General features: G+C 47.4%; 1 protein-coding gene across 3 annotated transcripts; it reads left to right on the top strand.

Annotated features, from left to right (window-relative positions):
* The first annotated feature begins 28,649 nt into the window (after positions 1–28,649).
* On the top strand, positions 28,650–69,579 carry TMEM201 (transmembrane protein 201). Of its 3 annotated transcripts, none has more exons than XM_040430940.1 (11): positions 28,650–28,796; positions 36,381–36,501; positions 40,131–40,325; positions 41,364–41,540; positions 41,813–42,156; positions 42,297–42,500; positions 59,494–59,711; positions 61,461–61,532; positions 61,778–62,035; positions 62,353–62,487; positions 68,114–69,579. In XM_040430940.1, exons 1-11 carry the CDS (start codon positions 28,705–28,707, stop codon positions 68,206–68,208), a joined length of 1,911 nt encoding a protein of 636 aa, XP_040286874.1. In that variant the 5' UTR covers positions 28,650–28,704; the 3' UTR covers positions 68,209–69,579. The 3 variants fall into 3 exon arrangements, with proteins under 3 accessions (XP_040286874.1, XP_040286867.1, XP_040286878.1); XM_040430933.1 differs by having other exon boundaries at positions 41,807–42,156; XM_040430944.1 differs by lacking the exons at positions 59,494–59,711; positions 61,461–61,532; positions 61,778–62,035; positions 62,353–62,487; positions 68,114–69,579 and having other exon boundaries at positions 42,297–43,671.
* Positions 69,580–72,089: the final 2,510 nt, after the last annotated feature.

Below are 72,089 nucleotides of genomic sequence, written 5' to 3'. Positions count from 1 at the left end.
GAGCCGTCTAGTGATGACTCCACCTATTAATTTATAAAAGGTATAAATAACACTTTCACTTTGCACTACGCTAATCACTAAACTAGCTGCAAGCGCCTAACTGAGCTAGCTACCGCTAATAAACACACGTAGCACGATAGGTATAATACAAATAACATTTATTAACTCCTACAGTACACAATGCACTAAAAATACAGTACTAAACTACACTACACAATACCAAATTCCACCCACAAACTAACTAAACAGTACACATACATTAACAGCCCACCCAACCTGGACTAAAACTATCCCTACAGGGAGATGACTATAGTAGCAGTGGATAGGGGTTAATGGTAGGACGTTATAGCAGGGGTATAGGTGTAAGGGATAGGGGGTTGGTGAGGGTTATATGGAGGGGTACATTGGTGGGATAGGGTTGGTAAGGGTTAATCAGGGGGATCCGTTGGTGGGATAGGGTTGGTAGGGGTTAATATCGTCCGTGGTATAGGGGGAAGGTAAGGGTAAATATCGTTAGTGGTATAGGGGTTAATGATACTCAGCGCTCGTTGTCGAGGGGGATGCTCGTTCGTCTAGGGGTGATCCTCTTCAGGGAAGGGGGGGGGGGGCGCGGCGCAGCTCTTCTCTTCTCACTTAGTGCAGGGGCCGCCGGATATTTACATCAGGGACACGTGGGCCGGCGCAGTGAGATGACGTCACTGCACCAGCCCGCGCGTCGGGGCTGCGCCACCTGACAGGCGGGAGAAACCTTTGATCTTCCGCCTGTAACACTTTGCATTCCGGACAGCGCGATAGTAATCGCGCTGCTGGAATGCACATAATAGAAGGAGGGGAGGTTTCTCCCCTCTTCCTATTATGCATAATTATCTTCAGCGGCGCTGGAGATAATTAATACAAAGGACTCCGATTCTATTGAATCGGAGTTCTTTGAAGCATATAGGATGACCGGACTCTTGTCCGGTCATTCTGATGCAATTCTGATGCTTGGGGCACATTCACACTGATACCTCTGGTTTTGGTGACATTTTTCCCATCAATGGGGCCTATACTATAAGGGGGCATATATATATATATATATATATATATATATATATATATAGACATATAAGGGGGCACATATTCCCCACAGGGGCCACGATGAGCCCCTGTGGACCACTAAGGGCAGATGTGCGCAGATGCTGGGCACATCATCCTATAATGTGGCTGTTAATGCATGCATATATACACTCACCTAAAGAATTATTAGGAACACCTGTTCTATTTCTCATTAATGCAATTATCTAGTCAACCAATCACATGGCAGTTGCTTCAATGCATTTAGGGGGGGTGATCCTGGTCAAGACAATCTCCTGAACTCCAAACTGAATGTCAGAATGGAAAAGAAAGGTGATTTAAGCAATTTTGAGCGTGGCATGGTTGTTGGTGCCAGACGGGCCGCTCTGAGTATTTCACAATCTGCTCAGTTACTGGGATTTTCACACACAACCATTTCTAGGGTTTACAAAGAATTGTGTGAAAAGGGAAAAACATCCAGTATGCGGCAGTCCTGTGGGCAAAAATGCCTTGTGGATGCTAGAGGTCAGAGGAGAATGGGCCGACTGATTCAAGCTGATAGAAGAGCAACGTTGACTGAAATAACCACTCGTTACAACCGAGGTATGCAGCAAAGCATTTGTGAAGCCACAACACGCACAACCTTGAGGCGGATGGGCTACAACAGCAGAAGACCCCACCGGGTACCACTCATCTCCACTACAAATAGGAAAAAGAGACTACAATTTGCACAAGCTCACCAAAATTGGACTGTTGAAGACTGGAAAAATGTTGCCTGGTCTGATGAGTCTCGATTTCTGTTGAGACATTCAAATGGTAGAGTCCGAATTTGGCGTAAACAGAATGAGAACATGTATCCATCCTCTGATGGCTACTTCCAGCAGGATAATGCACCATGTCACAAAGCTCGAATCATTTCAAATTGGTTTCTTGAACATGACAATGAGTTCACTGTACTAAAATGGCCCCCACAGTCACCAGATCTCAACCCAATAGAGCATCTTTGGGATGTGGTGGAACGGGAGCTTCGTGCCCTGGATGTGCATCCATCAACTGCAAGATGCTATCCTATCAATATGGGCCAACATTTCTAAAGAATGCTATCAGCACCTTGTTGAATCAATGCCACGTAGAATTAAGGCAGTTCTGAAGGCAAAAGGGGGTCCAACACCATATTAGTATGGTGTTCCTAATAATTCTTTAGGTGTGTATATATATATATATGTATAGCAGGCTGGATTACCAGCCTGCATTTGTGGGAGGGGCATAGGGTATTTAGCCGGCGCACGCCCTCCCTCTGGTGTCGGCATCGCGCAGTGCATCTCGTATTACGGCGACGTCATCCGAGTGCGACTTCCGGTTCCGGCTAGATCGACGAGCAGAGGCCGCGGCGGTACGCTTCTCCTGTGCGGCGGTCCTTCGTGGTAAGTTACCCTGTGCTGCTTCGTTGCCGTACGGCACCTCCGGGCGCCCACCGCCGGCTCCGCTTCCCCCACCAACGCGTCTCCTCTGCTGCGCTTGTCCGCGTGCTCTGGGCCGCGCCACCTGACTCCCGTTCGGCCGCGGCCGTAGCGCCCGGTCTGTGGGAGCACGCATTCCGGGCGTGGCCAGCGGGGGGAGCGGTGCAGCAGGAGATGTGACGCTTGGTGCGGTTTTTCAGGCAGCTCTGGGGCGAGACTTCGCATGTGCGCCCCGAAACATGGCTGGTATCACGTTCCCTACGTGTAGTCTCCTCCGCAGCACGCCACTTCTCCCAGCTGTCGCATCGCGGGGGGCGCCGCACGTCCCCCCCCCCCCCCCCCCCGGCTGACTGCTTCTCCATTGTCAGTGCTTGGGGGAGCGGCAGACGGGGACGCGGCGTGTCCCCTGTGGTTGGTTTCCTACCCCTTGGGTGGGCATAGCGCCATAGTCGGGCCCCTTTTTTGGCCCTTGCTTAACCCTGAGACGCCCGTTCACCTTGCTGGCAATTCCCCGGCTCTTTCCGCCAAAAACTTGGCCTGCCTTGTTTTAAAGCGTGCATGCTGGACAAACCTCAGCATGCGGTCAGGGGTCCTTCTCACACACAGTAAGGTGGTTGATGTCTCATCCCACACAGTCTGCGGGGCGGAGCGGGCCCCATCGCTGGTCCAGGAATGACAGCCGTTTGTCTGCAGCATGTTCATTTTAAGCAACTCGCAGCCCCCCCCTGTGTTTCTAGCGTCCCCAGGAAAGTAAATAAAATAAAAAAATAAAAAAACATTTTCTGTCCGCTCAGATATTTTCTGTTTTCATTTACCTGTTTTCTATTTACCTGGCCCGTCATGTTTTCTCCTTCCAGGGACGTCCAGGTGGTCTTCTTTTCCTGTTTTGCACTAATATGGTTCTCTCCGTGTCCTGTCGCCTGATACGTTCAGGTTCCCTTTCGGGTTCTGTCGCCTGATACGTCCAGGCTCGCTGCCTGTCCGATCACCTGATACGTTCAGGTTCCTTTTCAGGTCCGGTTGCCTGATACGTCCAGGGTTTGTTTTCATCATGTCCTCCCACCTGATCCGTTCAAGTTCTTTCCGATATGTTCAGGATTGGCTCCACGTCCTCCTGCCTGATACGTTCAGGATGTTCTTTGTGCCTTCGGCCTGATACGTTCAGGTTTCCGTCTTCGTGTCTGTCTGCCTGATACGTTCAGGTTTCCGTCTTCGTGTCTGTCTGCCTGATACGTTCAGGTTTCCGTCTTCGTGTCTGTCTGCCTGATACGTTCAGGTTTCCGTCTTCGTGTCTGTCTGCCTGATACGTTCGGGTTTTCTTCTTCTGGTTTTTCTGCCCGATACGTTCAGGTCCTCGTCATGTCCTCTTGCTGGTCAAGTCTTCATCATGTCCTCCCTCCTGTTACGTTTTTGGTTCGTGTCCCGTCTTGTCAGTCCTGTTTGTGGCTCGTTCATCTTTTTCGAAATCTTTCTTGGGGTCGGCATCTCACTTCACGTCGCTTTCCTCTCCTACTGTCCTGTTGCGTCTTTCTCCTACCTCATAGGTGTACCTATCACGGTCAGTTCAGGCTTCTTTATCGGTCACGCTCGGGGCCTGTTGCTCGCCATTGCCATCACGCACGGGTCATGTCTCCTCACTGCCTGCCACACTGGTAAATTCCACGCTGGCAGCCAGTTGGGGCCTCGTTTCCAGACGCGTCTCGGCTCTCGGTCTTGTTCAGGGCCCGGCGTTTTGTTCACTTGTTCACGCCAGGTCATGTTTCATCACTACCTGATACGCTCAGGCCGCTCGGTTTTCGTGTTTTCTTTCAGGTTGTCCTTCCATCGCCTGATATCATTCAGGATTTCTTACGTTTTTCGGCCTGGCACCTTCAGGGTTCGTTTTCTTCCTGTTCATCATCACGTAAGTTTTGTCTTGTCAGCATATGTTGGGGTACCTCTCCCCGCAGGTACCAGATAAAATTTCTTCCTCACTTACCAATCCCAGATTCGCAGGGTGTGAAGTTCACCCTCTTCGCGGACATTCCCGGGTATTTGTTCGATTGCTCCCAGGTTTTCCAAACAATTTTCCATCCTAAACTTTCTGAGGCTCCAGGTAAGTTGAAAAAAGAAAAAAAAAAAGAAAAAATTTTGGGGTTGCATGAGGGGTTGTCAATTCACGTCAGATCCTCCCACAGGGTCCGGTCTTCTTCGTGCAACATGTCTCACGTCTCGGACATTGAGGACTCAATGTCCATCCCTGAGTCAGCGGTCTCCGAGGCAGCCAGCCGCGCGTCTTACAGGCATTGGACCATCCCCAGGATGATCGCCGAACTTAAGAAGAAAGGGATCCGCCACTCGGCTTCTTCACGAAAGGCAGAACTATATCATCTGCTCTTCCCTGAATCTCCCAGGACTCCCGAACCACCCGGAGCCTCCGAAGACCTGGTCTCCATGTCGACCATTCAGCTCTCCCTGACTCAACTCCATGCGACCATCAACAACCTAGCGTCTTCGATGTCACACATCGACTCCAGGCTCCAGGCCGTTGAGAGCAAGATTGCTACGCCTCCTCCTCCGGCAGAGCCCGAAGCTGTTCCTTCTACTTCCCATGCCAACGTCCCAGGTACAAGTCTGGCCTCTCCTGACATCGCCCCCGCGTTCTTCGTATCAGAGAACATCAGGCGGGATATCCTGGCGGGAAAGGACATCAATTTGGCCGCCATCCTAATCTCTACCCATGATACGGTCGAAAACCGGACAATCGCCTGCGGTGATGTGTCGGTGGTGCTGAGGTCTAAAGACGTCCGCCTCAACAAAAAGCTGTCCATCCCTGAATATATGCTGACCTTCAGCCTGTACCGGGACATAGTGTGCTCCATTCATCCCCACCGCAGGGTAGAATTGGACACATACATGTACAAGGTCACTGAGCTGGGTTATAAATATGGCGGTACCGCCTTTTATGAGTACCACCGGTCCTTCTCTGCCAAAGCTGCAGCGGCTTTCCTCCAGCACCAGCATGTTACCAACTGGGCAGTGTTGGACATGGAGATTTTTTGCAGGCACTTCGCCGGGCAAAAATCCCCAGCCTGTGCCGGTTGCCAATCAGTCCTCCATTCATCTGATTGGTGCCCCCATGTCACCAACCCATCCCCTGCCAGGCCAACGTTCAGCTCCGGGGCGCAGAAACCCAACCCCGCCACGGACAAACTCGGTCGTCCCATCACTTTCTTAGGAAAGAATCAGATCTGTAACAACTTCAACCTGGGTTTCTGCAGTTATGATAAATGCAAGGCTTTGCACATCTGTGCCATCTGTTTCAGGGCCCATCCTCAGTCCTCCTGTTCTCAACGCTCGGCAAAACGCTCCTGACTAGGCGGGGTCAACGTTGACCTGTTACTCTCCCTCCTCCAACAACATCATGACCCCAGTTTTGTCCTGTTTCTCACACAGGGTTTCTCGGAGGGTTTCCATACCGGGCTAGTCACCCTTCCGCAGGTCACTCATGAGTGCCCCAACCTCCTCTCTTCTCTGGCGGATCCCGGGGCGGTGGACGCTCTGTTGGAGGCGGAGTTGCAGAAGGGCTTCATGATCGGTCCTTTTGCGGAATCCCCTTTCCCTCTGTACCGGGTCAGCCCCATAGGTCTGGTGTCCAAAAAATCCTCTAATAAAAAAAGATTGATCTATGACCTGTCTGCTCCTCATGCATCCAGCACCCCCAGCCTAAATTCCCTGGTCCTGTCGGACGAGTTCTCCATGCAGTACTCGTCCCTGGACGAGGCCGTGGAGCTCATTTTACAGGTCGGGGCAGGAGCTTGGTTGTCAAAAGCGGACATTGCTGATGCCTTCAAGTTGCTGCCCATCCTGCCTCACCTGTGGAAGTTCTACGGCATCAAATGGAGGGCAAAATATTACTTTGCCACCCGCTTGACGTTCGGGTCGAAGAGCAGTCCCTGGCTCTTTGACCAGTTCGCCCAAGCGCTTCATTGGCTCTTGGTCAACCATGCCTACTGTCCGAGGGTCATCCATTATCTGGACGACTTCCTGCTCATCGAGCAGGCCAAACACGCCCCGGACAGGTTGGACAGCCTCCTCAGCCTGTTCAGCAGCCTGAACGTTCCAGTGGCTTCAGCTAAGGTCGAGGGCCCCTCCAGGGTAATCACCTTTCTGGGCATCACCCTGGACACAATCAGAATGAAGGCCAGCCTCCCCCTGGACAAATTAAACAGGTTAAAGGACTCTGTGGCCAGGCTCGTGGGCACCCGCACGGTGTCAAAGTTGGAACTCCAGTCTTTATTGGGGTCCTTCAACTTTGCCGCCAGGATCATGCCCCAAGGCAGGTCTTTCACCGCCGGCCTGCTCAGACTCCTCAGATCAGCATGCCCTCATCCACCTCGGACGCGATGCGCTGGCGGATCTGGCCATGTGGTCACTGTTTTTGTCCAGCTGGAATGGCATCTCCCTCTTCGTTCCTCAGTGGAGCGAGGCCTCTCCCTTGGTGTTCTCCGATGCTGCTGCTTCCCTCGGTTTCGGGGCCATCTGCGGGGACCAATGGTTTGCGGGTCCTTGGCCCGCGCAGGTCTCCTCAGACCAGGAGGCTGCCTGGTCCTCCCCCCTGCTCGAGGTTTACCCCATCGTCGCAGCCGCCCTTGTCTGGGGGCAGTCGTGGAGTAACAGGCCAGTGTGCTTCATGACTGACAACCAGGCTGTTGTTGACATCCTCGCTAGGGGTAGGTCCAGCTCCCCCAAGGTCATGCATCTGGTTCGCAGGCTCACCTGGCTGTCTCTTCAAAACAACTTCTGTGTCATCTGCAGGCACATAGAGGGCAAGAAAAATACTGCAGCCGATGCTATGTCCCGTTTAAACTTTAATTTGTTTTTTCAGGTCATGCCGGGAGCATGGAGAGTCGGGATCAACCCTCCGGGGTTCGAAGCCCTGTTCATGGACTAGAGGAGTACATTTCCGCAGCCCACGGTCTCATCCGCAAGTCTCTCTCAGCTAATTCTGCCCGGAACTATTTAACGGGGTGGAACACCTTCAGGCGGTTTGCCCACCTTCACCCCAGGGGGGACAGGGACAGAGTCTCCTTCGTCCTGGCCTTCCTGGCGTACTGCCACAAGGAGCTCCGTTTGTCCCACAACACCATCAGACTTTATTTAGCGGGCATCCAGCACCACCACATGATCAGTCATCCCAGTCATACCTCTTTCTTTTCCTCCCAGGCGGTCAAGGCGGTTTTGAGAGGCATTCAGAAGCTCTCTTCTCCTTCCATTCCCACCAGACAACCAGTCACAGGGGAATTATTCCAAAAAATTTCTGCCGCCCTAGATGGTAATCCCTTTGGCCCTTTCAGAAGTTTGATCCTCAAAGCCGCTCTCTACCTCAGCTTCTATGGGTTTCTCAGGCCGGGGGAATTCTGCTGCACCTCAGCCCGGAATCCAGGGCCAGCTATCAGCCAGCTCCACCGTAGTTTAGACCACTTCACATTCTCTCTACCTTCCTCCAAAACCTCCCAAGTCGGTCCACCGGTACAGATCGAATACTTTAATTCGTTCAATCCTTGGTGCCCAGTGTCCGTGTTCAATCAGCTGCTCTCCACTCTCCATGACAGAACTCCAGATAGCCCCCTACTGCCATTTCCCGTGCTGTCACTGACATCCGCGCAGTTCATCAGGCACATTCGTTCCATAGCTTCGGGTCTGGGGTTCCACGCTGCTTCCATTTCCGGACACTCCTTCCGAATCGGGGCCGCATCGGCAGCCTCCAAACATGGCGTCCCCGCTCACGTCATACGGAAGATGGGACGATGGCAATCTTCCTGTTTTTCCCGTTACATCCCTCATCCACGGGTCGAGATTGCCAAAGCTTTTTCCAGTTTGGTTTTGTAATCTCCAAATAATAAACTGCCTAAAATTCATGTTTTGCCCCCTTTTTTGGCTACCCGCGTCACGTGGCTAAAGGCACACCACTAGCCAAGTTAGGTCCTACCGTGTCCAGTTCCACACCCTCTTTTCAACACTCCCCCCGGAGCCTTGACCACAAGTATGGCAGGCTGGATTACCAGCCTGCATTTGTGGGAGGGGCATAGGGTATTTAGCCGGCGCACGCCCTCCCTCTGGTGTCGGCATCACGCAGTGCCCCACCCTCCCCTCCCTCTTTTCCAGCCTCACTTCAGCTCAGACTCCCTGGGTTAGCCCCCTTTTTTGGCTACCCGCGTCACGTGGCTAAAGGCACACCACTAGCCAAGTTAGGTCCTACCGTGTCCAGTTCCACACCCTCTTTTCAACACTCCCCCCGGAGCCTTGACCACAAGTATGGCAGGCTGGATTACCAGCCTGCATTTGTGGGAGGGGCATAGGGTATTTAGCCGGCGCACGCCCTCCCTCTGGTGTCGGCATCACGCAGTGCCCCACCCTCCCCTCCCTCTTTTCCAGCCTCACTTCAGCTCAGACTCCCTGGGTTAGCCCCCTTTTTTGGCTACCCGCGTCACGTGGCTAATAAAGGCACACCACTAGCCAAGTTAGGTCCTACCGTGTCCAGTTCCACACCCTCTTTTCAACACTCCCCCCGGAGCCTTGACCACAAATATATATATATATATATATATATATATATATATACACACATACACACTGCTCAAAAAAATAAAGGGAACACAAAAATAACACATCCTAGATCTGAATTAATTAAATATTCTTCTGAAATACTTTGTTCTTTACATAATTGAATGTGCTGACAACAAAATCACACAAAAATAAAAAAATGGAAATCAAATTTTTCAACCCATGAAGGTCTGGATTTGGAGTCACACTCAAAATTAAAGTGGAAAAACACACTACAGGCTGATCCAACTTTGATGTAATGTCCTTAAAACAAGTCAAAATTAGGCTCAGTAGTGTGTGTGGCCTCCACGTGCCTGTATGACCTCCCTACAACGCCTGTGCATGCTCCTGATGAGGTGGCGGACGGTCTCCTCAAGGATCTCCTCCCAGACCTGGACTAAAGCATCTGCCAACTGCTGGACAGTTTGTGGTGCAACGTGACGTTGGTGGATAGAGCGAGACATGATGTCCCAGATGTGCTCAATTGGATTCAGGTCTGGGGACCGGGCGGGCCAGTCCATAGCATCAATGCCTTCGTCTGGCAGGAACTGCTGACACACTCCAGCCATATGAGGTCTAGCATTGTCTTGCATTAGGAGGAACCCAGGGCCAACCGCACCAGCATATGGTCTCACAAGGGGTCTGAGGATCTCATCTCGGTACCTAATGGCAGTCAGGCTACCTCTGGCGAGCACATGGAGGGCTGTGCGGCCCTCCAAAGAAATGCCACCCCACACCATTACTGACCCAATGCCAAACCGATCATGCTGGAGGATGTTGCAGGCAGCAGAACGTTCTCCACGGCGTCTCCAGACTCTGTCACATGTGCTCAGTGTGAACCTGCTTTCATCTGTGAAGAGCACAGGGCGCCAGTGGAGAATTTGCCAATCTTGGTGTTCTCTGGCAAATGCCAAATGTCCTGCACGGTGTTGGGCTGTAAGCACAACCCCCACCTGTGGACGTCGGGCCCTCATGGAGTCTGTTTCTGACCGTTTGAGCAGACACATGCACATTTGTGGCCTGCTGGAGGTCATTTTGCAGGGCTCTGGCAGTGATCCTCCTGTTCCTCCTTGCACAAAGGCGGAGGTAGCGGTCCTGCTGCTGGGTTGTTGCCCTCCTACGGCCTCCTCCACGTCTCCTGATGTACTGGCCTGTCTCCTGGTAGCGCCTCCATGCTCTGGACACTACGCTGACAGACACAGCAAACCTTCTTGCCACAGCTCGCATTGCTGTGCCATCCTGGATAAGCTGCACTACCTGAGCCACTTGTGTGGGTTGTAGACTCCGTCTGATGTTACCACTAGAGTGAAAGCACCGCCAGCATTCAAAAGTGACCAAAACATCAGCCAGGAAGCATAGGAACTGAGAAGTGGTCTGTGGTCACCACCTGCAGAACCACTCCTTTATTGGGGGTGTCTTGCTAATTGCCTATAATTTCCACCTGTTGTCTATCCCATTTGTACAACAGCATGTGAAATTGATTGTCACTCAGTGTTGCTTCCTAAGTGGACAGTTTGATTTCACAGAAGTGTGATTGACTTGGACTTACATTGTGTTGTTTAAGTGTTCCCTTTATTTTTTTGAGCAGTGTAGCATTCTGAATACAGAATGCATAGTACAATAGGGCTGGAGGGGTTAACAAAAAAATACTAAATATTTAACTCTCACCTTAATCCACTTGTTCGCGAAGCCAACATCTCTTCTGTCTTCTTCTTTGAGGAATAGGACCTTTGATGACGTCACTACGCTCATCACATGGTCAGTCACATGATATTTTACCATGGTGATGGATTATGTGACTGACAGTGTGATGATAGCAGTGACGTCATCAAAGGTCCTATTCCTCAAAGAAGACGACAGAAGAGATGGCAGCTGCGCGAACAAGTGGATTAAGGGGAGTTAAATTATATTATTTTTTTTAACCCCTCCAGCCCTATTGTACTATGCATTCTGTATTCAGAATGCTATTATTTTCTCTTATAACCATGTTATAAGGGAAAATAATAAAGATCGGGTCCCGATCGTTTCCTAGCAACCGTGCGTGAAAATCGCACCGCATCCGCACTTGCTTGCGATTTTCACGCAGCCCCATTCACTTCTATGGGGCCTGCGTTGCGTGAAAAACGCACAATATATAACATGCTGCGATTTTCACGTAACGCAAAAGTGATGCGTGAAAATCACTGCTCATGTGCACAGCCCCATAGAAATGAATGGGTCCGGATTCAGTGTGGGTGCAATGCGTTCACCTCACGCATTGCACCCGCGCGGAAATCTCGCCTGTGTGAAAGAGGCCTTAGTCTGGAGTATAATACAGGATTAAAGGGAACCTGTCATCTGGAATTTGGCAATAGAGCTGAGGACATGGGCTGCTAGATGGCCGCTAGCAAATCCGCAATACCCAGTCCCCATAGCTCTGTGTGCTTTTATTGTGTAAAAAAAAAAAATATTTGATAGATATGCAAATTAACCGCATATGTGTCCTGTCTCTGAGAGGAGTTCAGCGTGAAGGAGCCCAGCACCGCCCCGCATCCTCCGAATCTCCTCCTTGCTCCCCGATGTCACAAAGCCAGAGCGCTGTAAACTCGCGATGTGCGAGCTAGAGCATGCGCAGTTCGTTCCCTGAGGCTGATGCCAGCATAGGGAAGGAACACTATGACGACACTGGGCGTACGCTAACTCGCGCATCGCGAGATTACAGCGCTCTAGCTTTGTGACGTTGGGGAACAAGGAGGAGATTCGGAGGATGCGGGGCGGTGCTGGACTCATCTCAGGGACAGGACACATCTCAGGTTGATTTGCATATGGATCAAATAGTTTTTTTGACAATAAAACCACAGAGAGCTCTGGGGACTGGGTATTGCGGATGTGCTAGCGGCCCATGTCCTCAGCTCTATACACAAAATCCAGGTGACAGGTTCCCTTTAAATTGATTAGCAATTCAATGTATCTACACAGTGGTTTATATTTATATTGTAGAATGTTGGCAGCATTTTCTTTGTCGCATACATGACCAGATTTTTTGCTGTATGAAAGAGTCACTGCTGACACTTCTGTTTTGGATGCACACAAGCTGACACCGAGTATCAAAGCAGAACTCATTTATTACAGGACGTTAAGCAGCTTATATATCATTGGAGAGGGCGTTCCTCTACTGAGGCTCATGCCATTGTTTCATTGTATGGAGCATCATATTACCCGATCAAACACATCATTAATAACAGACTGGGCGCTATTATAAGGTAATGCTGGCGGTTTTATATGTGATTTTGAGGTGACAGGTTCCCTTTAAAATTCATCCACACTGTAACAAATGGAATCAGACTGTGGAGCCATCTGGTGGACAGACTTGTAATGGCGTCGTACAAAGGTCACATAGATTGAAGGAACATTGCTCACATATATCAAAATGTTATTACTACCAACTAACTGCTTATGTCTAAACATAATAAATGACCATATAATAAAACATGAAGTACAATCAAAACACAAAAATAGGATGGACCTACAGGACACAAAGAGGGAACGCAGCCACCGATAGTGTCCCCCCCAGACTCGTTTTGCAAAGAGATGCTTTGTCTGGGGATCTGGCGTGTGCTGAGGCTTTCTACCTATAGCTGTTCCCCTGCCGGGGGCTGTGGATACCCCTGAGTGTGCTGCTCTGTATACATCTATATTTACCCACTGCCGTAGCAGTTCTGCATCGTGTGGGGGAGGGCTGGATGGTGGATACTTTTTGCGAGCCATTGCCCCTCCCTCCAAAACTATGGGCCCTTTTAAGTTGGCCAGTGATCTGGGGGACGAATGTTCACTTCCATCAACATGCCCATGTAAACTGTCCAACAATCAAACGTCAGACGCTCCTAAGATCACACCGATCGTGTGTAAACAGGGAAGTTCTGCTGACAATGGAAATGTATGTATCTGATCAATCAGAAGAATTGGTCAGACACCATGCTGATGACTGTAGGGCTGAAACGATTACTCAAATTAATCAAGTAACTCAACGCAAAAAAAAAGTGTTTGTGCCATGTGACCACAGAGCGCGAGTGAAGCGATTGCTATTAATCACGCTCTGTGGTCACCCACCGGCCTGCGCTGGATCCTGACGTACACACATCGTCAGGACATAGTGCGCGTAAGCAATGGAAGATCTCTGGAGTGACGGCAGCGCCCCTACAGGAAAGGTAAGAATTTTAGTTCACTGGCGCTGCAGCTGGGCACTTATGGCTAGGAGGGGGAGTGGGAGAACTGATGGCATGGGGGAGGTCATGGCACTTGGGGAGGAGGTCATGGCATGAGGGAGCTGGTGGCACTGGGGCAGTGCTGATGGTGTTTGTTTTTTTGACGTTTTCATAGAAAATTTTCTTTAAACTCGTTTTTTTCTTATTAGAGTACTCTATTAAAGGGGTTTTCCGGGTTCGGGGCTGAACCCGGACATACCTCCATTTTCACCCCGGCAGCCCCCCTGACTTGAGCATCAGAGCAGTTCATGCTCCGATGTTTTCTTTTGCCCTGCACTAAATCACGCACGGCAAAGGCATTTTTTGGAGATCCGGTGACGTACCGGGGCTCTCCATGGAGCTGCCAGGAACCCCGGTGATATCACCGGCACTGATGGGAGGGATTTAGCACTGCCCTAGGCAGTAAAACGGCTAGGGCAGGAAACACACTGGTGGGCGGAAGCTTCCACCCGGCAGTGTGTTATGATAAACAAAAGAGCCCGTGCCCGGTGTGATTTGCGCATGAGATGCTCGTCTCAGGGGGGCTGTCTGGGTGAAAATAAGTGTATATCCGGGTTCAGCTCTGAACCCAGACAACCCCTTTAATCATTGGATTAAAATCGTTAGAAAACTTGATTACTAGAATAAATCGATAACTGCAGCCCTAGGCGACTGCTCTAGGTATAACTTTAAACGGGCAAAACCTGCCATAAAGATGGATTTACTTCTTGCAATAAATCGGGCAGATTGTCGGGAACAAACGTCCTTGTGAACGCTCGTTCCAGACAATCTGGCGCCGATCACCTGATGAACGTTCATCGGGGGATCCTGTTGTTCGTGCAGGCGCCCAATTTACATTTCTGGGTAGTAGATCATGCGGTCTAAACAGCAATCTGCTCCTCAGAAACAATGACTCTGTATGAGCAATCACAATGCTGTGAGGAGGTCACTTGGGCAGGACCTTGCCCGCCGCTTTACATCCCAGTCGCGCAGATCAAAACATCCGGTGGGGGGGGCAGCCAATAGCAGACCGCGACAGGGACAAGCCTTCCTAGCATCGTGGATGGCGCTAGGGAGGCTCATCCTCATCGCGGCCTGCCATTAGCTGTCCCATCAAATATATATTTTACCCCTTGACAGGTGAGAATCAAAGCTCTTCACTTCAGCTGGTTTTAATGTTATGGCTGGTCAGGGTACGTACAGGCATGTGGCCGGCTCCTCAGATATTCACCACACGTGTAGGTGGTAGTGCGAGAGTCGTGTAGGAATCCCTGGTCCACTGACATAAATCATTGTGAGTAGGCGGCCCTCCGCCACAGACGGCAGCGGCTCCGCATCATCACTAGCAGCACAGTCACCTTCTCATTGATGCTGAAGACACGAACCACACAGCCAGCGAGCCCGACTTCACCTCAAAAGCCGATCCTGCATCACAGATCCCGACGGAGAAACCCCCCAGCATCAATCCCAGTCATAGTTCAGCATCGTGCAGCGCAGAACATTAACCCTTCATTACACAGCTCAGCCAGTCTTCCATGACTTGTATAAGGAAAAGTCCTGCAACTTTCTAATATACATTTTATATCAGATTTACTATTGTTGGGTGTAATTTGCGCCAAAATTTAGCCCATCTCATTTTATGCTACTTTCACACTGGCGTTTTGGTTTCCGTTTGTGAGATCCGTTCAGGGCTCTCACAAGCGGTCCAAAACGGATCAGTTTTCATTCTAATGCATTCTGAATGGAAAAGGATCCGCTCAGAATGCATCAGTTTGTCTCCGTTCCGTCTCCATTCTGCTTTGGTGTCCGTCTGACGAAACTGAGCCAAACAGATCCGTCCTGACACACAATGTAAGTCAATGGGGATTGATCCGTTTGCATTCTAATGCATTCTGAATGGAAAAGGATCGGCTCAGAATGCATCAGTTCAGTCTCCATTCCGCTCTGGAGGCGGACACCACAACGCTACTTGCAGTGTTTTGGTGTCCGTCTGACGAAACTGAGCCAAACGGATCCGTTCTGGCACACAATGTAAGTCAACGGGGACGGATCCGTTTTCTATGACACAATAGAAAACGGATCCGTCTTGGCTATGTTAAAGATAACACAAACTGATCCGTTCTGACCGGATGCAGACGGTTGTATTATGTGCCTTATACATGTTTATGACAAGTCAAAAAGAAGCACCCACTGCGCTTCGTCGGAGGGGTGTGCCATTTTGCATCCAAATTTCGGCAGAAAACTCTGTCACAAAGTAAGCCAATAGATTAGGGCCCACGCACACAGCTGTCGTTTGTCCGCATCCGTTCCACATTTTGTGCAGGTCAGATACGTACCTATACATGTCAATAGGGGCGCAAAAGATGCAGACAGCACATCAGGTTCTGTCTGCATCCATACGATGTTTCACAAAAATAGAACATGTCGTATTCTTGTCCGTTTTGCAGACAAGCATAGGATATTTCTGCTGAACTAAAAAATTAAATAAAAATATGGCATCCTGCACTCAGGCAGTATCTGTGTTTTTGGGATCCGCAATTTGTGAACCGCAGAACACTGACAACCGTGTGCATGAGCCCATAGATTGCCTACATTTTAGGCCTCATGCACACAAACATATGTATTCTGCGGTGCGCAAAATATGGATGATGTCAGTGTCAGTTTTTTCTGCTGACCCATTCACTTCAATGGGTCCGTGGTCCGCATTTTGCAAGTTGTGGATTCACAAAATATGGATGCAGTCCGTGCGCCATTCACATTTTATTTGCGGACCTATTGTTTTCAATTGGTTATAACATGGTTATAAGGGAAAATAATAGCATTCTGAATACAGAATACTTAGTAAAATAGCACTGGAGGGGTTAAAAAAAAATAATAATAATTTAACTCACCTTAATCCACTTGCTCGCGCAGTCGGCATCTCTTCTGTCTTCATCTTAGCTGTGTGCAGGAAAAGGACCTGTGGTGACGTCACTCCGGTCATCACATGATCCATCACCATGGTAAAAGATCACGTGATGGATTATGTGATGACCGGAGTGACGTCACCACAGGTCCTTTTCCTGCACACAGCTAAGATGAAGACAGAAGAGATGCCGGCTGCGCGAGCAAGGGGATTAGGGCGAGTTAAATTATTAATTTTTTTTAACCCCTCCAGCGCTATTTTACTATGCATTCTGTATTCAGAATGCTATTATTTTCTCTTATAACCATGTTATAAGGGAAAATAATAATGATCGGGCCTCCATCCCGATCGTCTCCTAGCAACAGTGCGTGAAAATCGCACCGCATCCGCACTTGCTTGCGATTTTCACGCAGCCCCATTCACTTCTATGGGGCATGCGTTGTGTGGAAAACGCACAATATAGAGCATAGCCTGGCTATGAGCTGAGCGCTGCGATTGGCCAGCGCTACAGCATAGGAGAAGGAGACCGCGGCAGGTTCCCCTGGGTGGAGCCTAACTATGAACATACCGGAGGCTATAACCGGAGAACGGAGCAGCAGGGGGATCCCTGGGCGCCGCTCTACACGTCTATATAGTCAGTTTAGATACTTTATTCTGCTGAAAGGTCCTCTTTAAGTAATTCTCTATGCCAAAAACAGGCGTATAAAATGAAAAAGGATACAGGCCGGTTGGCCCCCTTTTTCCGTCACCTGGTTTGAGCGGGAAAAAGTTGCAGATTCGTCCGCAAACCCTCTTTCCGACCGAATCTAGAACAAGTATGCCAAAAAGTGGCGTACTTCGCTTCATAAATGGACCCCATAGCCTCCATCTTTGTGGAACAGATATACGGATTCATCCATATAGAACATGTGCGGATTAGGGCTGAAATGATTACTCGATTGAATTGAGTAATTCGACACAAAAAATCCTCAATGCTAATTTTTGGCATCGACGATTCGTTTGTGTCATGTGACCACGGAGCGGGAGTGACGCGCTTGCTATTACTTACCGCTCCCTGGTCACCCGCCGGCCCGTACCGCGCTGCACTGGATCCTGACACTTCATCGGGTCATAGTGCACGTAAGCGCGCACTATGACCCGATGCTGTGTGACGTCAGGATCCAGTGCAGCGCGCGGAGAAGAAGAGGAAGGAGCTGTGGAACGGCGCCCCTACAGGAAATGTAAGTATTTTATTTTACTGGTGCTGGGGACATGGCACTGAAGAGGGACAGCTGGCAATGGATGGCATGGAGGGGCAGATGGGAGTGGGGGACATGTAGGGGCTGACTGATGGCACTGGGGGAGTAGGGGACATGGAGGGGCTGATCTGGTGGCACTGGGGGACATGGCAATGGATGGCATGGAGGGGCTGAAGAAGAGCTGAAGGCACTGGGGGAACTGATGCTCTTGGGCTGATCACACAGGGGGAACGAAGGGTGTTGGGGACTGATGACAGAGATTACTCGATTAATTGTAATAAATAAATCGATAGAACACTCTGAAATAATCGTTTACTGCAGCCCTAGTGTGGAAAGGTTCTATCTTTTGCTGAATGAACATACGGATGCGAAAAGCACGCGGATCATCAGTGTGCTTTCCGTATCCATGTGCGAACCTATTCTCGGCGACAAAATGCCAATGCGCCTGCAAAAAAACGACAAGGGACGTCTCCTGCATCGGCATTCGGCGGTATACATCCTACTGCCTGTAGAAAGGACTATGTCGCCTTGTTGCTGGGAATTTTACAATCCCCAGGAGAGCACCCTTACTGGCTCCGCCCCCCAAGCTCCAGCCGCACGTCACATGTGACTTCAGCGGCAGCGCTATACCGAAGTACATCACCATGCGGCAGAAGTGACAGGGAGAAGTGTATACACACACACACACACACCTCTATATTATATATATATATATTATAGAGGTGTGTGTGTGTATATAATATTACATGGGGACAATATATATTAAGGGGTATGAATCAATATCCTTTTACTTTTTGTTCCACCTTTCGGGTAATTTGTAAAGCACTGAGGAGGTGGAGGGGTGGGGGGGAATTTAAACTCTCTTCATGTGTTCCTGCCCCTACAGAGGTCAAGGGTCAATCTCATTGTGGGCCGTCATGGTGGATTCAAGGAAACGGAATTACCAGCAAGTCTAAATTGCGGTTTTTCCATTTCATCCACCATGACGGCCCACAATGAGATGTAACAAATGACTAAGTGGGTGGGGAGATCGCCTGTAAAACCTTCCGGCCAAAAAGAGCTTCATTCGAGTCCAGAAGATTAAGACGCTAGTGTCTTACAAAAGGTATTTGCACTTGACCAGGTTGCAGCCCTACAGATCTGGCCAAGTGAGACACCTCCTTTTTCAGCCCAAGAGGAGGCTGTGGCCCTAGTGGAATGGGCTTTAACGGCTCCAGGACTGGGTTTGCCCTGTATCACATAGCAACACTCAATGGTGGATCTAATCCATGTAGCTATGGAGGATTTAGAGAGCTTCTTCCCTTTATTTCTTCCTGAGAACTGTATCAGGGGATTATTATCTATTTTAAATGCTTTGGTAGACTCAAGATATTAAATGACAGTATTTCTAACATCTAATAGATGCATTTTATCGCCTGACCCTGTATCTTCAGACCCGGTGATAGAGGGTAGGAATATGTCCTGGTCCCGGTGGAAGGATGAGACCACCTTAGGGAGGAACCCTGGGTCGAGAGTCAGACGAATGTGATCTTCGTTGATTTGGCGATATGGTTCCTTGCAGGAAAGGGCTTGAAGTTCTCCAATACGTCTGGCTGAGGTTATTGCTATCAGGAAAGCAGTTTTTAGGGAAAGGTGCTTTAAAGAAATATCTGACAGCGGTACAAATGGAGGTTTTGTTAAACCCTCTAGGACGATGTTTAGGTCTCAAGTTGGAGCCCTAGATCTTAGAGTGGGTCTTAATCTGGTTGCTGCTCTGATGAATCTCCTGACCCATCTGTGATTGGCTAGGCTGCAGTCGTAGAAGGTGCTAAGAGCCGATATTTGTACTTTCAGGGTACTAGGTCTCAATCCAAATTCCAAGCCATTCTGAAGGAAGTCAAGAATTTTATTGAAGGGAGGAGAGGAGGTGTCTGGGTGATCCACCCCTAACCAAGAGCAGTATTTTTTCCAGATTTTTAGGTAGATGGAAGATCTAACCTTTTTCCTACTGGCTCTGAGTGTGAGGATCACTCTATCTGAAAGGCCTTTATTTCTTAAGGTCTCGCTCTCAGGATCCAAACGGCTAGTCTGAATATTTTTGGGTCGGGATGTAGAAGAGGGCCCTGGACTAGCATGTCTCTCTGAAAGGGGATCTCCTAAGGATCTTCCAGCGACAGTTGTTTCAGAGTAGAAAACCAACTCCTCTTTGGCCATAGGGGGGCTATCAGGATGAGAGTGGTTGGTTCTCCTAGGAACTTCTGGATGACTCAAGGTATTAGAGGAAATGCGTATGCTAGTTTCCATCTCCAGTGTATTGACAGGGCGTCTATTGCCCAAGGTCCGTCCTCTAGATTTAGGGAGCAAAAGAGCTCTACCTGAGTATTTCATCTGGAAGCGAATAAGTCTATTTCGGGCTGACCTCATCTTTCGGATATCTTCTGAAAGATTTCCCTGTTCAGGGACCATTCTCTTGGATCTATTCTTTCTCTGTCAGGTAGTCTGCCACTGTATTTTCGCATCCTTTTAAATGGACGGCGGAGAGTGATAAGGTGTTCTTTTCTGCCCAAGAGAAGATTCTTTTTGCCACTCCTCCAAGTAAGCATGACTTTGTCCCTCCTTGGTGCCTCAAATATGCCACCGTTGTGGTGTTGTCGGACAGTATCTTTAAGTGTTGACCCTTTAACAGGTCTTCTCCTTTTGTTATCGCCTCGAGGACAGCATACAGTTCTCTGTAGTTGGATGATCTTTTTATGTCTTCTGGCCAAGTATCCTGAAGCAGATGGTCTCCTATTTTGGCTCCCCAGCCCTCGAGACTTGCATCCGTTATTACCTGAACAACCGGATGGATCCGCCACTGTAGACCTTCAAGTAGTCTTCTTTTTTCCTTCCACCAGTTGAGATCCGTTTTCACAGACTGTGGTATCCATATACTTCTGTCTAGGTCTACCTGTTTTCCATTCCATTCTCTTAGAATCCAACCCTGGATCATCCTCGTGTGGCTTTGGCACCAGGGGACTGAGGGTATGCAGGCGGTTAGGCTTCCTAGTAAGCTCATAGCTTTCCTGATGGAGCATCTGTGAGAACTCTAAAACATCCTGATTTTCTCTATCAGGGCCGCTGTTTTGTCCTGAGGAAGAAAGGTTTTTAATAAGGTTGAGTCCAGTTCTACACCTAGGAACCTTAGGTTCCTTGGTTGGATTTATGTTTATAATCCAACCGAGAACCTTTAGAGTCTCTGAAAACCTTTGAGTTGCCGATAGGTTTTCTACTTCTGTTCTGCCCAGAATTAGGAAATCGTTGAGGTATGGGATAATCGTTATACCTTCTCGGCAAAGATAAGCCACCATCTCTACCACGATTTTTGTAAAAATTCTGGGTGCCGAGGAGATGACGAAAGGAAGGGCGACGTACTGAAAGTGGTGGATCAAACCGTCCACCCCCTTTAGTGCGAACCGTAAATATTTTTGAGAGAGATGATGAATAGGGATATGGTAATATGCGTCTTTGAGGTCGATCGACGACATAAACGCCCTTTTTGGATCAGAGGAATTGTGGATGGGATGGTTTCCATCCTGAATTTTCTGTACAGAATGGATCTGTTTAAAGGCTTTAAATTTATTATGGTTCGAAAAGACTGGTCTGTTTTTTTTACTAGAAAGAGGTTGGAATAGAATCCTCTCCTCTCTTCTAGTACTGGAACCTTTTGAATTACACGTAGATCTAGAAGGTCTCGGACATCCTGCCATATCTTTGGAAGTTCTGTTCTGGGCCGAGATACAGAATCTTCTTGGGGGGACTGATGTGAATTCTATCTTGTAAACCCTGGGAGATTACGTTTAGAACCCAGGGATTTGAGGTGATTTGTTCCCATGAGGATAGAAAACCCATCAGTCTGCCCCCTACTCTGGCGTCATTGTTGTTTGGTCTGTCTGTTTTGGGGATTGAGGATGAAGCCTCTCTCTCTTCCCCCTTTAGGGTAGCTCCATCTGACGATTTTTCCTTTACCCCTGTAAGATCTTTGTTGAGGCTGAAACTGACGAAAGGGGTTCTTTTTAGTTTCCTTATCCTCCGGAAAACCTTTTTTCTTATCAGCTGCTCTTTCTAGAATTTTATCTAGAGTGAGCCCGAAAACAAATTCCCCTGAAAATGGGATAGAGCAGAGCTTGGCTTTGGATGCTTTGTCCCCTGACCAGGCTTTCATCCAGAGTGCCCGCTGGGCTGCATTAGAGAGAGCAGCGTCTTTTGCTGAAAAACTGATGGATTCCGCGGAAGCATCTGCTAAGAATGCTGTGGCGGATCGGAGGAGTGGGATAGAATCCCTAATCTCTTCTCTAGAAGTTTTATTTTTTAGGTGTTCGTCGAGTTCTCCTAGCCATATATACATGGCCCTGGCTACGGATGTTGCTGCAATATTTGTTTTAACTCCGAACATCGCAGACTCCCAGGATCTTTTCAGGAGCCCATCCGCTTTTCAATCCATCGGATCACCCAGCTGAGAGGAGTCCTCAAAAGGTAAAGCGGTTCTCTTTACCACCTTGGCTACCTGCATGTCAACCTTAGGGGTCTCATTAAATAATTTGCATTCAGTTGGGTCAAAGCAGAGTCCATTTCTAAACTCCTGGGGGACCCCTAGCCTCTTCTCTGGATCCGACCACTCTTCCATGATCATTTACTGTATGTTTTCGTTTATAGGAAAAACAATGGAAGTTTTTGATCTAAGACCCCCGAACATTTTGTCTTTGACAGTACGGGGCTTAGGGGTATCCTCAATTCCCATTGTGGCCCTAACAGCCCTCAGTAATTCCTCCATTTCATCTGAGGAGAAGAAATATTTTTTATCTTCCTCCATGATCTCCCCTTCTGATAGGGGATCCTCGTTAGGTATCTTTCTAGATATGACGGAGGCTTCTTCTACATCCTCAGCATCAGAGGAGGAAATACCAGAGAGTTTTCGTTTATTGGGAGGGTTGGGATTACTGGCGGGAGCTCACATAGTGGCCAAAGAAGATTTAATCTCGTCCAAAATGAAAGATTTCATTTCTGTTAGAATATCTGGTTGTTCTTCTTTCCAGATCTCTGCCGTGCAGGATCTGCACAGCCTTTTTCTGTAATTTTCAGGGAGCCTTTTGGAGCACGCATTGCATTTTAGGAGTCTCACTTTAGATTTAGACTCTTTAGTGCCCTGGAAGTGAGGGAGCAACCAGATATACCGCAATTAGTATCTAAACTTAAGAGTGTAAAGTTTGAAATACACCCCCCCCTGAGGGGACTCACGGTACTGATGGCCGAAGGATCGGAGCCTTCCTGGCGGGGAGTAGGTGCCTCGGACATCGAAGTGCTTGCAGACGAGGGCTGACTGGAACCGCGATTATTTTGAATCACTCCCGGCGTCTGACGTCATTCAGCTGCGCCCTCAGGTTGTCAGCGTGTGCCTGCGCCGCACCAGTCCTTAAAGATACAGTACAGACCAAAAGTTTGGACACACCTTCTCATTCAAAGAGTTTTCTTTTTTTTCATGACTATGAAGGCATCAAAACTATGAATTAACACATGTGGAATTATATACATAACAAACAAGTGTGAAACAACAGAAAATATGTCATATTCTAGGTTCTTCAAAGTAGCCACCTTTTGCTTTGATTACTGCTTTGCACACTCTTGGCATTCTCTTGATGAGCTTCAAGAGCTAGTCCCCTGAAATGGTCTTCCAACAGTCTTGAAGGAGTTCCCAGAGATGCTTAGCACTTGTTGGCACTTTTGCCTTCACTCTGCGGTCCAGCTCACTCCAAACCATCTCGATTGGGTTCAGGTCCGGTGACTGTGAGGCCAGGTCATCTGGCGCAGCACCCCATCACTCTCCTTCATGGTCAAATAGCCCTTACTTTCAAAGTTTTCCCAATTTTTCGGCTGACTGACTGACCTTCATTTCTTAAAGTAATGATGGCCACTCGTTTTTTTTTACTTAGAATTTGTATTATGGCAAGAAAAAAGCAGCTAACAGTCTATTCAGTAGGACTATCAGCCGTGTATCCACCTGACTTCTCCTCAACGCAACTGATGGTCCCAACTCCATTTAGAAAGGCAAGAAATCCCACTTATTAAACCTGACAGGGCACACCTGTGAAGTGAAAACCATTTCAGGGGACTACCTCTTGAAGCTCATCAAGAGAATGCCAAGAGTGTGCAAAGCAGTAATCAAAGCAAAAGGTGGCTACTTTGAAGAACCTAGAATATGGCATATTTTCAGTTGTTTCACACTTGTTTGTTATGAATATAATTCCACATGTGTTAATTCATAGTTTTGATGCCTTCAGTGTGAATCTACAATTTTCATAGTCCTGAAAATAAAGAAAACTCTTTGAATGAGAAGGTGTGTCCAAACTTTTGGTCTGTACTGTACATGCGCCGCAAGGTCCGCCTCCTAATGCGCTCCATGCGCCGCACCTACTCCCCCGGCCAGTCACATGTTTACCAGTGAAGGAGGATGCCAAGCGCAGCGAGCCACCCTTGTGAAGCCGGCACCCCAGACTGCTTCCCCATAGAAGGAAGGAGGTCCAGAGGTAAGGAAGGACCGCAGGCCTCAGCATAAGCCGAGACGAGGGTCCTTGTTGCTCCATGCTGTCCAGCCTTAGCCCATGCCGGCTGGACAGCAGGAGATTCCTGAAAAAGAATAAAGTTACTACCCCCCTGATAGGAGGGCTCTCTCCACATGTTGGCCCCTGTAGGGGCAGGAAAGCACTGAGGAGGTGGAGGGGTGGGGGGGATTTAAACTCTCTTCATGTGTTCCTGCCCCTACAGAGGTCAAGGGTCAATCTCATTGTGGATGAAATACAGTGTCTTGGACGACTGTGTTCTGATCAGCCTCTATGCAATGTTTCCGTTTACGGACAGCAAGCAGAAGACACAACATTTATTATAAAGGTTATACAGTAATTAAAGGGGTTCCCTGCAGAACTGCCCCCAGGAGGCCCACACCCATGGTGGGATTCATACTTACCTGACGCCCACCACTGGGTTCCAGCTGCATCACTCCCCCTCGGGCACCTCAGATCTCTGGTCTCCCTGTGCTCACAGTTGGCGGGCACATGGCAGCTATAGCCAATGACTGGCCACACTGACCTGTATCAAACCAGAGGTTGACCCGAGCAGACCCAAGACATGCTGCACTCAAGGAGCCGTCAGAACCCAGCGGTGGCGATCAGCTAAGTATTTTCACCTTAAGTCCAGCCATTATTGAAGGGGGGGGTCTGCAGAAAAGGTCCCCAGGGTGAACAACCCCTTTAAGCTGTAAACAGAATCTCAGACCTTTAGGCACTCATCATCATTTCAAAGGCTCAAAGAGGCTGTCGGCAGCAAACCTCCTTCTCTTGCAACACGAGATCCCTAGATCTTGGAGGGACCCACAATGTGATCAACCAGGAATATCCACTGTAAGCAGTCTTCAGTGAGGGCGAGTTCACATATGGGAGAGATTCATCACATGTATGTGCAAGAATAGTGGTGCTATAACAGTGCACGTGTTCGCTTAGGCTCCATTTTGTGCAAATAAGTTTTCTAAAAAGTGGATGGGGAGGGTTTGCCGAGCGCTCAAAGCCCAACACATCTAAGGCTACTTTCACACTAGCGTTCGGGTGTCCGCTCGTGCGCACCGTTTGAAGGGGCTCACGAGCGGCCCCGAACGCATCCGTCTGGCCCCAATGCATTCTCAGTGGAGGCGGATCCACTGAGAATGCATCCGCCTGCCAGCGCTCAGCCTCCGCTCCGCTCAGTGAGCGGACACCTGAACGCTGCTTGCAGCGTTCGGGTGTCCGCCTGGCCGTGCGGAGGCGAGCGGATCCGTCCACACTTACAATGTAAGTCAATGGGGACGGATCCGCTTGAAGATGACACAATATGGCTCAATCTTCAAGCGGATCCGTTCCCCATTGACTTTCAATGTAAAGTCTGAACGGATCCGCTCAGACAACTTTCACACTTAGAAAATTTTCTAAGTTTTAATGCAGACGCATCCGTTCTGAACGGATGCGAACGTCTGCATTATCGGAGCGGATCCGTCTGATGAAACATCAGACGGATCCGCTCCGAACGCTAGTGTGAAAGTAGCCTAAGATTACACTAGATATTGGTGTAATCCCAACGGTGGGACCCGCACCTATAAGACAGACAACCCCTTTAAGCATTAAAAATGGTTTTCTCATCTCAGACAATGGGGGCATATTTCTGGGGGGGATTAGCGCTTGGTGGTACGGACCCCGGGAAATCTGGGGTCTTCCAGCCACAGCGCTCCCCGCTCCGTTCTTGATGCAGGTGCGGGTCCCAGCGGTGGGACCCGCACCCATCAGACAATGGGGGCATATCCTAGCAATATGCCCCCATTGTCTAAGATAGGAATACCCCTTTAATTCTCCAGCTTAAAAAGAAGAGGGACATTTAAAGGGGTTCTGCAGTTTTTTTTAAACTGATGATCTATCCTCTGGATAGATCATCAGCATCTGATCAGCGGGGGTCCGACCCCCGGGACCCCTGCCGATCAGCTGTTTGAGAAGGCAGCGGCGCTGGCGGTAGTGCCGCGGCTTCTTGCCGTTCACCACAGGCCCAGTGACGTCACGACTAGCATCAATGGCCTGGGCGGGGCTAAGCTCCGTTCAACAGCGAGTGAGCCGCGGCACTACCGCCCGCACCGCTGCCTTCTCAAACAGCTGATCGGCAGGGGTCCCGGGCGTCGGACCCCCGCTGATCAGATGCTGATGATCTATCCAGAGGATAGATCATCAGTTTAAAAAAACTGCAGAACCCCTTTAAGGATCAGAGAGGGACAGAGGGACTTGGGTCAAAAAGACAGACTAACCCTCCAAAAGTGGGACACTTAAGAGGCATGGATTTATAATGCTGTGTGACCATGAATCACACTAACAGCATTATGTCAGTGTAATTCAATAGATTCCAGATCTCACAGACACACTGATGTATAATGCTCTGCGACCCTGTACAGAGTGGGAACTCACTCACCACTGCTCAGATGAGCATCGCTGACATTGGAAATGCAAGTCTGGATAAATTCCACCCATACTTCTTATTTTGCGGCATGTGAGAAAAAAAATAAAAAATCCACCACGTGGCCTAAGGCTACTTTCACACTGGCGTTTTGACTTTCCGTTTGTGAGATCCGTTCAGGGCTCTCACAAGCGGTCCAAAACGGATCAGTTTTGCCCTAATACATTCTGAATGGAAAAGGATCCGCTCAGAAGGCATCAGTTTGTCTCCGTTCTGCTTTGGAGACAGACACCAAAAGACTGCTGGCAGCGTTTTGGTGTCCGCCTGACGATGCAGAGGCAAACGGATCCATCTTGGCCATGTTAAAGATAATACAAACGAACTGAAACTGAACTGATGCAGACGGTTGTATTATCTAAACGGATCCGCACCAAACGCGAGTGTGAAAGTAGCCTTAGGGCTCTTTCACACTTGCGTTGTCCGGATCCGTCGTGCACTCCATTTGCCGGAGGTGCCCGCCGGATCCGTAACAACGCAAGTGAACTGAAAGCATTTGAAGACTGATCCGTCTTCAAAATGCGTTCAGTGTTACTATGGCACCCAGGACGCTATTAAAGTCCTGGCTGCCATAGTAGTAGTGGGGAGCGGGGGAGCAGCATACTTACCGTCCGTGCGGCTCCCGGGGCGCTCCAGAATGACGTCAGAGTGCCCCATGCGCATGGGGCGCCCTGACGTCACTCTGAAGCGCCCCGGGAGCCGCACGGACGGTAAGTATGCTGCTCCCCCGCTCCCCACTACACTTTACCATGGCTGCCAGGACTTTAGCGTCCTGGCAGCCATGGTAACCATTCAGAAAAAGCTAAACGTCGGATCCGGTAATGCGCCAAAACTATCCGGATTAATGCCTTTCAATGGGCATTAATTCCGGATCCGGCCTTGCGGCAAGTGTTCAGGATTTTTGGCCGGAGCAAAAAGCGTAGCATGCTGCGGTATTTTCTCCGGTCAAAAAACGTTCCGGTCCTGAACTGAAGACATCCTGGTGCATCCTGAACGGATTTCTCTCCATTCAGAATTCATGGGGATAATCTTGATCAGGATTCTTCCGGCATAGAGCCCCGACGACGGAACTCTATGCTGGAAAAGAACAACGCAAGTGTGAAAGTAGCCTTAATCTACAGCGTGTCAATGTATGCTGCAGATCTCCACCATAGATTTCACCCAATGCACAAAGTGGCCAATCCAGAGCAAAATCCCCAACGCTACGTTACCTCCCTCCACAGGATAGGGGATATCTATTAGATCAGTTACCACCGGTCATGAGGGCGAGGGCTCTGCCCCCCAAAATGAATGGAGCTGCCGGTTTGGCATGCACACAGCCGCTCCATTGCTTTTTATGGAAATTTCGGAGATAGTGGAATGCTGCACTTGGGGAGCTCTACGGGAGTACGGCGCCGCCATTCTCGTGATCGGGGTACAACCAGAGGAGAACGTAGTATAACCGGAATACCCCTTTTAATCTGCACTTATTTTTTCCAAAGCGTTTGGATGAGTTTTTTTTGCTGTTACTGTAATGTTGTGCAAATCCACAGCACACACCGGTGTGAGAGGCCAGAGGCACATTTAAAGGGGTTGTCCATGCGAAGAGAACTGTTACTACTGCAACTACTGAGTCCAGAAGAGTCAGGGACGGTACAGGGCCCATGGGCACAAGGACATTACATGGATGCTTCTTCAGGGACCACTGAAACCCCTAATCTGCCATCCAATGATGCATATTCTGATAATCCGGCACGGAGCTGCTGCATAGCGGTTCTCCATCCTACCGAGAAATCCACACTATTCGATAATCCGTCTGTCCCATTCATGCCGGAGTAAAGGAAACCTATGGCAATTCAAACCCACGTCCATTGACTGCCGCCTCGTCACGGATTTCCCTGTCCTGGCGGATGAGTCAGCCGGTCTCAGCACGAGCCCGTCAATCACCTCCCCCTCCTCACGTACCCTCGCACGATCTCGGCCTTTCACGACTGACGCCCCCAGAGAACGGGGCCGCCCACGTGTGCGCCAAATTCTAAGCCCACCCACCAACGCTGTAGGCGCCGCTGTGATTGGCTGCGCGGTGCGGGGAGGCGGGGTTCTTAGCCCGGGTTAGAAGACGCTGTCGTGTTATTGGTTGGTTGGTTGGTTGGTTGGTTGGCTGGGGTGGGGGGAAGGGGCTCAGACAGCGCGAAGCACCGGAGAGTGAAGTCCGGGAGATCTGGCGCCGCATGGAGGACGGGACTCTGCTGCTGCCGCCCCTGGCCGGCCTAACCGCCACGGCCGGGATTACCGGGCTGCTGCTGTACAAGCTGCTCCGCAGGTGAGGAGACCGCGGGGCCGGGGCTTTGTTAGGTGAAGTAGGGGGAGGGGGCGTTAACTCAAGCAGTGCCGGTGTTCTGAGATATTTTCCTACCTCAGATAAGTGACAGCTACTAGCGGAATAGTGAGGAACGGAAGAGCAGAGGCCCGGGGGTGACCGGCAGCAGCCTCCATGTGCTGAGGGGAGTGCCCTTCTATCATGGGTCAGGGGCACTACTTGGGTTTGGGGAGTATACTATAGGCAGATATTGGGGTGTATGCAGTAGGGTGGTGCTGAGGGTGCCCTGTGTGCACACTGTCAGTGAGGGCTGGCAGAGCATTGTCTGGTGGCATAGTGGGCATTTACATTGTACACTTTAGGGGTGCAGTGAAGGGGGGACCCTTGTGTGTGTTTTGCTCCTGCTGCAGCCTCCCTACCTGTTCTGTGTGTCTTCAGCTTTTGCTGTTGTCATTGAGGGTCCGTTAAGGGTCGGGTCACAAAGCTGATCCGGTAGGCAGTTCCGCCAGAGTTCACCGGATCCGGCCTAGACGGATACTGCCGTTCACCACCGGATCTGCACGCTTTTCTGGCCAAAAGCGTCCAGGTTCTATTATGTCAATGCGGTCCTGTGGTGAACGGCGGTATGAGCACCGTGGCCTTCCCTCCGCTTTTCCTAACAACGCGTTCATCGGTCACATGGCCTAGGAGCAGCTTATTCCCATAGAAGTGAATGGGGCTGAGGGCGATGCCAAGAACAGCCGCTATACAAATGTACAGAACTGTGCTTGGCGAGCCAAGAGAAGGCCGTGCTGCTTAGTGGAGCGCTGATGCCTTCTCAAACATCTGATCGGCGGGGGTCCCAGGTGTTGTACCCCCACTAATCAGATACTGATGACCTATCCAGAGGTTAGGGCCCTTTCACACTTGCGTTGTCCGGATCCGTCGTGCACTCCATTTGCCGGAGGTGCCCGCCGGATCCGGAAAAACGCAAGTGAACTGAAAGCATTTGAAGACGGATCCGTCTTCAAAATGCGTTCAGTGTTACTATGGCAGCCAGGACGCTATTAAAGTCCTGGCTGCCGTAGTAGTAGTGGGGAGCGGTATACTTACCGTCCGTGCGGCTCCCGGGGCGCTCCAGAATGACGTCAGAGCGCCCCATGCGCATGGATGACGTGTCCATGCGAACACGTCATCCATGCGCGTGGGGCGCCCTGACGTCACTCTGGAGCGCCCGGGGAGCCGCACGGACGGTAAGTATGCTGCTCCCCACTACACTTTACCATGGCTGCCAGGACTTTAGCGTCCCGGCAGCCATGGTAACCATTCAGAAAAAGCTAAACGTCGCATCCGGCAATGCGCCGAAACGACGTTTAGCTTAAGGCTAGATCCGGATTAATGCCTTTCAATGGGCATTAATTCCGGACCCGGCCTTGCGGCAAGTGTTCAGGATTTTTGGCCAGAGCAAAAAGCGCAGCATGCTGCGGTATTTTCTCCAGCCAAAAAACGTTCCGGACCGGAACTGAAGACATCCTGATGCATCCTGAACGGATTTCTCTCCATTCAGAATGCATTATGATAAAACTGATCAGGATTCTTCCGGCATAGAGCCCCGATGACGGAACTCTATGCCGGAAGAAAAGAACGCAAGTGTGAAAGAGCCCTAAGTCTGTCAGTATGAAAATGTCTGAAAACCCCTTTACACAGTGACTTTATAAAAGTGGTCTAAGGCTACATTCACACGTCCGTGGTGTGTTGCGGACCCGCAAATTGCGGGTCCGCAACACACCAGCCCGTCAACCCCATAGAAATGCCTATTCTTGTCCGCAAGCTGCGGACAAGAATAGGACATGCTCTATCTTTTTGCGGAGCTGCGGACCCAAAATCGGGGCCGCACTCCGCAATTGCGGCTGCAGATAGCACACTGTGTGCTGTCCGCATCCATTACGTCCCCATAGAGAATGAATGGGTCCGCACCCGTTCCACAATTGCGGAACGGATGCGGACACATTTTGCGGACGTGTGAATGGAGCCTAAAGGTACTTTCACACTAGCGTTTTTCTTTTCTGCCACTGAGTTCCGTCAAAAGGGCTCAATACCAGAAAAGAACTGATCAGTTTTATCCTAATGCATTCTGAATGGAGAGCAATCTGTTCAGGATGCATCAGGATGTCTTCAGTTCAGTCTTTTTGACTGATCCGGCATTATTTCCCATAGGAATGTATTAGTGCCGGATCCGGCATTCAAAATACCGGAATGCCTGATCCGTCCTTCCAGTCTGCGCATGCGCAGACCGAAAAAAAGGTGAAAAAAATGAATGCCGGTTCAGTTTTTCCAGATAACACCAGAAATACGGATCCGGCATTTCAATGCATTTTTCAGACTGAACAGGATCCTGATCAGTCTTACAAATGCCATCAGTTGGCATACGTTTTGCCGGATCACTCTGCCGCAAGTGTGAAAGTAGCCTTATGCTACAGGCACATGACCGTATGTATTTTGCAATCCGCAAACCGTGAATCCACAAAATGCCGATACTGGCTGTGTGCATCCCGCACTTTCCTCGCTCCCTATTGTAGGCAGGGCAGGTTCTATATGAGGTTCTGCTGCACAGATGCGGACTGCAAATGGATGACCTCTGAGTGCTGTCCACGTTCTTTGTGGCCCCATAGAAGTGAATGGGTCTGTGTGCAGAAGGTCCATTATAAACTGAGGAGGGCACTTGATGGCCTCATGATCAGATCCCGCCATATGGAGTCGGTTCCATGAATCCTGTGCCTCTGCCACCAGTCCTCGGTATCAACTTCTCACCGACTTCCTCTAGAAACCGAACCAATGTCATTTATGTGGATTTTCCTTGCGGATTTTTCTCAGAGTTTACAAACCAAAAATCTGCCTGCGATGCTTGTGGATTTGGATACAGATTTGCATTGTAGAGCGTGAATTCTGCGCTCGTAATCCGCAGACCTTTGACATGCTGCAGATTTCAAAATCCACACCGCAGGTCAATTTCCGCGTGGAGACTTTCCACACCCGTGTAGAGGAGTATGAAGATGTCATCTAATTAGCTGGTGCTGAAATAAGGTCCATTCAGAGGTCCGCAAAACACGGACACCGGCCATGTGCGTTCTGCATCTTGCTGACCGCACATGGCCGGCCCTATGATAGAGCGTGTCCTATTCTTGTCCTATTTCTATCTTTTTTCTGGGGCTACGGAACTACGGATGCGGACATTACACGGTGTGCTGTCCGCATCTTTTGCAGGATGAATGGGTCCGCACCAGTTCCGCAAAATTGTGGAATTGATGCAGAGCCAGAAATACGGACATGTGAATGGACCCTTACGCTGTGAATTTTCCGCACGAAAATCCGTGGGTCATATGGACTGTGTGCATGTTGTCTTGTATGCACACATTTCATGCGGAAACTGTACCAGCGTACATGGGTAAGATTTTTAAAATCTTGTGCACATGGTGCAGAAATTGACCCGTGGTGTGGATTTTTTAATTTGCCACTTGTCAAAAGTATGTGCAGACTTAACCCTTTGATCTGGGGCCGATCTGCATCAACGGGTGTTGGTGTAAACTTAGGAAAAATCAGCGTGGAAAATGACATAAACTACACTGCGATGTGCCTGTGCCCTTCTAGCTAGTAGTACAGGGTGGCGCAGCTTCTGGGCAGTTGTCTTTCCAGCTGCCCAGGGATCTCTCCAGGACTTGAGGATGTCCTGACAAAGTCTCTTTGTTTCTTGTCATCCGTTTGTCGGCGGCAGGGCATTTGGGGACCAGTTGCTTCTGCACAAGTGTCTGGCAGATTGAGCCTTACTGTAGGACATGGGAGGAACGCTCCAGTATCCAACTTTTCACCACTAAAATCTGCTTGAGTGATTGGAATCTTGTGATGGTTTTTCCTTCTGAGTAGCGATGGTCCCGTTACTAGAGAGCAGTGTATTGTGAGCGCTCGTCTGACGGTCCCGTAGTCAGAGCTCAGCTCATCGGTCACATTGCTGACAGCAGGGCACAGCTAAGGCTACTTTCACACTTGCGGCAGAGTGATCCGGCAATCTGCATGCAAACGGACAGCATTTGTAGACTGATCCTGATGCGGACCCGTCTTACAAATGCATTGCAAGAACGGATCCATCTCTCTGGATATCATCCGGAGAAACGGATTTGTTATATATTTTTCTCACGTTTTTACTGGTCTGCGCAGACCGGAAGGACGGATCCAGCATTGCGGTATTTTTAATACATTTCAATGTAAATGAATGCCGGCATTCCGGCAACTGATCTGGAATTTTGGACGGAGATAATACCGCAGCATGCTGCGGTATTTCCTCCGTCCAAAACGCCATTCAGTGACTGAACTGATGCATCCTGAACTGATTTCTCTCCATTCAGAATGCATGGGGATAAAACTGATCAGTTCTTTTCCGGTATTGAGCCCCTTGGACGGAACTTGATACCGGAAAAGAATAACGCTAGTGTGAAAGTACCCTAAACCGTGGTCTGTTTCCCAGCTCCACCAAAAGAATTTTGACGTTGGCTCTGGATGTGAACGGGGGAAAAAACATGAAATAATTCTACTAAATCTACATGGAGCGACAATGCTAGTAGGAAAATGGTGTTCTGTGAGACTTCCCCTCTATCTAGCCTTAGTGTGACAGGAGGAGACGTGACCCCTACTATGATATTGACAATCATGTCCGACCCCGTAGTCGGGGCTGGAAAAGTTTCTGAAGCCAATGGGTCATGGGATCTTCTAATGGTGTGTAACTTTGATAGCTTGCCTGTTACAGAGATGATCGGTCCACTGTTGAAGCCTATGACAGTTCTTATTGTCAGGTCCCGAGAATTACGGACCCCCCCCCATGTGGCGCAGGAAGTCGTTCTTTATTATCATCCTGCAGGCTGGAACTTGTAAGCCGCATGGTCACGTTTGGGTCTGCCCTGCAGTTTCTTCATACTTGGCACTGACTGGCACAGGACATTGAATACCCGTGATGTGATATAATATAATGAATCCAATAGAGACCAATCAGTGTACGTCTCTTTAATCCCTCTGCGAATGTACATTATTGCTTTAAAGGGGTTACGGTTGTTAAGTTGTCACCTTTCAACAGGATAGAGCATAAGTATTAGATTGGTGGGGTCCTACTGCAAGGACACCTACCGGTCATGAGACCCCCATCAATCTAATAGTTATGCCCTATCCTGTTGATTTTCTCTAACTTTAAAGGGGTTATCCAGTAATATATATTAATGACCTATCCTCAGGATAGTAGACATAGAAGGCCACAGCAGCATATTCCAACGGATTCTTCTTTATTAGAGAGTTTCACAGCATAGTGTACAAAAAGGTAGCAACGTTTCGGCTAAGCTATGCTTAGCCGAAATGCTGCTACCTTTTTGTACACTATGCTGTGAAACTCTCGATAATAAAGAAGAATCCGTTGGAATATGCTGCTGTGGCCTTCTATGTCTACTATTCACTTGTGGACCGCGTTGGATCTGTGGTCTCTTGCCCAGCTGTTGCATGGTTTCCACTATTGCTCTGCATAAGCCGCATGTAGTGCTGCTCCTGAACCTACCTTTTTCCACTATCCTCAGGATAGGTCATCAATATCAGATTGGCGGAGATCCGACACCCGGGACAACAATTCTACCCATCTAACAGATTTTCCTGAACTTAGATATTGATTACTTATCCTCAGGCCATGAATATCGGATCAGTGGGGGTCCTGCGCCCACAGCAAGCTGTACAGTGGATGGAAAGCTCTGTAGACCGCGCAGTTTCCGGTGCCTGGTGTACTTTGCTCCTCTTCGCTGTTATGGGAGCTGATCTGCAATGTCCCAGCAGGGCCACTACACCGTGGATGGAGCCTTCTGCTTCCCACTCTGTCCCATTATAGTTTCCAGCAGTGGCGGCTGATTGTTCAGGGTGTCAGTAGCTGGACCAACCGATCGGATGTCGATGATCTAGAAACCAGAGGACTCCTGCAAGAGCGTTAAAGTCTAGCAAATTTGGGGACCTCAAGCGGCAGATTCAAGCGGTTTATTATCACTTCTGTCTTGTCTTTTCAAGTCTGTATAGCGCACAAAGCACTATATTGTTCATAGAAGCAGCAGCATTGCTGTCACCCCCTGCATGCCACATTGCGGCCAATCAGTTGTCCATGGGATTGTTCATACGATCGATCCCATCAACTAAACTGCCCGACCAGGGAGTCAGTTTTTAATTAAAAAAACAGACTCCCTGCTGCTTGAGCACAATGACAAGTGATTGGCCCAATTCAGCCAATCATGCCATCAACATGCAGTTTTGGCCGATGAACGGCCAACGTTTTCCAGCACGGGGGATTACGTTTTCAGCAGACAAGAGTCGGCGATCACGCTAGTTATTTTTTCAAACGTCCAGGATAGCCGAAACCTGCCATTTCAGCCGACTTTAATCTTATGTGTATGGCCGCCTTTAGCTGCCAATGATGTTGCCACAAGAGGCCATTTTCCCCTGTAACTATGGGTGCTCCAGTAACAGCGGAAGACTGTAAAAAAAATAATTATTGAATATACCCTAGAAGTCTTTTAGAACCTAACAGGGATGTACCGTTTAATGTGTACATTTTGGGGGCAGGCGGTATAGGGATACAAAAGCGCAGCACACGACACTTTCCATCTTGCATAGTCTGGTTTAAAAAATTTTTTTTTTTATAATGGAACTCTATGATGATGTATGGCACTGTATGGCATTAGTCTGAGGCATCCATTAACGCATACGTTAAATAGTTGGCAAAAACATGATGTGAACCCAGCCTAATACTTTATTTCGGTGTCAGGCAAATTAAAACTATAAAGTAAAATGTGATTTTTAACCTAAGAAAGTTGCATCAACCCACCACTTAAAGTTGTCCGACCCCGAAAACAAATTGTAATGAGGGGGAGCCCCTGGGGTCACTTGCAGCTTGAGGTTACATCTCCCATGAGGAGTAGTAGGTAAGTTGGACGACCCCTTTAAACAGTGGTTATTTAAGGCTACTTTCACACTAGCGTTAATGTTTTCCGGTATTGAGATCCATCATAGGGTCTCAATACTGGGGAAAAATGATTCCGTTTTGTCCCCATTCATTGTCAATGGGGACAAAACGTAACTGAACAGAACGGAATGCTCCAAAATACGTTCCATTCTCATACCAGAGAGCAAACCGCAGCATTTCCGTCCCGAGATGCGGAGCAAGACGGATCCGTCCTGACCCCCAATGCAAGTCAATGGGGATGGATCCGTTTTCTCTGACACAATAGAAAACTGATCCGTCCCCCATTGACTTTCAGTGGAGTTCATGACTGATCAGTCTCGGCCATGTTAAAGATAATACAACCAGATCCGTTCGTAACGGATGTAGACGGTTGTATTATCGGTAACGGAAGAGTTTTTGCTGAACCCTGCCAGATCCAGCAAAAGCGCTAGTGTGAAAGTAGCCTAAGAATGAAACTTTCTGAGGTTAATTCTTGGCTTTTTGTTTGTTGGGTTGTAAATGGGTCTGATGTGGGCATTTGATAGTTAAACTAATACTTATTGGTGGCGATAGGTGACACGTTTTGTGTTTTGCAGGAAACGGCCGACACACGTGAAGGTGAACTGCTGGTTCTGCAGCCAGAACACTGTGGTGCCCTATGGAAACCGAAACTGCTGGGACTGCCCCAACTGCGAACAGTACAATGGCTTTCAAGAGGTAGGAAGTGTCAGCCATGGTTTCTGTGGCTTGACTTCCCTGTAGGCTTGTCTAGATTCTTAATAGGACAGAGTGGTCTCTGCTTTAAAGTGGACCTTTCACCTTGAAAAACATTGAACTAAGTATGCTGCCATGGAGAGGCGGCGCCCGGGGATCTCACTGCACTTACTCACAGCTCACAGCCTGGGAGAAAAAACCTCCCAGGCTGTGAGCTGTGCGCTGCGATTGGCCAGCGCTGCAGCCTAGGAGAAGGAGACGCCCACAGGACAAGGGCAGACACCGCCTACTATAACTTAGTGAGCGAAGATACCGGAGGGCATAACGGGAGAACGGAGCGGCTCCCGGGGATAATAGTAAGTGCAGTGAGATCCCCGGGCGCCGCTCTCCATAGCAGCATACTTAGTTCACAATGTTTTTCCAGGTGAAATGTCCTCTTTAAAGTGGTACTCCCACAAAATTGTTTATTCTATGACCTGTTAAGCCCCCTTCAAGCAAGTGAGTCTGCACATCAGTCTCGCAGTGTGAGTATGCAGCAGCTCCCGTCCTGCCCACCCAGCACTGATGGAGTCTCATAGCATTATACTGATTTATGATGCTATGTAACCTGTACAGTTCTGGAATGTATTGGATAATGCTGTTAGTGTTATCCAATACATTCCAGACCTCTAAGGGTTACATAGCATCATAAATCAGTATAATGCTATGCGACCCCAGCAGTGCTGGCCCGGGCAGAACGGGACCTGCTGCATACTCGCACTGGAAGTCCGATGCGTGAGACTCGCTCATCTAAAAGGGGCCTTAGAAAGGTACATGATGTAAATTTTAATGAAGGCAATTATTATTATTATTTTTTTCCAGTGTCTGTATTTGTAAGTTATCCCCTCCCTTCTGATCCTCAGCTGTATCATGTGACCAACACTCTGACTGTCCAGATAACACAGCATCTTATGTGTGGACAGGAAGTCAGTTTCTATGGGAACCTCAACGTCTGTCTCATAGGAATGAATAGAGAAGTAACTGACTTCCTGTCCTGTGTCAGTTGGAGATCAGTGTTGGTCACATGACACAGCTGAGGATCAGAAGGGAGGTTATAGCTAACAAATACAGTCTCTTATAAGAAGATTATCTTCACTACAGTTTACATTATGTACCTTTCTAATGGGCCAGAGAATAAAGATTTGTGTGTTTCTTTAAGAGTAAAAGTAATGGATGACTTTAAAGGGGTTGTCTCATCTCGCCATTACTAAGGCGAGATGAGGCACAGTCCTGACCACCTCCTGGCTGGGAAACAGTTTCAGTACCTCTTATTGCCATGATCAGGACTGTGTCTCATCTCACATTACTAATGGCGAGATGAGAGAACCCCTTTAACAAATCCAGTACCACAACTGCCAGTGACAACTAATAATGGCCCACAAAGATCTTGGAACCCTCATGTGGAAGTCATCTGCTCTCCTGACTTAAAGAGGTTGCCCAGAAACAGTGCCGCACCTGTCCACAGCTTGTGTGTGGTACTGCATCTCAATCCTACTTCAAAGGAGTCCAACAGCAATACCAGAGCCAACCCATGGACAGGACAGGTCTGGCTATGTTTCTGCAAGAATTCCTATTTACAACCCCCATGTTGCCCCACGGTTTGGGCAGCATGAAGCTCCTAAAAGTTTTTTATATTTTTTTTTGGGCATTTCAGTGACATCGGAGCTGTAATTTGAGGTACCTGAAATCACATAGGAGATGGAAAAGGATGGAGAATCTGCTGCATATACACTGCCTGTCCAAAAAAAAGTCGCCACCTGGATTTAACTAAGCAAATAGTTATGATCCTCCTATTAGATAATTACTGCATGGGCGATTATCTTTCAGCTGGCAATAAGTTATTTAACCCCAACTGGTGCAATAAGTTGCTTCTCATTTCTTAAACAACTATGTCGAAAGACACATCTCGTGGTCGTGGAAAAGATGTTAGTCTGTTTGAGAAGGGTCAAATCATTGGCATGCATCAAGCAGAGAAAACATCTAAGTATATTGCAGAAACTACTAAAATTGGGTTAAGAACTGTCGAACGCAGTATTAAAAACTGGAAGGATAGTGGGGACCCATCGTATTCGATGAAGAAATGTGGCGTGAAAAAAATCCTGAATGATCGCGATCGGCGATCACTTAAATGTTTGGTGAAATCAAATCGAAGAAAAACAACAGTAGAACTCAGGGCTATGTTTAATAGTGAAAGTAAGAGCATTTCCACACGCACAATGCGAAGGGAACTCAAGGGATTGGGACTGAACAGCTGTGTAGCCGTAAGAGAACTACTAATCAGTGAGGCAAACCAGAAAAAAAGGCTTCAATTTGCTAGGGAGCATAAATATTGGACTTTGGAGCAATGGAAGAAGGTCATGTGGTCTGATGAGTCCAGATTTACCCTGTTCCAGAGTGATGGGAGCATCAGGGTAAGAAGAGAGGCGGATGAAGTGATGCCCCCATCGTGCATAGTGCCTACTGTACAAGCCTGTGGGGGCAGTGCTATGATCTGGGGTTGCTGCAGTTGGTCAGGTCTAGGTTCTGCAACAGTATGTGCTCCAAGAATGAGGTCAGCTGACTACCTGAACCTACTGAATGACCAGGTTATTCCATCAATGGATTTTCTCTTCCCTGATGGCACGGGCATATTCCAAGATTACAATGCCAGGATTCATCGGGCTCAAATTCGGGAGCATGAGACATCATTTTCACACATGGATTGGCCACCACGTGTCCAGACCTTAACCCCATCGAGAATCTTTGGGATGTGCTGGAGAAGGCTTTGCTCAGCAGTCAGACTCTACCATCATCAATGCAAGATTAATGCCACACTGGGTGGAAATAAATCTTGTGACATTACAGAAGCTTTTCGAAACCAATTGCTTGCCATAATCAAAGCTAAAGGCGGTCCAACGAAATATTAGGGTGTGTGACTTTTTTTTTTGGACAGGCAGTGTATAATGTCCCATTAAGCTGTGGAAGAGCATCCCTATATGTGTTGGGGACCTGTGAGTTTCCATGGTTACAGACAACAGAAAAACTCTCTGTAGTCTGATCTGGAAGTACCGCGTTAATGGGGCATTCCAGCATCCAGTACGACCGCTGCACAATGGATGGAAACTTCTGTTTCTGGCTTTGTCTGCTGTTTTGCTAGTAGTGACTCCGGAACATTAGTGGGGGTGAGAGGTGTCTGACCCCACCAATCTGATATATGATTACCTATGTGGAGGAAAAGTCATCAGTATATTAAAAAAATACGGAAATACCACGTTTACATTTTTACATGGGCTGATGATCAGCTGAGCAGACGTTCCCAGGAATGTTTGTTCCTGAACATTTCCCCCTTTTAACACCCTTCTGACAAATGCGCAGACTTATTGTCATCTGATCAAATCTTTTATGTAGGTATAAACGGGGTGTGCCGGGAGTCGGACCCACACCGATCTGAGATTGCTGACCTTTCCTCCAATTAGGCCATCAATCTCATGAAACTTGACCACCCATCTAGCTGTACCAGCTGTGCCCCTGTTTGTTTACTACAAGCACAAATTTAGAAATTGATGAGAAATTAAAATATGGTATTGGACTAATCATCCTTTGTCTGATTACAGAATGGTGACTACAATAAACCTATTCCGGCACAACACAGCGAACATCTAAACCATCTGGTGTCCGGTGGGAGCACAATTGCAGAAGCTACAAAGCCACAGCAATGGGTGAACTGTGGGACGCTGCTTTGTAGGAAATGTAACAATAATCAGAGCACCAAGATAAAGCAGCTGGCATCGTTCTTACCCAGAGAGGAGGTGGGTGAAATGTGTATCCAATCTATCTATATTGGAGTGGCGCAAGGGGTAACTAGATCCAGGGCAATATCATGGTAGGCTGATGCCCAGGAGGCTGCCCAAGCCCTCCTCATGGCCGCCAGACTGGTACATAAAGATCTGATGCTCTTTTGGTTTTGGCCCTCAGCATAGATACAAGGCTGGATACGTGCTGCCACCAGAGGGTGTTTGCTGCACGCTTGATGATGATGATGATTATTATTATTATTAATATTTCTTCAAACAGTAGGCAGTAAGCTCCCTCTAGTGGTGGCTGCAGGAAAAGAGCATGTTCTCTTTTAGATCTATACCTATAGAGGGGATTTGCAGCTTAAATTAGATCAGAAATGTGAACCTGTTTAGTGGTTAAAGTCAGATACTTAATTAGCTAGAAGAAAAGGGCAGTATCCAGCGTGCGTAAAAGTCTGCCTTTATCAACTCATGGTTAAAACCTTCTCCTGAGATGAATGCAGAATCAAGCTCATGGCTGCCATGATTAAGGCTTCATTCACACATCAGAGTTGGTCCAGTGATTTCCACAAGTGATTTTGAGCCAAAACCAGGTGCGGGTCAAAAACCATAATCGGTGCAGATGTTTCCCTTATACCTTATGTCTGTGGAGGCTCCAATCCTGGTTTTGGCTCACAACCACTGATGATGGAAGTCACTGACCAAAACACTGAAGTGTGAATGAAGCCTAAGACTATTTTTGATGGAAACTTGTTTGCTTGATTCTGCATTCTGCTTAGGAGAATGATTTAACCGCGAGTTGATGAAGGCAGGCTGACGTTTATGCACTCTGGATGCTTCTATTTATTTTTTATTTTTTTTCCCTTTGGATGTTTTTCACGTAAAGGATATGGATATCCGTGCTGTGCAACATGAATGTTGCGTCCTGGTAAGCTGGACATTTCTCTCTACATTTTCGGATATAATATGAGTGCTATTTTAACCCCTAAGACTACTTGTTGCACTGGAAAATTCCAAGTTTAGAAGGCAACTTTGTTCCCTGTTTCATAGGAGCAATATGATACGGAGATTGAAGTCTATAAACACCACCTGGAGCAGATGTACAAGCTCTGTCGGCCATGCCAAACCGCCATAGACAGTTATATCAAATACCAAAACCGACAGCTGAGGGCCATTATGCTAAACCAACAGTTCAAGCGTCGGGAGCAGGACAAGACCTATATACAGGTAGGTAGAAGCTGTACCAGACTGCATGAAGAGCAGTCCCCCAATGTATTTCCACTATCGGAATCGCTCCATTTACGAGCAGGGGCAGTTTTAATTGCTTGCTGCCCTGTATAGTTTATCTGTAGTCCATCGGGCAGTGGTAATTGCAGTGGTCTCCTTCATTGGTAAGTGGGCAATTGTTGCGAAGTAACACTTCCTTCCCAACAATCGTAGTGCTCATCTGTCAGTGTGATACAGCCCTAACCCATATTGCCATTTTTTTTCACCCCCAGAGCTCTTCAAACGCCTCATTCATTCGGATCCCTACCAAGGTTGTCCTCCTCCGCTGCCTCGCATTCCTGAGTTGCGCGTTCCTTGTGTCTGTTGCGTGGTGGGGCACAGGGGACCTTTTCTCTATAAAAGACTCTACAAATTTAGCTACTGAGGCCAGGAATGAGTCTCGCCCAGGAGATGCTGAGCGGCCGTCTCTTATTGAGAAAGTCATTGGAGTTCTGCCAGAGCATACACTGGAAAACCTGAACGAGGCTTGGTGCTTCGGACGCGACCATCAAATCGGCTTAGCGTTTCTCGGCCTCTTGACTTGTGTCTTTGCCATGTTCCTTGCCGGACGTATTAGGTCAGTTCTTTTCAGGGACCATCATTTTGTATAATCAATCCTTCTTGTTCTTTAGTGTCCCTATGTTAATCCCTATATGTTCTGCGTATTGATAAAGGTATTTAATGCATTATTTTATTTTGATCCCATGTTTATTCTAGGATGCGACGTGTTGACGCATTTGCCTCATTCCTCTGGGTCCTAGTGACGGGACTCTATCTATCCGAGGTGTACTTTCTGAAGGAATCTCCAAGCTGGATGGAGACAGTGAAGCTTGGCACCACTTCCTTGTGTTGCCTGGTCGGTCTCACCTCTGCAATGGCAACAAAGAAAGCAGTTGGTCAACGGAGACAGCGTCCTCGAAGGTCAGAGCCAGAACAGTGAGCCATGGGACCGGAATGAATGTCATTTCTCATTACTATTGATCCTCTGCTGGACCCGTAGCCTACTGTACTTTGTTGTCTGCAAGTAGAACATATCTTGTGGTCCTTCCTTTACACTTCTTGGTCTCTTCCTATTGGCTTTAGGTGTCATTATAGCCAATTTGCAGCTGCCAACCATACTACGTTGAGGACCAGTCACTGTAGATGTACTTGCTCTGAGCGTTTTCTTTAGTGGCCCGTCATCATTTTATTAAGGTTAAAGGGGACTTGAGAAATGTTGCTACTTCCAGATGCCAGAGGCTCCGCTGGATGTTTTTGTCAATGGGGCAGGGCTTCATTGTTAATATTTTAAACCTTTGCCTTTTAAGACAGCCGATCTTCATGTCAGGGTGCCCTCCAAGTGTAGAACAGACCGCACGTGGACTGAACACTGACCCATTATAGTCACTGGACAAATTCACTTGTCCAATTTTCTGCATGATCCTTCGGTCTGTGCTGAGAAAGTCGCAGCCTGCCGTATTTGGCCAGATCTCTAGACTCACTTGTTCAAGTGAATTGGTCCATGAGAAAAATGGACCTCACATGTACACCACCTTTTTTTTTATATTGAACCTGTCAATTTTTTATTTTATTTTTTTAAAGGTCGCTCGTCAAAAAGGTATTACTTTGCTATAACACTTTGGATGTTTAGGGTGCAAGGGAGATTACACTACCCCAGTATCATATACAGGAAAGCCATGTAGTATTACAGGGATTGTCCTATGACAAGGGTGTCCTACCGATCATTAGAATGATGGCCCGCGTTCCCTTTTTGAAGTGAATGTCACGCGCATCTGTGTCTGCTGCTCCATTCAACTCTCTGGGAATGGCGGAGTGCAGGTAACTAGATCATTGGATGCCTAAACATAAGAATTTTGGTTGTCCAGAAAATGAGTTATAACCATTCTGGGACATTATCTTTTTGTAGTGAATACTGATTAAATGAAGATATTTATTTCATTGGTGCTAGATTGATAATAATGAGATGATATCTGCTTATTAATAACTTATTATTGCTCACCGGTATCTGTTTTTATATTATAATTGGTCTTTAAGTGATTAGGTTGTAGAATTTAGCACATTAGGGTACTTTCACACTTGCGGGCAAAGGATTCCGGCAGGCAGTTCCGTCACCGGAACTGCCTGCCGGATACGGCAATCCGGACGCAAACTGATGACATTTGTCCGGTGTCATCCGGAAAAAAACGGATCCGGTATTTTTTTTGCATTTTTAAAAGTCTGCCGGATCTGTTTTGCCAGAACACTTAATTCCAGATCGGCACTAATACACTTCAATGTAAATTAATGCCGGATCCAGCATTCCGGCAAGTGTTCAGTATTTTTGTCCGGAGAGAAAACTGCAGCATGCTGGGAATACTATTTACTAAAATGTACATGTCAGGAAAGGTTCTCTTTAATGGCAGCGCAGTTTTGTGGTATTACATTCAAATTAGTTTTTTTGGAGGCAAAGTTCAAATTAAAAACTTACCTTCCTGAGACCCCCTAGTATCCAGCACTGCAGCACTATTCTCTGTGCCAGGCTGCAGCCATGACGTAATATTTTGTCTGCAGTGGTGATGTGCCCGTGTACCACACGTGACCACTGCACTCGGTCACTGGCTTCAGCGGTCTTGTGCAGTCTACAGCTAAGTGATTGGCTGCAGCAGTCACCTGCCGAGTGTGTAGGGTCACAGCCTTTTTCCGGAGTTTAATGTATTCATATTTCCAGGAAGCATAGCAGAGGAACTCCACAACAGACTGAAGATGCTCCAGAAGTGTTAATTTACTGGGAATGCAAGTATTTATTAAAACAGCCATTTCCAATGAGGTGACATTCCTCTTTAAATGAGGAGCTCGTCGGTGGTGAAACTACAAAGCATGTAATTGTAAAAGAAGCAACGCAAGTATTAGTTGAGTAAGGCTTCTTTCACACTAGCGTTCGGGGCTCCGCTTGTGAGTTCCGTTTGAAGGCTCTCACAAGCGGCCCCGAACGGATCCGTCCAGCCCTAATGCATTCTGAGTGGATGCGGATCCGCTCAGAATGCATCAGTCTGGCACCGTTTGTCCTCCGCTCCGCTCAGCAGGCGGACACCTGAACGCAGCTTGCAGCGTTCGGGTGTCCGCCTGGCCGTGCGGAGGCAAACGGATCCGTCCAGACTTACAATGTAAGTCAATGGGGACGGATCCGTTTGAAGTTGACACAGTATGGCTCAATTTTCAAACGGATCCGTCCCCCATTGACTTTCAATGTAAAGTCAAAACGGATCCGTTTGCATTATCATGAACAAAAAAAATATATATATATATTTTTTTTTTTTTTTGTTCATGGTAATGCAAACGGATCCGTTCTGAACGGATCTAAGCATTTGCATTATAGGTGCGGATCCGTCTGTGCAGATACCAGACGGATCCGCACCTAAGGCCTCTTTCACACTTGCGTTGTCCGGATCCGGCGTGTACTCCACTTGCCGGAATTACACGCCGGATCCGGAAAAACGCAAGTGTACTGAAAGCATTTGAAAACGGAGCCGTCTTCAAAATGCGTTCAGTGTTACTATGGCAGCCAGGACGCTATTAAAGTCCTGGTTGCCATAGTAGGAGCGGGGGAGCGGTATACTTACAGTCCGTGCGGCTCCCGGGGCGCTCCAGAATGACGTCAGAGCGCCCCATGCGCATGGATGACGTGATCCATACGCTTGGGGCGCCCGGACGTCATTCTGGAGCGCCCGGGGAGCCGCACGGACGGTAAGTATGCTGCTCCCCGCTACACTTTACCATGGCTGCCAGGACTTTAGCATCCCGGCAGCCATGGTAACCAATCAGAAAAAGCTAAACGTCGGGTCCGGCAATGCGCCCTTTAATGGGCATTAATTCCGGATCCGGCCTTGCGGCAAGTGTTCAGGATTTTTGGCCGGAGCAAAAAGCGCAGCATGCTGCGGTGTATTCTCCGGCCAAAAAACGTTCCGTTCCGGAACTGAAGACATCCTGATGCATCCTGAACGGATTTCACTCCATTCAGAATGTATTAGGATAAAACTGATCAGGATTCTTCCGGCATAGAGCCCCAACGACGGAACTCTATGCCGGAAGAAAAGAACGCAAGTGTGAAAGAGCCCTAACGCAGGTGTGAAAGTAGCCTAACCCTGCTGGCAATCGTGACCTCCGGGGTGTAATATAACTTCCTGCTCTCGTCAAGGGGCATTAGTGCAGCAGATCCTGAAATAATAGAAGTGTGAATTTTATAGTATTAATACTGTTATGGTTTGTGGGTTATTTTTTTGACACGTGCATTAATTAAGCACAAGTTTGAACACTAATTCCCGTTCTCGTCTGTTGTGATTATATTATGTATTCTATTTAAGCATATTTTGGGTGTACAGTATAGGTGTGAGGGTTGTCCTGAGGTCCGGGGCTGTTGAGTCTGTAAAAGGTTTTCACCCACTTTAACTCCTTCATAAATGGGCAGTAATTTAGTAATGACACATTTCCTGTAGTAAAATGGTAACATCTTACTATCATGGAAATAATCGGGCTACTTAGATAGACCTTTAACCATATTTATTGGAATACAATTTCTGAAATTCTGATTTATTTCCTGTCAGAAAATATGTAATGCACTATGCATTTAATAACAGGAAATCCTATAAATTTGTCCTCAGAAAAAAAAGTCAGAAAAGCTATAAGTGTATGTCCTGAAAATGCAGAGAATCGTGTGCAGGTCTAAATGGAAATAAAGGAAACATGTGAAAAGTGTAGCTGCTATATTCAGTGCTGCCATAAAAAGGTTGTCTGGGAATAAGGCACTTTTATTCTTCAGCCTTCCTTTTTACTATGGGAAAATTCATACCTACCGATCCCGTGCACTGACTTGCCGATCTTCTGGTCGGCAGCTTGTTTACTTCCTCCTGGCATGAGCATGATCATCTGCGTTGCTGTAGCCAATGACTGCATTCAACACGAAGGTGTCCATAAGGCCCCTTTCAGATGAGCGAGTGTCACGCTGCGGATTCACAGCGCAGCACTCGTCCTGAACTTCCAGCACTTCCGGGGTCGTATAGCATTATAGTGATTTATGATGCTATATTAACCCTTACATTTCTGGAATGTATTGGATAACACTGACAGCATTATGTCAGTGTTATACTATACATACCAGACCTCTAAGGGTTACATAGAATCATAAATTAATATAATGCAATACGACCCCAGCAGTGCTGGAAGTTCAAGACAGGTGCTGCGCTGCGAGTCCGCAGCGTGACACCCGCTCGTCTGAAAGGTGCTTAAGAGACCTCGCCAGTGAAGCCAGTTATTGGCTGCAGTGGAACAAGTGATCATTCCAGGAATTAAACAAGCCGTGAACCAAAAGGGACATGGGAACCGGCACACGGGACCAGAGCAGCGGGGAGTAGTTAAGTATGAGTCTTTCCATAGCAGAGGCAGGCTGCGGGCATCTGTGAAAAGTTATTTATTTCCAGACAACCCCTTTAATGCGGTCTTCCTGTTCTGTCCAGCAGTTGTGAGGTGACCTTCCACCTCTGGTCTTCACTACTGAGCATGTGCAGCAGTTTCTGACATTGTAACTTAAAGAGGACCTTTCACTAGTTTAAAAATGAAAAACTAACTATATCAGTGGGCAGAGCGGCGCCCAAGGGTCCCCCTGCACTTACTAGTATGTCTGGGCGCCGCTTCGTTCACCCGGTATAGGCTCCGGTGTGTGCAGCTCCCTCTTTTGTACGGGGCAGAGTTTTTGTATTAGGGTTGTCCCTTGCTGCAGCGCTGGCCAATCGTAGCGCACAGCTCATAGCCTGGGAGTCCCAGGCTATGAGCTGTGCGCTACGATTGGCCAGCGCTGCAGCAAGGGACAACCCTAATACAAAAACTCCGCCCCGTACAAAAGAGGGAACTGCACACACCGGAGCCTATACCGGGCGGACGGAGGGGCGCCGCTCTGCCCACTGATAGTTAGTTTAGTTTTTCGTTTTTAAAGGGCTTCTGTCACCCCACTAAAGTGATTTTTTTTTTTTTTGGGGGGGCTAGTTAAATTAGTTATATAGCGATATATGAAAATATAATTGTGTTACTTACATTGATCCAGCAGTTTATTCAAAAAACGAAGTTTTATCATATGCAAATTCGGTCTCTACCAGCAAGTAGGGCGGCTACTTGCTGGTAGCTGCTGCAGAAATCCGCCCCCTCCTCTTGTTGATTGACAGGGCCAGCCGGGATCTCCTCCTCCGGCCAGCCCTGTCGGCATTTCAAAAATCGCGCGCCTGTGTTGATTCGGCGCAGGCGCTCTGAGATGAGGAGGCTCGTCTCCTCAGAACTCCCTCAGTGCGCCTGCGCCGATGACATCACCGAAATAGAAGACGTCATCGGCGCAGGCGCACTGAGGGAGTTCTGAGGAGACGAGCCTCCTCATCTCAGAGCGCCTGTGCCGAATGAACACAGGCGCGCGATTTTTGAAATGCCGACAGGGCTGCCCGGAGGAGGAGATCCCGGCTGGCCCTGTCAATCAACAAGAGGAGGGGGCGGATTTCTGCAGCAGCTACCAGCAAGTAGCCGCCCTACTTGCTGGTAGAGACCGAATTTGCATATGATAAAACTTCGTTTTTTGAATAAACTGCTGGATCAAAGTAAGTAACACAATTATATTTTCATATATCGCTATATAACTAATTTAACTAGCCCCCCAAAAAAATCACTTTAGTGGGGCGACAGAAGCCCTTTAAACTAGTGAAAGGTCCTCTTTAAGGGCCTTGGAGCAGCATAAAGACTCCTAATATAAGGGACAGGAGAGGTAAGAACTGATTATCTATCACCACTAGAACGCCCTGCGTATGCCTGATTTCTAGATTGATAGAACGTAAAATACGTTTTTGATTAATATTTGTAAACGTCTCAAAATTTATATGAAAGTTAATACAATATTAATAGATTTTTATTTTATTTTTATTTTTATTTGCGTTTCTTCAGTTATTGTGAGCCAAAACCAGGTGCCGGTCAAAAACACAGAATACTCGCAGATCTTTCCTTTACAGATGATCTCGGTGTAGCCGACACAAAAACTGTGGCTTACAAAAACTGATGGAAACAACTGATCACATAACTGACGTGTGAACAAGGCCTTAACTAGCTTCATCTCTGACTCCACAGCCCTGATGAGATCATACTGCTTTTATTGTGGCTCTTGTGTAGCAGGCAGCTTTAGGTATCTATGTATTGTCCTAATGGACAGCAGCTACGAAAACCGCTTGTGTGTGTTGGCCCTTATGGATCCCCGCTCCACATATATTATGGCCAGCGGTTACAGCCATTTCTGACTTGTAGAGCACTTAGAAACTTCACACATCCATAGAAATCCCACAAGCAATTCCTTAGTAAATAGTTTATCTCTGATTTTGTTATAAATTACACATTTTGTGTCTGGTACATGTTCACTTTTCCTATTTGGGGTAAGTTCATGTGTTTTGGGTTGAGGTGCATTATTATTTTTTAATTAACATGTCTATTTGGATTCTCTAACGTGTCGCAGCATTTCATCTTTACTGTAGTCTGTAGTACATTTTCTGGCCTATTCTAAGGCTACTTTCACACTCTCGTTTGGTGCGGATCTGTCATGGATCTGCACAGACGGATCCGTTCCGTTAATCCCCATTAACTTGCATTGTGTGTCAGCACGGATCCGTTTGCCTCTGCATCGTCCGGCGGACACCAAAACTCTGCAAGCAGCGTTTTGGTGTCCGCCTCCAAAGTGGAATGGATGCAGAACTGATGCATTCTGAGCGGCTCCTTATCCATTCAGAATGCATTAGGGCAAAACTGATCAGTTTTGGATCGCTTGTGAGAGCCCTGAACGGATCTCACTAACTGAAACCAAAACGCCAGTGTGAAAGTAGCCTATAGAAAAAAAATTGCTTTTTTAAAACTTTAAAATTGGTCCATTTTTCATGGCTGCCTTTCTGAAAAACTGCCATTTAAACCGGGTCCCTTGAATTGTATTGACTGTCAACCCGGGAAAACTTCTCTGGCCAGATGTTACGTTGACGCTCTTGTAATGGCAGGCTCCATGTGTTGTTTTTTTTGTTTAGTTTTTTTGTGGTTTTTAGCCCTATTGATTCAGTTCTCAACCGTAGTATGTGAACAAGCCCTTATTGTCTTTGATGCCTGTATCCAGGAGAGGCATCTGTAAGTGTCTTGGGTCTTATTGTAGTTTACCCTACCTGCCTCCAGCTGCAGGAGCTGAAGCAAACTTCCAGCTCTTTGAAAGCTACATACTTGAGTCTGCATAGGGTACTTAAAGGGGCTGTCCAGGATTAGAAAACATGGCTTGCTTCTTTCAGACAGTCACCCCTGTCCATGGGTTGTGTCTGGTATTGCAACTCATCGGTACTTACTGAGCTGCAATGCCACACTCCACCCATTGGCAGGTGTGGCACTGAAATCGAGGGGGGAAGCAGCCATATCCATGCTGGACACCCCATTTAAGAGAAATTAGGAATCGTGCACATGCCACCATTTGCATATTTGACTGTAGCTGTATATGTATTGAAAATGTCGGGCGAGTGGCAGATACCACCTATGATGATTTATTTTTTATGTAGGCATTTTTATGATTTTTAATATTATGCATTAGGTAAAAATCATCACAATCACTTGGAAAAGAACACATCCTAACAATTGTTACTTGTCTCATTGGGGCAATGGCATCCTAGTGAGGGATAGATTCAGCAGTGATCCTGCTGTATTCTCTCCTATTGGTGCCATGGCGTCCTACTGATTGGCAGGGGCACCAACTTCTTCGTGCTCCTAGTTTGGATTAAAGGAGTTTTTCCAGGATTTAAATGTTGATGACTAGTTTCAGGGTAGGTCGTTTAATGTCTGATCGGTGGGCGCCTGACTCCCGTACCATTGCTTATCACCTGCATGAAGAGGCTTTGCCAGGAGACGGACCTCTTGATCAGGTATTGAGGATAGGTCATCAATATTTAATTCCCGGAGAACCCCTTTAATTCTAGAATTGCTTCTCCCTGTGTGTGCCATGTACTGTACAGATCCATGTTGGTTTGTGCCTTGCTTTCTCCTTTGACCGCTGGCTGGCTGCCGTCCACTCATGTGATGCCCATGCTTCTGTCATGCTGTACACAACTTATTATTTCTTGTTCTTTATGATGTGTTAATGCTCTGTACTCGCTGCTCATACCTGCAGCTGATTTTATGTTCAATAAATGGCCGGAGAGCCGATGACCTGACTCCAGTAGCGTGCTTTCCTATCTGCTGTGGGGGAGGGGGGCTCCTCGCTATTCTAGCACATTCCATGTTTGTCACCGTTCATTCACCAACACACATTGCTTTTGTCGGGTCTAGAACCAGAAGAAATGTGCAGTGCAGCAGTGATCCTGGTAGCGCAATGGCTATTACTGAATAGAAAGTAATGTCTACACAGTCCATCTGAGAGCGAGTCCCATAATCCACTTGCTGAAGCACTGTATAGCCTGATATCGCATGGCACAATTGTCGGTCTGGTACCCACTGCATGTCCTGAATTTAAAGGGATATTCCAATAATAAATATTGTGATCCATCCGGCGCAAATGCCTGTTGTCGGCCAGACAAAAATACATTGCATGCAACGATCTTTTGTCTGGCCGAAACCCAGCATTTATGCCAGAAAGCAAATGGATCACTGCCACAACTTATTACAGTTAATGGGGATCCGGCGGTGAAGAATAGACCCTGGCAACGCTAGATCCTGCAAGATCCAGCAGGCTGCTCTGTGCCATGAACAGCCTGCTGGATCTCCATAACTGAGATGTGAACGTAGCCTTAGCAAACAAGGATCCAGAGACCTATTTTCCAGATGGCCATTTTCCTCTCCAGTCACTTCTATAGGGAAAGTAGTCATTTGGGATGTGGAGTCGCTGAACCCCTATTTTCCCAAAGGTGGGACCTGCACCTGTTGAGCAAGTATGGCATGGTCTGTGGATAAGTCTGGATTAGTTAAAGGGGTTATCTAAGACCTAAAATCCCCCCCCCCCTTCCCCTCATATGACCAGGCCCCTCAGAGAGATTGTACTTTCCTCACTCCCGGGCACACCTGTGAGGCACCCGGGCATATAGGGGGAAGAGGGGGGAGGCATTATAGGTCTTTGATAACCGCTTTAAAAATCTTCTTTTCAGGAGGGTACGGAACTTCACACCAGGTTGTCCTCCATGTCTGGTTTTCATCTGCATAACTGTTAAATTTGAGTCTGAACAATAATTCTAGTCCAGTAGGAACAAGCGACCAACAATATTGCCTGGTGATGTGCATGCAGTGGGACCTCAAAAGTGAACTCAGGGGGGTTTTAAAGTCAGTTTTGCTGTAGTCTGATGTAATTTGCACCAAATTTCAGATGTTGCACAATGTTTGATAGATTTGGTGCATCTCAGGTCTAACACTTTCTAGCCACCCCTTCACACATAATGGAAAAATTGTTCAAAACATACACAGCATAAAGATTCCCCCATTATCATAAATCAATATAATTCTATGCAACCCCCGTCAGTGCTGGGAGGTCAGGATGGGTGCTGTCCCTGACACACATGCTGTGAGTCCAGAACTTGCTCGTGTGAAACTAGCCTAAAGCCTAAATTCTGCAGTGCAGGGCGTGCTCAATTCCCCCAATGTGTGCATTTGGCCTGGTAAAGGGGTTGTGCACATTGTATAAACTGAGCATTTTAGTCATGAAGTGCAGGTTTCCTATGGCACAAACAATGTTACAAAACCATGTGGTGCTGCTGGAGGAACAAGGCGGATACTGACGGAATAGTAACACACAGTTGTAGAATTAAGTAGCCAAATCTGCCCATTCCACTCCGCTCATACCATTATCCAGCTTGCTTCCCCCATAACCTTCCCAGCTCCCACCTTCTGCATGAAGCAGAGGCCTCTTCCCTGCTTTTCTTGACCTTGTACAGTGTAAATTCTCTATGTCCCTGGTTGGCTGAAGGTTTATACAGATATGAGTGCGCTTTTTCCATGGAAAGCGGCGAGTACAGAGATGATGTATGCAATTTTTATAGGGTTTTGTAAAATATGTTCATGTTGCACTGCAAACTATTGTCACTTTTATATATTATTTTCACCAGGTTGATGAGAAGTGCCCGCCGTGTTAAACCAACATGTGCTTCCATACAGGGCCGGCGCGTTATAACCCGGGCAAGTGCCGGGGCCCAATGCTCCTGGGGGGCCCACTGAGCTGCAGTGAGCACTTCCATCAATACAGATGAAAGCTCTCATTGCTGTTATTTCACTTACGCATTACCCCTTTGGTGGGCCCTCTGGGTCACATGAGGCCGGCTGCTGCAGAGACTCAGATACGCCCCTTCTACACAAGACATGCTGCCTGAGGAGAGAGACTGGCAGGGCTGGAGCAGAAGTGTGAACACAAGTTGTCAGGGAGTCTGCACTGTGAAGGGCTAGAGCAGAAGTGTGAACACAGGTTGTCAGTGAGTCTGCACTGTGACCGTTTCTTCTCTGTGGAACAGGAGGGGGAGGGACTCTTCGATCTGCTGCTGGATGCTGCTTCATTCTATTTAGTTGTTTTACTGTTTCATTAAGCAGTTTGCCTCCATGATACCTGCCCCCCCAATATCCTGTCCTATCTCATCCTCATGGATCCCCTTCTGTCTCCTTTCCTCCCTCATGTATCCAGAGCTCCTGTTCCACCCTCCTATCTGCTATTGCTGCCCTGCACAGACCTCTGTCTACTACTTGTTGTATGAATCCCCCTCAGAGCCCCTTCCACCTACTTGCTGTGTCCACCCCTCCTGTCCATCCAGGGCCCCTGTCTCACTCCTCTGCCTCTCATTATGGTGGTATCTGAACTGCATTCACCATAAGGACATTCTAACGTCACAGGGTCATGGTACTGTGCCCTCATACCCTTTTATCTGGTCACTGTATGGTGGTTTTATCATTGTATGGCGGTGTTATCACTGTATGGCCATAACTGTATCCCTTTCCCTGCCCACGCCATCCTTTTTTAGATACAGATTGCGGTGCTAAGGACCTTTGCGCCACAATCTGTGTCAGAAATACGCCTAATATAGACTTATTTCTATATAATAAATGACCCCCTAATTGTATTATCATTCAGGGGTCGGGATAATTTCTTTATATTATATAGATTCTAGTGCAGTGTTTCCCAAACAGAGTGCCTTCAGTTGTTGCAAAACTACAACTTCCAGAATGCCCACACAGCCAAAGGCTTTCCAGGCATGCTGGGAGTTGTAGTTTTGCAACAGCTGGAGGCACACTGGTTGAGAAACACTGTTCTAGTGTATTATACTGTGCCCTGTATTTCCCAGTAGAAAATGATCCTTGGGAAACACAGTCCTCATCCCTGACCACCAGGACCAGGTAGCGGTCTGTCAGTACATGGCGGCCTCCCCTCTCTGCTCCGCTGTGTACTGGTGCTTATTCTGACACTAGGGCTGGGTTCACATCCCATTTGTGCCATCTATTTAATGTATACCAAAAATGTATGCGTTAACAGATGCCTCAGACTGATGCCATACAGTGGCGTCCGTTCACCATACAGTTCCATGGTAAAAAAAAAAAAACATAAACGTTAACGTATGCATTTATATATATATTTTTTTTACTGGACTCTGCAAGATACAAAAACGTGGAGTGCTGCACATTTGTATACATCAAACCGATAGGAAAAACGTGACGTGAACCCATCGGGGGGGGGGGGGGGGCGTGGCGTGCTAAAATTTTCTGTGGGGCCCAGTCAGTTCTAGCTACATCACTGCACAGCTCCTTCTCTCCTCCAGGCCCGGCCCAGCAGTGACATGTTGACATGTGTCTCACTGCTGCAGCGGGCCTGAGGAGAGACGGAGCACAGGGAGCTGCGGTTAGTGAATGACAGGACCGCCGGCTCCTCTGCGCTCCAGCAATGATGGGTATGTGAGGGGGTCATTACACTGTGAAGGCCCCTTACACAATATATTGACCCCCCCCCCCCCCCCAGTGCCCCCCATTTAGTATAATGATCGCCATTGACCCTCTATTTAGTATAATGACCACCAGGGCCCCCATTCAATAAATTGACCCCCAGTGCCCAACCATACAGTATAACCCCCAGTGTGAGGGCGACTGGGGGTCATTATTCTGAATGGAGGGCCACTGTGGGGTCATTATACTGTGAGGGCCCTTTACATAGTATTATGACCCCCCATTTAGTATAATGATCCCCAATGACCACCATACAGTATAATAACCCCCAGTGCCCCCTCCATACAGTATAACCCCCAGTGTGGGGGGCACTGGGGGTCATTATTCCGAATGGAGGGCCACTGGGGGTCATTATACAGTTTGGGGGGGGGGGGTCATTATACAGTTTGGGGGGGGGGGGGGTCATTATACTGTGTGAAGGGCCACTAGTGATCGTTATACTGTATAGGGGCCACTGGGGGACATGTAAATGTAAAAAAAAATGCCTCAAGGGGGCCCACTGGGATTTATCGCCCAAGGGCCCACATGAACCTGGAGCCGGCCCTGCTTCCGTATAATGAAAAGTTATACTTTCTAATTGTTTCAGTTCGTCACCATTGTCAAGATCTCTGCTTGCTGTCATTCCTTTCTTGTAACCAGATCCTGAAAAGTCGCCCTGATCATGTCTGGGACATAAGTGCAGAGCTGGGAGGCTGTGTCAGTGGGATGTAGCCACAGTGGCTGTGAGCCTATATTACACAACTGTATGGACCCACCTTGTAGAGTCTGCTGTGTACTGCACGGCCATTGCCCAGAGGATCATTGTATCAGGGTTCAAGCACATGAGTGTTTTTTGTGGATAGCACACTGACACATTCATTTTGAAATGGCCCTGCATACATCCTTTTTTTTTTTTTTTTTTTTTTTTTTTTTTTTTGTGTATCCATGTGGTTGTTCCGCAGATAATGGAACATTTCCTATTCCATATCGCTGACGAGAATAGCCATTACTATTGATGGGAGTGAGAAAAACACGGGAGATATCTGTATTTAGCGGATCCCTGGTTGGCCAATCGAAATACAGGTACAATGGTGTGCGTGAAGTCTAAGGGTCTGTTCACGCTGAATTTTTTTATTCTGGTTTTGGTGTGTTATCGCTTTAAAATTGGCTTTAAAAAAAAACACCAAAATGGCCTCCCATTCAATTTCTTGCTGTTTTTTTTTTTTTTTTTTTTTTTTTTTTTGGGGGGGGGGGGGGGTTACATAGCATGTCCTATCTTGGGGTAGAATCTGTGCTAAATCTCCCCTTGAAATGAAGGGGAAGCATCAAAAATGCTGTTTTTAATTTTTTTTTACGGATCTGTGCCAAAAAACGCAAGCTGAAAATGCTGTTTTGAGTTGAAGTAAATACCTATTGGTGTGTAGTAAAAAAAAAAAAAAAAGCACTTGCCCAAACTCTTTGGTACAGGTTTTACACTTGTGTTCCATATGTCCATGGTTTCCTTCATTACAAAAGGTCTGTTTATTGAAGCAGGATTAATACATAGCAAATGCTCAGTCTCAGCCTTCAGTGTGGATGTGGCCAGACAGGCGCCCGCCGGCAGTGGTCATGAAGATCCTAAGGCCTTTTGTTGACGGAGGGTCAGCTGCTGGAGACAGGTGCATTGTAGGAGACTGACAAGTCCCTGTTGAGCTCTCGGCTTGGTGTCTAGTGTACTTTTCACACTTTCTTTCCTGCTCTGCAACTTTCTCATTTTGTATTAGAAACATAGAATGTGTCGGCAGATAAGAACCATTCAGCCCATCTAGTCTGCCCAATATACTGAATACTATGGATAGCCCCTGGCCCTATCTTATATGAAGGATGGCCTTATGCCTATCCCATGCATGCTTAACCTCCTTCACTGTATTTGCAGCTACCACTTCTGCAGGAAGGCTATTCCATGCATCCACTACTCTCAGTAAAGTAATACTTCCTGATATTACTTTTAAACCTTTGCCCCTCTAATTTAAAACTATGTCCTCTTGTAGCAGTTTTTCTTCTTTTAAATATTCTCTCCTCTTTTACCTTGTTAATTCTCTTTATGTATTTAAAAGTTTCTATCATATTCCCTCTGTCTCGTCTTTCTTCCAAGCTATACATGTTAAGGTCCTTTAACCTTTCCTGGTAAGTTTTATCCTGCAATCCATGTACTAGTTTAAGGTACTTTCACACTAGCGTTTTTCTTTTCCGGCATAGAGTTCAGTCACAGGGCCTCTATAAAATAACTGATCAGGCATATCCCCATGCATTCTGAACGGATTGCTCTCCATTCAGGATGTCTTCAGTTCAGTCGTTTTGACTGATCAGGCAAAAGATAAAACCGTAGCATGCTACGGTTTTATCTCCGGCGAAAAAAAACTGCCATTTTTCCCCATAAGAATGTATTAGTGCTGGATCCGGCATTCAAAATGCCGGATCCGGCATGCGCAGACCCGTAAATATGTAAAAAAAATATATTCAAGACTGATCTGTCTGTTCGCATGACAAGCAGAGAGACTGATCCGTTCTTGCAATGCATTTTGTGAGACTGATCCGCATCCGGATCCGTCTCACAAATGCTTTCAGTCACATCAAAATCGGCGGATCCGGCGGGCAGTTCCGACGACGGAACTGCCCGTCGGATCAAACTGCCGTAAGTGTGAAAGTAGCCTTAGTAGCTCTTCTCTGAACTCTCTCCAAAGTATCAATATCCTTCTGGAGATATGGTCTCCAGTACTGCGCACAATACTCAATACTCCAAATGAGGTCTCACTAGTGCTCTGTAGAGCGGCATGAGCACCTCCCTCTTTCTACTAGTAATGCCTCTCCCTATACACCCAAGCATTCTGCTAGCATTTCCTGCTGCTCTGTGACATTGTCTGCCTACCTTTAAGTCTTCTGAAATAATGACCCCTAAATCCCTTTCCTCAGATACTGAGGTTAGGACTGTATCGCAGATTTTATATTCTGCGCTTGGGTTTTTACGCCCCAGGTGCATTATCTTGCACTTATCAACATTACATTTTAGTTGCCAGATTTCTGACCATTCCTCTAGTTTTCCTAAATCTTTTTCCATTTGGTGTATCCCTCCAGGAACATCAACCCTGTTACAAATCTTTGTGTCATCAGCAAAAAGACACACCTTACCATCGAGGCCTTCTGCAATTTATTCTGTCATTTTTGTCAAGATCGTTGCTACCTGTCAGAGAATGGGAACATTCTTGTTTACATTCAGTTTCTGAAAACCCGTCCTGCCCTGATACTTCTCACCGCTGTACTTGTATCCAGTGTAGACAATCTTCTTTGAACTAAACAACCTGCATGTCTTTCCTGCGCTGATACATGGTAGAGGAGAGAGATTTATGTATTTGGCATGCAGCGTTAGTTTGTGAGAACAAGTAAAGGCTGGAAAATGGTGAGGAATTGAAATGGTAATGATATTAAGAAGTTGTAGAACTTCTTCCATAATTAGGGCTCATGCACATAAACAGCAGGTTCGCAAACTGCAAGATATGGATGGTGTGGAGTGGAAGCACTACGGAGTGCTTCCATGGGATCTTAGTCCGTGCCTCCGCACCTCACAAAAGTATACCATGTTCCCTTTTTTTTTTTTTTTTTTTTTTTTTTTTTTTTTTTGTGGTACTTGTAAGCCTTCTAACATCCCAAAAAATAAAATTGCATTCATAAAATGATTCAAACATGAAGTAGACATATGGGGAATGTAAAGTCATAACTATTTTTGGAGTTATTACGATGTGTTATAAAAGTAGAGAAATAGAACTTTGGAAATTTGTAACTTTTTTTAAAAAAAAATTGTAAATTTGGTATATATATATATAATATATATATAACCACTGGCAGCACCACCCTGAGAGGTATGGAAAAATAGACGAATAAACGGGTGCAATGTCCAAGTACGGTAAAAGGTGCTTACCCACTTATAGAGAACAAAAATCGGACTGCACATGGGTGAATAAAACATATTTTCTGAAGAGTCGCTTGGAGTGCAGTCCGATTTTTGTTATATATATATATATATATATATATATATATATATATATATATATATATAATTTATAAATAACTTTTTTACTAAATTTTACCACCATCATGAAGTACAATATTTGACGAGAAAACAATCTCAGATTGACCTGGATAAGTAAAAGCGTTTTAAAGTTATCACCACTTAAAGTGACACTGGTCGGATTTGCAAAAAATGTCCTGGTCCTTAAAGGGATTCTGTCATAACATTTTAGGCCTATAACCTAAAAATTTGGCCAGGACCCTACTAATAACCTGAATCCGAAACTGTCCTTATTAAATCTGCCTGTGGCTCTATTAGCACATAAAACAGGTTTTTATAACCTGACATTAACCTACCTAAGGTGCCCAAGGGGACGTCGCTTCATACAGTGTGCCCGGCTGCACCCATCTCCGTCTGGTGCCCAGCGCCGCCTTCCCAGTTGAAATCGCCGCCCTCCCTGTCTATAGCGCCACCTCCGCAATCGTCCGGTCCCTCAGGTTATGCCTAGTGCGCACACGCGGGATCTGGCAGAGGGACCGGACGATTGCGGAGGTGGCGCTATAGACAGGGAGGGCGGCGCTGGGCACCAGACGGAGATGGGTGCAGCCGGGCACACTGTATGAAGCGACGTCCCCTTGGGCACCTTAGGTAGGTGAATGTCAGGTTATAAAAACCTGTTTTATGTGCTAATAGAGCCACAGGCAGATTTAATAAGGACAGTTTCGGATTCAGGTTATTAGTAGGGACCTGGCCATATTTTTAGGTTATAGGCCTAAAATGTCATGACAGAATCCCTTTAAGGTGAAATAAGGCTGTGTCCTTAAGGGGTTAAGCTTCATTTATATAAAACATGAAAACTCCCCCCTTAAAGGAAACCTGCCCTTCTGTTCAGCGTCCTCCTTCCTTCTACAGATGTCTCTCTGGGGATCCTCTGTCTTCGTTCAGACACATGAACAGCACTATAGTTCTTCCAGACCGTCCCACTCCATTGCTGTCCACCCCGCCTGGTCTCCTGCATCTACTGAGCCAACCGGCCTATCGCTCCGAGCGCAGAGCGTCACCCTCATCTCTACCCGGACGACTGAACCGAGCCCTGTCTCTTGGCACCATCCCCTCCTTGGCACGGGCAGGTAAGTTATTCCTACAGATGCTAGGTCATAGAGAAAGGAGTATTGTTAAGTGGACTGTATCCAGTGGAGGAGGATGAAAAAAATGATGGTGCGCCCCTGTAGAAAAACCTATTGCACATGGGTCTTGGGATGCTGAAGTCATCTAGCAGACCATGCCCAACAGAGTTGACCTGATCGGTGACTATAGACCCACCAGACGCCCCTTGACGTATTGATTTATTGGATGATAGTTGCACATGGTATGCACTACAGAAGATGTGCTGCCTGCCTCCTGGTCCTTGGCCAGTCATAAGTGAGGAGCTGGTTGATGTGACTGCTTCCTTGCGCCATAGTTTCTGATGTATTTCGTTAGTCCTTTTGGCCAATCATGACTACAATACCATACATACTAAATGATATAGTGCCCTCCATCTTTCAGCCCCCATTGCAATTGTGACAAATTTACCCTTTACATGCATTGGTATGTAGGATTTAGTGCAGCAGCCCTGATATAAGCTTCCTGGTAGACATTGGGGGTGGGGGGCGGTTGCTGAGAGATCGGTTTTGTCTTTCTCCAGAACGGTAATATTCTTCCCTGTCCTGGCATCAGGGGCCCTTTCTGGGCTTGTTATGTCGTTAGATGATGGAATGCCTGGTATGTGCAGGGGCCACTTAAGAAACAGGAAATAGGAAGGATTTTAACCATGTGGCTGCTCTGAAATCACTGCACAGTGTCATTTCTGTCTCAGTATTTAACTGCCTGTGATCTGTCGTCCAGTAGAGCTTTAAGGTGGTTTTAGATGGGCCAACTGAGCGGCCGATGTCGGGAAGGAAGCGTGGTGGATTTAGACAGACCAATAATCATCCAGGTTATCGGGAACGACCGTATGGTCATCAGATCGTATGGTCTAAACAGCGATCTGCTGCTCAGAAGCAATGATTCTGTATGAGGACGAGGGATCACTATAGCGATCCCCTGTCCTCATACAGTGAAGGAGATCGCTGCATGTAAATGTGCAGTCTCCTTCACTGAACGAGCTGCCGAATGTCTGGAAGGAACACTTCCTTCCCGACAATCGGCCGCTCAGTCGGCCCATCTAAATCCACCTTTCCTTCCCAACAGTCGGCTGCTCGTTCAGTGAGGGAGACCATGCAGTGATCTCCTTCACTGTATGAGGATGTGGGATCCTTAAGCAATCCCTTGTCCTCATGCAGAATCATGGCTTCTGAGCAGCAGATCGCTGTTTAGACCACACGATCTGCTGCTTTGGGGCCATGATCGGTGGTACCTGCATGAACGACAGAATCGCCCGACGAACAAGCGTTTGGCTCATTCATCGGGTGATCAGCAGCTGCACATTTAGACTGGAATTTCAGGGTCCCCAACACTGCCTTTGCTTGATGCAGTCTAGATTTCGTTGCCTTTTGCATATGCCAAGCAGATGGTAAAAGAAAAGATTTTATAACATTATATTAGAGAATCGCTCATAGCACAGTTCCCAAAAAAAACTGAATTTTTTAAAGACCAACTGGCACATTATTGGAATTTCAGGACCACCAATCTGATATTGATAGGCCATCAGTATTCTGACCATTGGAAGCCCCATTTAAAGTGAATTCTATAATATTGGTCACCTCCACCATTTATATTAATTTTCTTCAAACGCCCCCTCTCATGCTTGCTGTCACTTTTCTTTTTTAAATGTTTGGGCTGTACGTGGACAGAAGGGAAGGTTGATAACTCTCTCGCCTTGCACTTGTGTTTTCTAGATTCTGGATATCTCTTCAGCGGGAGCCGTCCAGCTTCTCGGTCTTCGGTGTACAAAGAATCTCCTGGATCAGGTAAGACAAGATGGGATAAAGAGAGAATTCAATTAAAATTTTGATTTCTCTGCTATATCTGCTTTTGGGAAAGCTGGGTGGCCAGCTTTACATCTTGGGAGCGATCTAATTTTTCGTTGATACAGCCAATTGGTCAATTCGGTTTGTGGTGGCCACATTGGTTGTCGCCCAACTTAAAAAAAAATAATAAAAATAAAAACTTCTTTGTGGTAATTAATGGTAACTTGTACCTTTTCTGTCTTCAGATTATTTTTCCCTACTGTCCGGAAGCTGCGCAGTCTCGCCACTGCCTTCTCCCACACCATCAGTGGCTGGTTCTGCCACCTCCAGCTGCGGGTCATTGCTCCACAGGCGACCATTAATCAGCCCTGCTCGCCTTAACTTACATGGACAAAAACTAGGCCTCTCACTGAACAGGGCACCGACCCGGACCAACATTGATGAAGTGTACCACCCCGACAGCAGCCTCAGCTCCCATGAGTTCACTCCTAAGATTGAAAAAAGTGGGTTTCAGTTTTTTTGGGGGACAAATATATATGAAGCATTTACCTCTGTTATTAGCCAGCAAGTAATGTAATGAACCATTGTATGGTGTTGGGCGCCATAGTGGTGTGTGATAGGAATACTGGTGCTCCACAATACGACATCAGTGGGCGGTGTGATAATAAGGTAGGGGTGGATAGCTTTGGGCCATGTTTATCGTCCCGATACTGGCACGGCACAGCTTATACGATGTAACGAGGGTATGGGAATGCCAGCACTACTACTTTTCTCCTCTCTGCTGACTGATGTGCCTGGTTTTCTTCACTTTACATTTCAGATACCATGAAACTTATGACAGAAGCTGGCAGCATATCCAGTAATCACATACCCAAGAAGGATAACTCCTCTCATTCCTCTGCCTGTCAAGTAGACTCCACCACAGCGTTCCCGGAATCTCCATCCAAGTGGAAAAGTGAGTGGCTTCTCCTAACCGCTGCTCATTTATCATTGGAACGAGCTAATGCAAGTATATGCTGACATCCCACCAGGGGGTCCCGGGACGTGTATTACCTTTTATTTGTATAACTCCAGCATGTTTCAGGATATGAGACATCCCATTTAATTCCACCTTCTCCCTAGCTTTGTTGCACAGACATAAGCTTTCTAGGTCCAACTTTACAATGCATGTTGAGATGCCATGTTGGATAATCCTGTCATCCGTAGCCTCTGCTGTAATGCATTGTAGGCACTGTAGTGTTCACACAAGCAGTGTCTGTATAAGGTCCGCCTGCACACGTTCAGGAATACATACGGTTTTTCCAGACTAATTCCCATGCAATAAAAAACACAGCGTAGCACAGTACCAGCAAAGTGTATGAGATTACACAAATCTCATGTACACTTAGATTTTTTTATTTATTTTTCTGTGCAGAACTTGTACTGCCGTCGTGCTCCTAGTCATAAATTAGGCGCGGCTTTGGCAGTCCTTGCGTCTGGAAGGCGTAGTTTTTTGCTAACATTTACGCTTGTTTCCAGGCATAAATATTTGTAAATTTGCTGGTTAGTGAATTTGCCTGCCCCCATCACGCCCAGCTGGCCAACACTGCGTAACAGCGGCCATGCGACTAAATATTGTCATGTGGCCGGTTAGAAAAAAAGGGGTAAATGTGCCCCAGTCTTTGTTCAGTGATTTCCATCAGGGATTGTGAGCTAAAACCAGGATTGGAGCCTCCACAGACATAAGGCATAAGGGAAAGATCTGCGCCTGTTCTGTGTTTAGAGCCGCACCTGGTTTTGGCTCAAAATCACTGACCAAACACTGATGTGTTGAATGAAGCCTAAGGCCTCATGCACATGACCGTGTACCAGCCTTGCCCATGCTGTGGACCGCAAATTGTGGTCCACAACGCACGTGCACCGACCATGTGCCGCTGACTGCGGACATGGACCAATTCACTAGAATATGGTCCGTGATCCGTATCCGACGGTCTGCACCACAAAAAAGTAGTGCATGTTTGTGAATCAGAGGTGTGGAAATCTTATCGCCTGGGACATGCAGTTCCAGGCGCCAGGCAGGTAGTTTGTTCAGTAGCTTAGCCCTGCGGGCAAGTAGCAGGGCTGAGATGGCTTTGTTTACCGGAGCAGTGGACGCAGTGAATCGGCAACGAGCTGGCCATGGAGAGGCGTTCCCATGGTGATGGGGACGCTTGAAGTTAAAATATACCATCGGATTAGAGAAAACTGAGATCCGATGGTATATTCTAAACCCGAGGTGTTCCCATGATGATAGAGACGCACCTCTGATAGGGCGCTGCCATCCGCGGCACCTGAGGGGTTAATTGCGCGGACGGCAGCTCCCTGTCAGAGGTCGGTTGCCGGGAATGTTTCTACAATGTTTGCATTGGTTAGGCAGTGTGCCCTCTCCCCCCCCCCTCCCCTGTATTTAAATCATTGGTGGGCAGTGCGCCCTCCCCCCTCAATCATTGGTGGCAGCGGCAGTTCCGATCGGATTCCCAGCCGTGTAATGCTGGGGCTCCGATCGGTTACCATGGCAGCCAGGACGCTACTGAAGTCCTGTCTGCCATGGTCAGTTACTCTGCAGCATCATGCTTGCATGCGCTGTGGCCGCCCACCAATGCAAACATTGTAGAAACATTCCCGGCACCCGACCTCTGACAGGGAGCTGCTGTCCGCGCAATTAACCCCTCAGATGCCGCGGATGGCAGCGCCCTGGCGTGGGTTTAGAATATACAATGGGATAAAAAAAAGCTAATGGTATTATTTTCCGTTAGAACCATGTTATAACGGAAAATAATAAAGTGAAGTTCAGGTCCCCATTGTCTTTAATGGGGTCCGGGTTTGGGGTCAAGTTCAGGTCCCGAACCCGAACTTTGACCTGAGCGTTCGCTCAACACGAGCGGTGACCGAGCAGTGGGCGTAGAGCAGTGACGCAACCGCGGTGACAGAGCGGGGGGGGGGCGTGGTGTAGTGACACCGTGGGGAAGAAGAAATGTCAGAGCTGGAGGGGTGGAGCAATGAAAGGTTTTGTCACGGCTCGGGGGGGAGGAGCAGTGACAGAGCCGTTACAAAGCCAGGGGCATTGATAGAACTCTCAACTCTGCCAGCATCCCCCAGAGGACCGCCTTTCTGCAGGTGTTGTCAAACTGGGAAGGTGAGGGGGGGTCTACATCAGCAGCTAATTTGCCTAAACCACCTAGAGGTACGGGTAGTAATGTGCTAAGAGCAAGAGTGTGCACTAAACTAATTGCTGTGAGCACCATAACCATGCCCAACGGCTGCAATGCGATCGGCTGCACAGGATCGCAAGGCACATTATGCCTGTGGTCCAGTCCAAACAAAATGCTGCAAGCGGCATTTTGACCAGACCTCAATTGTGCCTTGCGATCCCGTGCTTCTGATCGCCTGCAGCTGTGCCATTTACTTCAATGGATCGTCACGCCCCCTCCTGCCCCACAGCATAGTGAGCCGGCCGCGATGTAATGCCGAATGGGCAGAATCATCTGGTGTGAACGAGGACTAAACTTAGTCATTTCACACCACAAAGAATGGAACTCAAGCCAGCCACCTCCCTGCATAAGGAAGAGTGGCGGTGCATTGAAATATGGTTTTGATTTCAAATTATTTTTTGTATCAGGACAAGTAGATTGTCATGAGGGACAAGTAGATCGAGCCCGCGCTTTAGTCCTTCGACAAGTAGTTTTTTTTTTATTTCCACACCCCTGGTGAATGCAGACCCGTTGACTTGAATGGGTCCGCGATCCGCAAGTTACGGCCAAAGATAGAAGAACGTGTTCTATCTTTTTGCGGTGCAGAGGCCGAAAGCCCACGGAAGTACTTTGTAGTGCTTTTGATCCGTGCCTGTGCTCCACAAAGGTTCTGTCTTCGGTCATATCTTGCGGATTGCAGAGCCTCAAGTCAATGGGTCCGCATCCACACCACGGAGTGCACACTGCTAGTGCTCGTATATTGCGGACTGGCCGTTTACAGTCCGCAATATGGGGACTGAGCCCTTACGTTTGCGTGCATGAGCCGTTATGCAGAGGTTTTCTGACAGCTTTATGCAGCATATAAATGCAGCCTGAAAGGGGTTTTCTGGTTTTGAGTTGGTAATGTTTCATCACTGTATAATTAAACATTTCTACAACTTTCGTATATTCTTGGGGTTTCAGTTCCTTACTATTTTTTAATATCTTGGTATAAAATGGCCATCTGAACTGGGCTTTGGTGCTGGCTGGTACCTCGGTACCAAAGTCCAGTTTGAATTGCTATTTTAAATTGTTTTTCAATATGCATACAGTAGGAAATAGCTGAAGTCTCGTGTGATTTCGGGCAAGAAAAACTTTGTATCCGTACAGCATTAAAATGTATTGGGCCCCACGCAGCCAGTCTAGTCAGTCAAGTCTAGTCCTGAGGTCTTTTCTAGGTCCCCAGGGCTGACTGTAGAGGGCTTACTCAGCCTCGGATCACATCACTTGGATCCAGTCAGAGGAGGAAATCCCCTTTGAGCATGCTTTGGTCAAGGACTGTGGCAATAAAGGGGTTAGCAGTTGGGATTGGAGCTAACTTTGATCCTGGCTGTAGAGCAAAAAGCAACTCTATCACCGAATATTGTCTAGACTGGCTTAGAGTTGTTGCGATACCAAATTTTTGATTCGGTTTCGATACCATGAAAAAGTATTGCGATACTCGATACCATTCGATACCACGCGAAAAAAGTAAACAAAAAAAGCCACGTGCATTCCTCATTTTTAAAAATGGCGAATCGCGCAGTTTTTATTTTATTTTTTCTGTTCCGGCATTCACCACCTAGATTTTTTTTTTATATTTTAATAGTTTGGACTTTTCTGACGTGGCGATGTAATATGTTTATTTATATATTTTATATGTGAAATTGGGAAAAGGGGGGTGATTTATACTTCATATTTTAGTGTTTGTTTTTTTTTCACTTTTTATTTAATAACTATTTCCCCCCTTAGGGGCTAGAACCTGGGATCTTTCATCCCTTTTCCTATTCACCCTGATAGATCTCTATCAGGGTGAATAGGACTCCACACTGTCCCTGCTGCTCTGTGCTTTGTGCACACAGCATCAGGGATGTTACCATGGCAACCAGGGCTTCCTGGCTGCCATGGTAACCGATCGGAGCCCCAGGCTTACACAGCTGGGGCTCCGATCAGAAGCTGCCACTGCACCACCAATGAGGGGGAGTGGAGAGGTCCCTGTGGCCACTGCCACCAATGATTTTAATACTGGAGGGTTGAGAGGGGCCGGCGCACTGTGCCACCAATGATTTTAATGGGATGGGGGGATTGAGGGGGGGGGGCACACTGCACCACCAATGATTTTACCCCTTTATACAGGAGGCGGGTACTAGCAGATCAGCGGCAGTTAACTGCCGCTGATCGCAGCTCCCTGTCAGGGGCAGGGTGCCGGCAATGCGATTCTGCTGCCGGCACCCGCCTCCTGTATGTGTTAAAGACTGACTACTGTATATGAGTCCAGACTTTCACTATTAGGCCACACAGAGCGGCGCCCAGCGATGTCTCAGCACTCACCATTTAGTCCTGGGCGCCGCTCCGTTCGCCCGCAGTGCCCCATTACTGTCTCCTCTCCTGCTCCACATGCTGCTGATTACTATCGGAGCGATGGGAGGAGACATCAGCTTCACTAGTGGGCGTTCCTTCTCCCTGGCTGTAGCGCTTTCCAATCGCAGCGCAGGGAAAAGGAACGCCCACTAGTGAAGCTGATGTCTCCTCCCATCGCTCCGATAGTAATCCTATCATTGGGGGCGCAGTGCGCCCGCCCCTCCTCCGCCCCTCTCTTCTCATTGCCGCCCCTCTCTTCCCATTGCCGCCCCTCCTCCACCCCCTCTCTTCTCATTGCCGCCCCTCTCTTCTCATTGGTGGCAGCGGCAGCAGCACAGGGGGAGGGAGGACAGCTTCCTTCTCCCCGTGCTGCTGAGAGAGAACATGAGCGCGCCGATAGCAGCGCGCTCATGTTCAGAGATACTAGACTGCGCAGAAGCGCAGCCCAGTATCGAAAAAACGGAAATCCCGGTATCGTATCGATACCGGGACAAAAGTATCGATTGGGTATCGAAATTTCGATACCCGCAACAACCCTAGACTGGCTGCAGTTGTGTGTTCATTCGCAGCAAACAATCATCTTGAAAATTGGTGATTAAATTGAAACTCAGGCTGTTTATTAAAGGACCTGTGACTATTTAGTCGCACAGCTGGTTTTATGTTGTGTTCGGCGGGATGGGGTCCTGGACACCAGCTTCAGCAAATTTACTAATATTTACTCCTGGAAATGGGTGTAAATTTTGGCGAAAAACTACTCCAGCCCCTTAGTTTTTCTCTCCAGAGACTGACTGCCTTAGATTCACCTAATTTATGATCAGGCGTACTCCTCGTCATAAAGTAGCCAAATCTTCCGGCAGTGCAGGGGGAAATCTAAGACCGGTATAAAAAGTCAGTCGTAGTAAATGGCCACCATTGTATGTTAAGAAGTTGTAGATCCCCTTTACTATTTCCAAGATGTCTTCTCCATCTCATGTCCTGTGCTTTACCCACCAGGTTGTGGAGGGTTGTCGCTGACTGGCATCTTCTTGGCAATGAGTTTCACCATGAACCTGGTAATGATCGTCTTCTTCTACCAAAAAGTCCTGTGACCTCGTATGAAGTCCTCATTTCACCTGGTGCTTTTGATCCTGACGCTGTGTGATCATCTGGGTTTTTTTTTCTTCCTCTGATGTCGCCCATCACTGGTGCTCTCTACTGACTCCTGGACACAGAGTCATGACTACTCCAAGACAACCATTTGAACTATCTCGCTAGACTCGGGGCTTTCAGCCCTCTTCACCTGGAAGCTGCTATTGACCATGGCGAATGGAGCCAGCCGCATGTTCTGATTTCTTCTGGGTGGAGCAGATGGATTTTACTTGCCATTCTTTGGTGATCTGTAAATAACTTATTGTATATGTGTTTATACGTCTTATCTCATTGTCTGCGTCTTTCCTGAAGGATCTCAACATAAAGATCTGTGATTCCCAGTGGATGGTCTTAAGATACTGATGCACAGTTGGCCAATTTTGGTGTTTAATCTGTACTTGCTGTATGATTCAGAAAAGTAGCGAATTGCACCAAATATATCATGCCACTTTTTTTTTTATTGTTTTACTAATTTGGTGCAATTGTTAAATTTTTCCGCACCGTTCCAACTTGGAAGTTAATGACAGACGGCCCCCATCTCCCCTGTAGGTAATTAATTCCTATAGGATGCTAATTGCCTGCCTTCTCCACACACAATGGATCCACTCCACATAAAATTTACATTCTTGATCCGGTCTAAAAATTCGCAGTGATACCCAGTTGTGTTTAAATTCTGATTTTGGTGCAGATTCAGACACGGATTTCACTTTGCATAGCGGTGAATGAAATCTGTGAACATGTAGGGCATGCTGTGGATTTGAAAATCTGCTGTGGATTTTTTGCACTGCAAGATAAGATAATGCAGATTTGGGCCTGTTTCACACTAGTTGTAAAGGATCTCTCTGCATTCCAGCATTGCCGGAAGCAACCGCATCACCGTCCGGCCCCATTTGCGATCCGGCCGCAACCGGAAGAAGCAGCCGGACAAATACCGCGGCGTGCGGTGTCTGGCTGCTTCTTGGTATGTTTGCCTTTTTGAGGCCTGATCTCCCCCAGTCCCCATTGTAGTGAATAGGGCCCGTGGGTGTCGGGTAGCATCCGGCAGTGCTGGATCCAGACCTCTCCGGCAGGCTGCTTCCTGTAAAACTTGCCTTACTTACAATGTACTGTACTGTGTACGGATTCCGCAACAATTCTACTTATTTATTGGTTTTCAGGTTTGTGGCCACAAGCCACAGTTTACACAGGTATTTCCATATTCCAATGTGCGAACTTATAAAGCGGTTGCAGACGATGAAACTTATTCTGCGTGGAATCCTCTGTGACATTGCTTCTATTTTTGCTAACCATTTTTTGTTCCTGCTTCATTGTATCAGAAATAAAAGAAATTCAAGCAACTTTGCAAATAGTTGTAATTAAACGAGACCTCCAGGTACCTCGATCTATTCTAGTATGTTACGGCCACTAGTAGGACAAGTGCTGTACACTATTACAGGTCTCTGCTTCCTCGTAGTCCCAGAGCCCATGCTCCATGGCTGCACTTTGTAGGGTTACGGGCTCATGCACACAGCTGTAGCCGTTTTTGCAGTCTGCACATTGCGGATCTTCAAAACACAGATACTGGCCATGTGCGTTTTGCAGAACGGAACGTCCTGTCCTCTATAGAACTCTCCTATCCTTGACTAATGCGCACAAGAATAGGACATGTTCTATTTTTTTGCAGTGCCGCTGAACAGACATACGGACGCAGACAGCACACAGGTGTGCTGTGTGCATCTTTTGAGGCTCCATTGAAGCCAATGGGTCTGCATCCGACCCGCAAAAAATGCGGATCGGATGCAGACCAAAAATACATTTGTGTGCATGAGCCCTAACAAGGAGTGGGTCTATCTCCTAGGCACCCATACCCATCAGTTATCTGCCCACAGTTGCTACCGTGTGCCTAAACCTTGTAAAAAATTTAAAACTTTTGGTAGATCTAGTTTGTTAAAAAAAAATAAAAAAATCACCATAATTGTAGCGTAGGGTTTTACAACAAAAGTGTCTATCCCTGCACCAAATTTATCGTCCAGTCTAAGTTTACGCTGTCTAGAGGATTGGTAAACCCTGCCCACTGTGGCATCCGGTAGGTATGGGAGCTCTGGTGCCTGCACATCTCCTGCAGACTGCAGCCATACAGCAGGGGTGGTTGATGCTCATTATTATTGAAGGCATGGACTATATTGAAGGATTTTGTTGAGGAACTTTTCTCAAGTGCCATTAACCAAGAAAAAGTCACTTGTAGCCAAGTGCACCTCAAACATCCTTTACCGTTTAGTGTCCACAGCTCCTTGCAGTCCTTTTCCCGTGGAGAAATACTACAAGCAAACCCCATGTGAAGTCTAATTGTGCAGTTGTGTGTTCCTCTCTTCCAAATGTCCCCTACTTCTTCCTTAGGGCTCATGCACACAAACGTATTTTCTTCCCGTGTCCGTTCCATGGACCATATGCGGAATCAGTCAAATCAATGGGTCCGCAAAAAAAACTGAAGGTACTCCATGTGCATTTCGTTTCCGTATGTCCGTTTCGCCAAAAAATAGTATGTCCTATTATTGTCCGCATTATGGACAAGTATAGGACTGTTCTATTAGGGGCCAGCTGTTCCATTCCGCAAAAAATACGGAATGTACAAGGACGTCATCCGTATTTTTTGCGGATCTGTGTTTTGCGCACCGCAAAATGCATACGTTCATGTGCATGAGCCCGGGGGCTTCATGGACACAACTGTATATGTATTTCGGTCCAAAAAATATGGATACCTTTCGTGTGCATCTGTATATTTCTCGCTCTCGTCAATAGTATGGGCTGTTCTTGTCTGCAAAATGGACCAGAATAGGACATGTTCTATAATTTCAGGAATGGCTACACAAAATACAGATAGATGCATGGCCCCATAGAATTGAATGGGTCAGTAGACAAAAAGATGAAAAATACCATTGTGAGGCCTAAAATGTTTTCAGTAGCTTAGTAAGAAGAGGACAGGTAGAGAGGAACACAACTGCACAATTAGGCCATACAGAGGGGTTTGTGTGCAGCTGTAGAGATACAGGGGTCTGCAGAGGGGCTGTGGACGCAAAACAGGCTGAGTGCACATCACCGTTTAGCTTTTCGTTGTTCTGATCCATCAGAAGAATAGGAAAATATAAGCCTTGAGGGCTCGTGCACATGACCGTATGTATTTTGCAAAACGGAGAAGAACAGGACATGTTCTATCTTTTTTGCAGAGCAGACATACCGAAACAGAATGCATGAGGTCATTTAGTTTTGTATTTTTTGCAGAACAGAACAGACATGGAAACAAAATACACTTGTGTGCATGAGCCCTTATTTTGAGCATCCGTTTGTGTCCCTTCCGTCAGAGATTCTTATTTTTGATGGGAGAAAAATGCATGCAGTACTTTTTCTCCAGTCAAAAATAACCGACGTAAGTGACACAAACTGATGCTCCAAAAAAAGACGGATTGGTTAATTTTAGTGCAAACTGATGCTCAAAATAAAATCCTTTTTTGATTTTCTGTTTTTCTGACGGATCAGAAGCTAAACAGTGATGTGAACCCGGCCTAATGGGTATTTGCAGAGTGGCTTTTTTTTATTTTTTTAATTTATAAATATATAAATATATATAAATCAGATTGGAGATTCTCAGCCGCTTGTGAGTTTTCCAGTGAGGGGAGCCGTGGTCGGCCCGGGAGATACATCTGACATACGGACTGTGTTTCCTGGGCTGATCACAGTGAATCGGCCCTAACGCTGAGGCTGCTGGAGAGGGCCTGAGATGTCCTACTGTAGCTGACCTGCAAAGTAAACTAATTACTGTACAGCAAAGGAGTGTGATCACAGAGTAAGGCCGAATGCACATGCA

Source organism: Bufo bufo, chromosome 1 (genome assembly GCF_905171765.1).
Source record: "Bufo bufo chromosome 1, aBufBuf1.1, whole genome shotgun sequence".
Taxonomy (NCBI): Eukaryota; Metazoa; Chordata; class Amphibia; order Anura; family Bufonidae; genus Bufo; species Bufo bufo.
This window is presented reverse-complemented; position numbering and strand designations above follow the sequence as displayed.

Coding starts and splice junctions, on each gene's coding strand:
- TMEM201 (XM_040430933.1), top strand. CDS start 28,705: ATGGAGGACGGGACTCTGCTGCTGCCGCCCCTGGCCGGCCTAACCGCC. Junction 42,157..42,296: donor TTCCTTGCCGGACGTATTAG/GTCAGTTCTTTT, acceptor TGTTTATTCTAG/GATGCGACGTGTTGACGCAT. Junction 61,533..61,777: donor CAAAGAATCTCCTGGATCAG/GTAAGACAAGAT, acceptor TTCTGTCTTCAG/ATTATTTTTCCCTACTGTCC.